Source organism: Sminthopsis crassicaudata, chromosome 1 (assembly GCF_048593235.1).
Source record: "Sminthopsis crassicaudata isolate SCR6 chromosome 1, ASM4859323v1, whole genome shotgun sequence".
NCBI classification, from domain to species: domain Eukaryota; kingdom Metazoa; phylum Chordata; class Mammalia; order Dasyuromorphia; family Dasyuridae; genus Sminthopsis; species Sminthopsis crassicaudata.
The window spans coordinates 63244014-63316102 of record NC_133617.1 but is presented as its reverse complement, the minus strand read 5'-3'; the positions used below and the strand labels follow the sequence as shown (position 1 = coordinate 63316102).

At 38.3% G+C, this 72089-nt stretch overlaps 2 protein-coding genes across 11 annotated transcripts; one reads left to right on the top strand and one right to left on the bottom strand.

Annotated features, from left to right (window-relative positions):
- Positions 1–26659: 26659 nt before the first annotated feature.
- On the bottom strand, positions 26660–51850 carry LOC141564781 (uncharacterized). Of its 9 annotated transcripts, none has more exons than XM_074307680.1 (6): positions 51536–51579; positions 44235–44683; positions 38666–38760; positions 32846–32972; positions 31826–31915; positions 26660–31181 (listed from the first exon to the last, which is right to left on the bottom strand). In XM_074307680.1, exons 3-6 carry the CDS (start codon positions 38696–38698, stop codon positions 29941–29943), a joined length of 1491 nt encoding a protein of 496 aa, XP_074163781.1. In that variant the 5' UTR covers positions 38699–38760; positions 44235–44683; positions 51536–51579; the 3' UTR covers positions 26660–29940. The 9 variants fall into 9 exon arrangements, with proteins under 9 accessions (XP_074163781.1, XP_074163774.1, XP_074163778.1 ...); XM_074307673.1 differs by lacking the exon at positions 51536–51579 and having other exon boundaries at positions 44235–44321; positions 44434–51168; XM_074307677.1 differs by lacking the exon at positions 51536–51579 and adding an exon at positions 49559–51168.
- Positions 51851–54253: 2403 nt separating this feature from the next.
- LOC141564763 (uncharacterized) lies at positions 54254–71081 on the top strand. 2 transcript variants are annotated; one of them, XM_074307655.1, is made up of 6 exons: positions 54254–54366; positions 55793–56264; positions 61888–61970; positions 63451–63577; positions 64445–64558; positions 65321–71081. In XM_074307655.1, exons 2-6 carry the CDS (start codon positions 55844–55846, stop codon positions 67471–67473), a joined length of 2898 nt encoding a protein of 965 aa, XP_074163756.1. In that variant the 5' UTR covers positions 54254–54366; positions 55793–55843; the 3' UTR covers positions 67474–71081. The 2 variants fall into 2 exon arrangements, with proteins under 2 accessions (XP_074163756.1, XP_074163758.1); XM_074307657.1 differs by lacking the exons at positions 54254–54366; positions 61888–61970 and having other exon boundaries at positions 56061–56264.
- The last annotated feature ends 1008 nt before the right edge of the window (positions 71082–72089 follow it).

Genomic DNA, 72089 nt, shown 5'->3' with positions numbered 1-72089 from the left:
AAAGTGAACAACAATCTCATATATATATATATATATATATATATATATATATATATATATATATATATATATATAGAGAGAGAGAGAGAGAGAGAGAGAGAGAGAGAGAGAGAGAGAGAGAGAGAGAGAGAGAGAGAGAGAGAGAGAGAGAGAGAGAGAGAGAAAGAGACTTCCTTCTATTAAAATGTAAGTTTGTTGAGGGTGGAGACTGTCTTACTCTTATATTTGTATTTCCACTGATTATCACAATGCCTGACATATAGTAAACATCTACTAATTTTTTTATTCATTCATTCAGTATCATATCAAGATTTCATCCTCTGACAAAAGCTCCTGACAGTCAAATCAAATATCACACATGTTTATTTTTCTGACTTTTGAGCTGAAGACAGTGGTTCTAACCTTTCATATGTACTATTGGCAAGTCTCTATATTTTCTCCATCTCCTAAAATATCGTTACTATAGATACTGAGATAGATACGCCAGACAATTTATTTAGCAATACATACAGTTACAGAAACCAATGGGGGTCCAAGGTTCTTGGTAACCAAGAATATTGACTATTGATTTCTGTATAATTAAAAAACTATTTGGAGGGAATGAAAAATAGGGGAAAAAATAGGATTATTGAGCTTGAGACACATGGCTTCTTATTGGCAGAGACACACAGAGATGAGAAGGAGAAGGGGTTTTATGACATTCTTTTAAAAAAAAATGAACTTCAGGAGGGAAAGTGATCATGTGACTTATCTAGAATCCTATAACTTATAAGCAGCTGAAACATCTTCACAAAATGCTAGATCAAGGCAAAATTGAGTCACTAATGCTTATTTTTAATGCGATAACTCCAAAGTATATATCAAGACATAAATGTGACTTTCATCCAGGAAAAAGCAAACAAAAACCATGACTTTATTCTTATATTCTAAGCATGTACTGGGAAAGCCATGGCTTTTTTTGTTTGTTTGTTTTGCTTTTGAGAAAAATCAAGCTGTACATAATAAATTAAGGTTCACAGAAAATTGAGTGAGAATGAACGTACAAAGAATCCTAAAGGGACTTAGAAAGGAAGGAAGGAGGGTGTGAAGAGAGAAATGAAGGAGGGGGAAAAGGTGAGAGGAAAGAAGGGCATTTAAGTATCTACTATATGTCAAGTACTTCGCTATGTATTTACAAAGATTATCTCACCTTGTCCTCACTGCAACCCTGGAAGGCAGGTGCTAATTGTTTATCTCCATTTTACAGTTAAAGAATCTGAAAGGCTTGCCCAGGATCATACAGTTAATTAATATCTGAGGCTAGAACAAATCATCTTTACTCCAGATCTAGTATATATCCAATGAATATTTTATGTTGAAATTAATTTTTTTTTAATAATGGTTACTAAACAAGTTAAGCTAGTAGTATTTCAGGTACATGTGGTTTAAAAAATATATATTTAATACTCTAATAAAATTAGTCTGATTACATAGTTAACTAGTATCAGTGGTACAAGAGATGAATGCATTGATATTATCCTAGCTTTTAATATAAGTAAATCAAATGTTCTTATTACAGAAAAAAACATAGGACTAGAAGAGATTGGGGGTGAGAAAAACTCTTGGGAGTTTTTTATATGTGGTGATACTTTTAAGTCATGTAAGTAGATGAACATTAAGAAGAGAGCATAGAATTGAATGATTTTGAGACTGAACCAATGGATTTGAAAAGACTGATCATCTTTCACAAAGGAAAGCACTATTCCATGATCTCAAATTTAACCTTAAGTTTCTAACAAATGCCTGCCTTTGGGCCTAAGGTAGACTAGTTAGAAATATAATGAATCCCATGTCACCCATTGTCATTATGGAGGGTAAAGTACTTTGAAAAAGATTTTTTTCCTGCTGGTGGATCATTGGTATCACCTCTTCATAAAGTAACACATTATAATTTCAAGAGTTGAGAAGAAGTGAGATGAATATCTCAAAGGTCCTACAGATTTCCTGCAGCAAAGGGAAAGGGATAATCAAGAAAAATCAAATCAAACTTTAGTACTAGGAATAGAAAGGAAATGGTGAACTTTAATCTTTATTATCCCTAATTCATATCTTTCAAAGCATGATTAAAATAACACACTTGGAATCAAAAGATCCCGAATTGAAATATTGCCTGTTTTACTAACTTAATTATTGAGTCTATAAGTCTATAATTTAAGAGGCCTTTCTGGGTGTTACTTTTCTCATCTATAAAATGGAGATAGAAATGCCTATATACCTATATCACAGAGTTTCTGAAAATTCAAATGAGACTATGTACTTTTACACAAACATCATAGGTGTCTCCAAATTCTTAGGGGAGCTTTAAAACATTATAAGGGAAGTAGTTAGGTGGTATAATGGAGTCTTGGAGTCAGGAGGATCTTAGATCAAATCTGGCCAGAGACACTAGCTGTATGAGTCTGGGCAAGTCATCCTGATTGCCTCAAATATAAAAAAAAAAACATTCTATAAGGAAGCTGGCATTTCACAAATCCAATCATGGGGGAAAGGGAGTTAGTAAAGTCTTAAACAAATTGTAAAAAAATTCTCGTCACCAAATGATCTCTTTGTGAGGCTCTGATTTAATTATAGGAAGGAAACAAGTATTTATTAAGCCTTGTTATGTTGCAGTCACTGTGCTAGGTGATTTACAAATATCTCATGTGACTTGAAAGAAAGTAAGTGTAGGAGGAAGAATGGTACCTCCCAACTTTTAGAAGGTTCCTGACCCATTCTAAACCCATTTTAATGAATACAGGATTAGGAATATAGATGGAACTGGGAGAAAGGCAAGACGAAAGACAGAGAATGGATAGCTTCAACTGTTGTTTGAGTTCAGTTTGGGAAATGTGACCTATAACATGTGAAAATGCACCTTTGTGGATCATACATGCCCATAGGCTTTTCTTTCAACTTAATTCAACTTAATTTTGACTGGATATAATTTTTTGGCCACAGGACTAGTTATTTTGATTGTCAATATAAGATATTCTAGAATCTGCAGTCTTTTTGTTGTAGCTGCTGGTAAATTTTGTGCAATTCTAGCTTCAAGTGTGTTTGAATTGGTTTTGGTTGTTGTTGCTGTTTTAAAATTTTTCCTTTGATCAGGGGGTTTTGAAATTTAGCAATAATATTCTTATGTATTTTCCTTGTAGGATCTATTTGGGATGATGTTTGGTGGATTTTTTTTTCTCTTTCTACTTTCCCCTCTTGTTCTACCACTTCAGGACAATTTCTTTGATTGTTTCTTGTATTATTGTGTCAAGGGTCTTTTTTTTGGTCACATGAGTCCTTTTCCCTTTTCATAAATGAATTTTCTGAGAAAAAAAGCACCAGAACTATATGAATTTAGAAGTGAATTTTATCAAACATTTAAAGACCCAACTAATTCCAATATTAAATAAATTATTGGGAATAATAGATAAAGAAGCAGTCCTACTAAACTTCTTTTATGAAGCAAATATGATACTGATACTTAAACCAGGAAAAGTAAAAACAGAGCATAATAATTGCCAAAAATTATTTTACAAAGCTAGAAAAAATAATAACATAATTCATTTGGAAGAACAATAAGTCAGCAACATCCAACACCCCATGCCAAGATAAAGTTGAAATGGGTTCATGATTTAGACATAAAGGGTGCTTTAAGCAAATTAGGAGAATAAGAGATGGTCTACCTCTCAGATATGTGTAGAAAAAAGGAATTTGTGGCCAAAGAAGAATTAGAGAACATTATAAAATGCAAAATGGATAATTTTGATTAGATTAAATTAAAATGTTTTTGTACAAATAAAACAAATGTAGCCAAGATCAGAAGGAAAGCAGAAAACTGGGGAGAAATTTTTATAGACAGTTTTTCATTTAAAGGTCTCATATCTCAAATATGTAAAGAACTTTATCAAATCTATAGGAATATGGGTCATTCCTCAATTGATAAGTGCTACACAACAATAGCAAGATTATATGATGGTCAATTCTGATGGATGTGGCTCTTTTTAACATGAAATGATTCAGGCCAATTTCAATGGTCTTGTGATGAAGAGATCCATCTACACCCAGAGAGAGGACTGTGGGAATTGTGTGATCACAACTTAGCATTTTCACTCTTTTTGTTGTTATTTACTTGCATTTTATTTTCTTTCTCATTTTTTTCTTTTTGATTTGATTTTTTCTTATGGAGGAAGATAATTGTATAAATATGTATGCATATATTGGATTTAACATATTTTTACCATGTTTAACATATATTGGATTACTTGCCATCAGGGGAGGAGATGAGGAGAAGTGGGGGGGGGGGCATTGGAACATGTGATTTTGCAAGGGTTAATGTTGAAAAATTATCCATGGATATGTTATGAAAATAAAAAGCTTTTAAAAAATGAAATGATGAGCTCAATGATTTTAGAAAAGCATGGAGAAAACTTCATGAAATAATGAAGAGTACATACAGTATACTATATGCACAGTAAGATTAGTATTGTTTTGAACCACTTTGAACCTGCCATCTTGGGGAGGGGGTGGAGGAAAGGGGAGAAAAATTTGGAACAGAAAGTTTTGTAAGAGTCAACGTTGAAAAATTACCCATTAACATGTTTTGTAAATATAAAGCTTTAAAAAAAAAAAAAAAAAGAACTTTGAGCAACCAAATCATTCAAATTCTTATAAATACCCAAATTAACTTCAAAGATCCTATGAAAGAAGATGCTATCTGAATCCAGAAAGAAATATTATCATGTTATAGAAATGATGAGTTGATTGATTTAGGAAACTTGTAATGATTTGAACAGGTGAAAGAAAATATTACTTATTTTCAGAGAAACAGATGACAGGATGAAATAAATATAGTATGGTCTTAAGTATGTATGAGTATTTATGTGTATATATGTGTATATGTCTCTCTCTATCTAAAGGAAGGGAGACATCTACTTTTTCCTTTTGCTTCTTTTATCTGTAAGGTCTGTTTATCAAAGGGGGTTGTCTCTTTTATTTTTTTAAAGTGCCATCCATTTTTCTGCTTTTCCTTTTACATTGTCTCCCTTCAAAAGTCCTAAGAAATCCTTGATGAAGTGTTTGACTTTGGTCTGATTGTCTTTGATCTAAAAGAGATGGTCAACCATCTTTTTAAATTTAATAATCTTTTGGCCATATTAATAAAATAACTAAATCCCCCTCCCAAAAAAAGGAAAAAAGAAAGAAAACGGTTACTGTGAATTTGTCACATGTTTATTTTGAACTAGGAATTGTTATCCTGACTTCATCATATCCATGCTTAATTATAGTCTTGTTTAGGAAAATGGGGAGGGAAGAAGAAAAAAATATGAAGTAAAAAGTACACAGCAGAAAACAAAAGAAAACCAACAGGGAAGCCCCCCCCTCTCCCAAAAAAGATAAAGTTGGGTGGTTTTGAAAACAACATGCTTCTTGAAATGGAAATTTATTGTTTTATATTGACTGCTGTCTTAGGGTCTGCTGTGCGTGGTTTTTTTTGTTTTTTTTTTTTCTCATTTTGTACTTACATGCAAAATTTAAAAAAAAAAATGAACTGAATGTCTATCACTACACAGCAAAAGAAAGAAAATGCAATCAGATCATCTAAAATCTTCTTCTAATGATTTCTATTAGATGATATAAATCTTTTTCTCTGTCTGATCTCTTTATCTAGAGACCTAACAGCCTTAGGTCTAAGGAATTCAAGAGCAATGAGAGATCAATTTAATACTTGAAAAGACATAACCAATTTAATGATGACGTTGCTCTCCCCAAGTTAAAGGCACTCATAGAAGTAGCTAATAAGTCAGCTCCAGTAAAATTGGGAATATGCCACATTGCAGAAATGCCCTTGTTGAGCAAAGAGCAGTGATGTGTGGCATGGAAATGGGTTAGGCTTGAGAGGCACAACGTAGTTGATCATAAGCAAGGGTGCCTTGACAAAGCTCATGCCTGTGAGCAGGTTGCTAGAATTGCTGCATTGGTTCTCCTCCCATTGGCAGATACCATGCCTATGCAAAGCACTCGAGCTGCTTCTCTGAATGGTGATTGGGAATTGTCTACTGTTCACAAGCTGATCACACTTGCAAAAATGTATATCAACAAGGCTGTAGGGTATAATAACCTGGAGCTCATTTCACACTCTATGAATCTCTTGCTTCATTCATCTCACCTCTGAGATCAAAGGGCTTATATATTTTGAGTTCTCAATCAAGATTCCCACAACAAGGACCCCAATAATCCTGATGATTATGGGAGAATGTAGCAGATCAGATCATTTTTGCTTAAGGATATGGGTACTTGTTCAGCTTCCTCAGCAAACAAGAGTGGGTTTTAGGAAAAGAAAAGCATGAGAATCCTACCCATTTTTACAATAGGCTATGCAAAAGTGCTAAATTATATGGGAGACTAGACTCTTCTGTTCTGAGAGAGATGCCTGAATCATTTGCAACCATTTAAATTTTTTTAAAAATATTTTTCCCAGTTACATGTAAAAACATTTTTGGGGGGAGGGGGTTACACATATACATTTTTTTTTTACATATTTCCTTATGAATCATGTTGGGAGAGAAAAATCAGAATAAAAGGGAAAAACCATGAGAGAAAAAAATAGAAGAAAAAGAAAAAGGTGAGCATAGCTTGTGTTGATTTATATTCAGTCTCCATAGTTCTCTGGATATGAATGGCATTTTCCATCCAAAGTTTGCCTTGGATCACTGAACTTGAGAAAAATCAAGTCTGTCATTGTTTGTAACTATTTTATTACAAATGCCCCAAGATTTGAAAGTATTTATCCAAGAGATGCTCAGGTTGGCATGGAAGCAGATTAAGGTCATCGTTCTTTGTGTCACAAAGGAAAAGAATCAGAAGCAACACAAAGAAAGAGGAAAGCTGGGGTGGGGGTGGGGTGGGAGAGAAGACCAGATTGCTACGTAGACTGTTTTGGCTCAAACCATTCTTTCAGAAATTACTATGAGATCATTAGAAAAATTATTGTATAGGCTATGTTGAAGATTACATCTGAACAACCCTGGACATTTCAAAAATGTTCTTAGTGTAGCAGTGATGAGGTCCTAAATGGTGGGTGTGTTGGGCAGAAAAACTGAAGAATTGATAAAAATTGGTCCTGGGGCAGGCAAAGAGATCAGATAGAGAGAGATCAGTTTAGATCAGGGTGTGGTTCCACCCTCTGGGAAGGTTGTCAGAAATCCTAGTTATGTCGAAACCCTAAGGTTCACCCTTTGTATGGGTCTTGGCTAGCTTTAACTTATTATGTATACTATCAGAAATCCTAGTCATGAACCTAAGGTTAAATTTTCCCTATAAAATCTACTTATGTATGTTTACAAATATTGGATTTAACATATATTTTAACATGTTTAACATATATTGAATTGCTTGCCATCTAGGGGAGGGGGTAGAGGAAGGAGGGGAAAATTTGGAACACAAGGCTATGCAAGTGTCAATGTTGTCAAATTATCCATGCATATGTTTTGAAGATTAAAAAGTTGTCAGAGTCCAGCTCCTGTAGTGAGATGAAGAGTGTGATAATCAGGAGGCCAGGCAAAAGATTCAGTTAGAACTCTTCAATTTTATTGATCAATATATATATATATATATTAAATGTTTGTAGGTTTGATACAAAGTGCACTCTATTAAAATTCTTATAGTCTAACAAAATCTACTATGATGTAAATGATTAAATCCCTTAAGCCCCATATCTTGATTACTTAGAAAAGTAAATAGTTGAGATACACATCAGTGTAAATTTTATTATACCATTATCTCAGGAATCCTTTTCCCAAAAGCTTTTAGTCTCCTTGTGGACATTCCTGTCCTAAATTCAAAGTTTATCTTTAGTCTGTTAAGTAGTATTTGCATTTTGTTTCACTCACTAGAATCCCAATTTATAGTATTATCAAGCATGTTTCTGCTATTAAGAAAAGAGATATTGGTAAGCCAAGTTATGATAAGATTTAAGACCTGGAATGGATTCTTACATCTTGGCCTTTTGCAAAAAGCTTTAAAAATTAATAAATAAATAAAATCGACTTTTGGCCAATGCCATACTTTGAGTCAGTCTGCCACACTCTACCTCATGATATCTTTCCCCTTATCCCTCTCCCATGTCACATGGTCTGCTTCCAAAGCTTTGTGGTGTCTCTCCTGACCCCACTTCTCTTTATAGCTAACTTTTTTATGGTGCTAACTCTCCTTCAGGATTTAACCTGCCACCTAAGAGCATGCCCTAACCTCATGGGATATTTCCTTTCTCTTGGTAAATGGCAAATCTCACTAGGGAACTTGCCCCTCCCATCATTAACTATTAAAACCCCTTTCTATGCTCACCCAATTCTACTTCATATTTATCATTTCTGGTGTTTATTGTCTCCCACTATTTTCCCTAAATAAACCTGTTTTTACAGGGAAAATTTAACCTCAGGGTCATGACTTGGATTTCTGACTGGGCATGGGGAGGTGAGATTGCTCAAGACCTCTGCAGAGGGTGGGTCTCAGGGATTTGACATAACTTGGATTTCAGAGGGTGGGACCCTGGAGTTAAACTGATCACTATCAGAGACTTCACCCTGCCTGCCTCAGGGATTAATTTTTATCAATTCCTCTACTAACCACACCTAATATTGAAGACCTCATCACCATCACCTGGTGTCTATATCAGCCACATCAGAATGAGACAAAGGAATTTTAGAAATCAAAAGAGAAAGGTTAGTAAGGGTTCCCAAAGATCAATAATACATGAAGAGAGAGAGCTAAGAGTTGTGGATTTCAAAAATTTTTCTTTCTTTCCCCCCCCCCCCAAATCTAAGATCTCCGCTCCAGTTTTTCTTCAAGGGTTTCCTTCACACCATCTTTTTTTTTTGTCCTTTATTTTTATTTGTTGAATAATCTTTCTATTGATAAGTTATTCAATAGAAACTTAACAAATGCAAACTAACTGAAGCTGAATGTGAAAACGAATTTTGTTGTAACTCAAAGAAGCACCAGCTAGTAGTTAAGTTTATTTTCTGCTTCCTTTTTATTTCTAAAATCTACTTGTGAACTATCAAGGACGAGATCAATTTGCCAGATTTTAGAATTCTTTGCTCTCTGATGGTATTCTGTTCCTTCAGAAAAAAGAAAAGAGTATTTTAAATTTGGAAAACTGCTTTGAATTGATTTTTGTTGTCAGATCTCTATTGTTAATTGGGCAACCAACCCTTTTGTAAGCCATTAAAAGGGTTGAGACTCAGCGAGGGAAACAAGACAAACAGTTTTATTCTGTTTTCTAGGTGGGGTTGGTTCAGTCCTGAGCAAAAGAATTCCAACCTTATTGAATTAAAGAAACTCATTCAATTCTATTCAAATTCCAGCTCAAGCTGAAACCCAGCTTGTAAATGAGCCAACTAAGACCCAATATAATAGCTTCCTTCAAGGAAGGTCTTTTGCAGATGGACCTTGGTAGTTTACTCAGCTACCAGGACTTTCTGTCCACTGAGAAGTGCATTCTCTCAGTGCAAAACTCCATTTTCTCATAGGTCTGCCACTATAGAAGTCAGTCTCTTGGTAAACTGATTTCTATCTAACAATAAACTTTCATTTTGCAACTAATAATTTAGGAATTTGTGAATTCTTTCACTCCTAAAACCTGCGACCAATTTAAAGGGGATTCTTAACAACTCTCTTATAGATCTAGGCCACTCAAACAGCATCATATTTATGGTTCCCTGACTGGGAACCAAACCCGGGCTGCCTCGCTTGAATCCTAGCCACTAGACTACCAGGGAAGTGCCAAAGTTATGAAGGAAATATTCTGTAGAATCAAGACAATTAGAGATATGATTGAAATGTAAAGGAAAATTGGGTAGTTTTGGAGTGAGTCCCAGCAGGGCCTTTGTTAATTTCCCATGGACAGTTGACCAGAGGGAACAAAAAGTAGGATGTGCTGACTGTCCAGGTTCAGGGGATTTGAGGTGCAGTATATAGGATGCAGTTGCCAAATCTGGGGTTCCAGCAGAGCCTTGTTAATTTTAAGTCCCAATCAATGATTGAAGAGTAACCTCCACTGGGAGGAGAAATAAATACTCATAACAAGATATTTTCTTAGACCAATAAGTTCACAGCTGCTACTTGGTTCTGTTCTGCTTTTATAATAACAAAGTCTCTTCCTTTGAGAATCCAGTGCAGGTTTCTTGGTAATTCCTACCTATTGAACCTTCTCCCTCATTATAGTCAGTAATGAACTTGGAAAGAGAAATGATGGCTTGAAGGCAAATATGGAAGATAAGACAAAATGATCACCTATAAGAGAAAGATAGTTTTTTTAAAAATGAAAAGATGCTTTCCATGAGAATAGAGGAGAAAACCCTAGATCTTTGAAAGTTGCCCTTGATAGCAGAAAGTGACACTATGAAGACAGTATAAATTTTATAGTCCAAACTCCTCCCAGAGGCAAGTAGAGAAGAGCACTGATTATCTTAATTGGATATTTTGTTTTTAATTGGACCTTTACTATAGTTCCAAGTTGAATTCTTAACATTGACAAAACCGTAATAACTCCATAGTTACTATATCCAATAAGAAAGTCAAGATTTGATGCCAAACCTGGAGAATATTTTTCCCTTATAAAAACTTCTGTCTACCCATTTCCTTGCTATTAGCAAGGACTAATTAGCAAACTGTTAAACACTATTAACAGACTAATAAAATCTTTGCCTCTTGATTTGGAAAAGGTCCAAGTTACAGATTCTTTTAAAATACCTTGAAACACCAGCCAGTCACTTGAATTTACTTTTGGTTTCCAGTACTCTGGAACTCCAACATTTTTAGCATGTTGAAGAAACTTTGAGGATGTTTGACTTTGTAGAAAGATTAAAAGCTGTAGTAATACTCAATATTTTACACCTTGTTTGGTAATATAGACAATAGTGAATTAGGAGAAATTGGATAGTAAAGTGTACCTATGTGTGATAACTGGAGTAGATTACTGTCACTTTTAAAATGTTTGGCAGTAGATTAGCTAGAAATAGTGAATCTCATAATATGAAATATTTAGAATAAATAGCTCTTGTATAAAGCATAATACTAGATAAATGAAATTATAAATTTGAGATTCTGTAGGATAACATTTGGAAGAGAGATCCAGGTATAATTTGGTCTGATTTGTAATCTGATCTCATTTTAAATGAAATATGTTCCTCCTAGAATTTATCATATCATAAGGATCAGTAAATTTAATAGCTGTATGATTTTAAGCCAAGTTATCCCAGTTATGTGATTTATAATGTGTATAAAAATAATGTCTAACATTAATTTGATCATTCGTTGTATTAGAAATTGTAGCAACTGTCTTTTAAGAGCTCTTTGATCTCAGAGGTGAGATGAATGAGGTGGGAGACTCATAGAGTGTGAAAAGAGCTCCAGTTTATTATGCCATACAACCTTGTTAATACACATCTTTACAAGCATGATCAGCCCATGAATAGTAAACAATCCCCAAACACCATTCAGAGAAGCAACTTGTGGGCATTTTGTATACATGGTATCTACCAATGGGAGGAGAGCCAATCCAGCAATTCAGCAGCTCACTCACAGGTGAGAGGCCCTGTTCAGGTATCCCTGTTCACGTAGCCACTGGCTGTGACCCTCAGCTTATACTTGTTCCCACGATCACAAATCAATGCTCCTTGCTCAACAAGGGTGTCTGTGATGTGGCAGAAAACTGTGCATCAAAGGTCAAGGTGGCCTTGGTACTCCCTCTCAGAAGAATCCCATATTCTTATAATTTACTCTTTTTTATCTTTTAGATAAAAAGTCCTTTCTTGAGCTGCAACTCTGAAAAGATGGTGGATACAGATCTATAAAAGCATCCTAATATTACAGCTCAACAGCAAAGCAGTAACAATATAACACACAGGGCAATGCATGATTCTAATTTTAACCACCATGAAGGAGGTATTATCAAACCAATGTTTGATTTTTTCAGCAGTTTTATCTGGATTCACATTGTAATTGAGCCTGGAGTTTCAATAACTCTACTTGTACTCCTATTTCCAAAGATAATTCTCTTTTTTGTAATAAGATTAAGATCTGTTTTTCACTTTTGACAGGAAGCATTGATATGTGAGCTCTAGTGATCACAAATGCAGTCTGATTTTCAATTTCAGTATATAATTTCAACAAGTAACACTGTAAAAATTTAATGTTTCTTTGGTAACAGTTACAGAGTCTCCCAACAAAAATGCATATTTCCCTCCCAGACAGGCTTTAGTATAAAACTGGTATTCAATTATTATGCCATTTGTCCAAGAATCAGGGCCCAAGATGTTTTTCCATGTGCCAGACTGATGGCCTAATTCTTGAGTGACAAAAATGGGTCCCATGGAAGCTTGTGTTTTATAAAGAGCCAACCTGATGATCCATTATGTAGACACACTGCTGCAACCCTCCCGCAGATGAGGATATCTCTATAACAGGGCATCCCTGTATGTCCAGCATGTGTCACATGATACCCCACTCCCCATGAGACAATCCTAGGCCATGGTGGGTCCATCACCCACCTTTTGGTTTGTGTTGCCAGTCCTGATTGTGTGTAACACAAACCCACATATACAAAAAAATCTATCTAGTGGTCTTGGGGGCACGTTTTCTTCTCCTTTTGGATAGTCTTCTCTTCTTCCTTCTTTACCACTTCAGTTCTATGGACAACTTTGAGATGTCTAGTGGGGATCCCTGCTGAAGGTTTTCTCCTGTGGAAATACAAGCATCTCCTGGCCCTCACATTCCCTCCATCCTTCAGGACCCTTTTTCATTACCATGGTCTTGTTCTTTGGGGGCCTTTTTAATGAAGATGGGATAGTATTTTTGAGTGATTATATATATTCACCAGAGAGTATTTCATAGCTGAACTTAAATCATTTGAATCAAATTTTTAGTAATTTATTGTGTATACTGCTTTATCTATATATTTCTGAGTGACCCTATCTCCATCTCCCTGTTTTTGTTTTTTGACAAATCTCTTGAAGGTCTGATTAGTCCTTTCTACAATTGCCTATCCCATAGGGTTGGAAGGAATCCCAAAAATATAATGTATAGGGGCATCTAGGTGGCACAGTGGATAGAGCACCAGCCTTGAATTCAGAAGGACCCAAGTTCAAATCTGGTTTCAGACACTTAACACTAACTAGCTGTGTGACTCTGGGCAAGTCACTTAACCCCAGCCTCAGGGGGAAAAAAAATATAATGTATAGAGAATTCCTGTAAGAACTGTTTTAATATTTTTGAGGCATATGAGGCATATTATCAATCTTAATGTTGTGTGAGATATCCATAGAGGCAAAACAATGGAAGAGATGATTTACATGTGAAGCAGCTTCCCCTCATTGAGAGGATACAGATACAAAGCCTGAATGAGTGTCAACTGTAACATGAATGCAAGTTTTTCCCATATGGGTAACATCCATTTGCCATATATTGTCCCGTCCCGCAGGACTCAGTCATTCGTGGGGAACCGATGAGAACCCAGCCTGAAAGAGAACGGGCGAGAAAGAAGAGGGAGACCAAGCAGATTCTTGTCAAGGTCTCCTTTATTGTTGGAAACAGCTCAAGTTATATAGGGTAGGGCTACGTGCGAACATGGGTATGGGGGGGCAGCAGGGGAGAAGGGACCTTCAAAGAGGGGGAGAAGAAACATCTGTGGTTTATTGTTCTTCCTGGGGCCCCAAGGCCGTTATGCTTCAAGATGTCCTTCAAAGAGGGGGAGGAGAAACATCCTGCTTTCGGGGCCCCAAGGCCGTTCACAAGAACAATGTGTTGGTAGGAATGTGTTGATGGCTTCTGACAATATATCATTTGGCCCTTCACCTCTGGGGTGAGTCCCCAGCCCTACAGATCTTTGAGAATATAGATCTCACATCTTTTTTAAAAATGCTTGCTTCTTCTTGCCAGGACACCCCATACAATCTCCAAAGAGACATAGCAGACAGAAATACCATTCCCTGGATGATGTTTGGTGATAGCAAACCTGCCTGTAAAGAACCCATATCTTTCAAAACTAAGTTTACTTGTCTCAAATCTGTCAACATTCTCCATTTTTTCTTTATAACAAATACAGGGGAGTTCCATGGGTTATTTGTTTCCTCAATATGTCCTAATTCTAATTGTTCTTGTACTAATTGATATAGACTGGCTGTTTTCTCTTTGGACAGGGTCCATTGCTCCACTCATACCGATGTGTCAGTAGTCATTTTGAGAGTGGTGGAAGATGCAGCAGCAATGACCCCTCCTAAAAATCTGTGATGATTGTCATCCCTAATTGATGTAATATATCCCTACCTTATAAGTTAATATGTAAGCCATCTATTATTAAAGAAAAAATGGTTTCTGTCTTTCCATCTTTTTGGCAATTTACCAGTTCAGCGGAGATCAAAGCCTCTTTATTGCTTCCTACCACTGCCACCCTATTGTTAAAGTCATAGGCCACCAAGGGGGCCATTGAGAAGTAGCCACCACAGTCCTTTCAGCTCCAGTGTCTATTAATCCATTCAAAATCATCCTGCTCAGGCTCAGGAGAGGGACATCTATTGCTAAGAGATGGGTCTGTCCGTGCTCCAACTGTAAATTTCCTGACCTCCTTTTCTGGTTCTAGTTTCAGACTTTATTTAATGAGATTAACATATAGTAAAATCAGTTTTTGTATTTCTCCTGGGCATTGCTTATCATAAGTGGTAAGCTGTCCACCAAAAACAATCCACCTATCACAATTGTAACAGCCCTCCTCAGGTAACCATGGAGAAACTTTGTAAGCAATGTCCAGGAATTTCCTAATATCTCCTAATTGAATTGTGCACCCCTGTTCTTTTATACATTTATATATACCTCTTACATATGCATCTTTGTCTGAAAGGAGTAAGGTGCGTATTTGCTGCAACATCAGGTTATTTAACAGTCTCCCTCGAACTTTGCCTGGTCTAGAAACAGTGCAGTTTGGCGGGCTATCCCTCTGGAGTCCTCATAGAAGTTGTCTTGACTACGTAGCAGTGCTTGACCGAGTAGTTGCTCTAAAACCCTTCCAGGTTCCTGTCCCTGTTCACCAGGAGCCAATTGTTGCAGCTGTCTTTTAAGAGCTTATGGCATATGAACCCTTTGATCTCAGAGGTGAGATGAATGAGGTGGGAGACTTGCAGAGTGTGAAAAGAGCTCCAGTTTATTATTCTGTACAGCCTTGTTGATATACATTTTTGCAAGTGTGATCAATGCCTGAACAGTAGACAGTCCCCAGTCACTATTCAGAGAAGCAGCCCATGGGTTTTGTGTATGCATGGTATCTACCAATGGGAGGAGAGTCAATCCAGCAATTCAACAGCTCACTCACAGGTGAGAGGCCCTGTTCAGGCATCCCTGTTCATGTGGCCACTGGCTGTGACCCTGGGCTTACACTCATTCCCATGATCACAAATCAATGCTCCTTGTTTAACAAGGGCATTTCTGCAATGTGGCAGAAAACTTATTGTGCATCAAAGGGGGTGGCCTTGATACTCTCGCTTATCAGGGTCCCATAATTCAGCAAGAAATATTGTGTATGGGGGAGGATTCTAGGAAGATGGCAGAGTAAGTTAGTAAATTTCAAGCTCTCCCAATTTCCCCCACAAATAGAACAAATTTGCATCACAGGATGAACATAGATAGACTAGTGAAAACTCTAGAAGACTTGGAGCAGAATTGGGGTCTACCTGATACAATTTGAGAAGATCTTAAGAAAGGCCCCAGGCTGGGGATTAAAATGTCTGAAGTGCAAACACCTTTAGGGCTAGCTCCACAGAAACATGAAATGAGGAGCCCTCAAGCTACTTGGGTGTGGCTGTAGCCTCAGCTAGAATAACCAAGAGTTTCACCTCCGGCACTATTTGTGTAGTCAGCGTTTGAGTCTGGGAAGCCTGAGGGAACTGTGGCTGATTGGGAATGCCAGATCCAGCTGTGCTGCTGAGACACAGCTCTGAGCAAGAAGGAACCAACACTTGGTGAATGCAGAGGCAAAGGGGCAGGGGCACTGATGACTGTGAGCACTTGCAGGAGAGTGGAGCTCTTGGTTTGGGATTCCTGTTCAATGTAGAGAGCTGAAGGGAAGCTTAAGGCACCATCCTCCCCCCCTCCCCCATTAAAGGTGCTTACACTAATACCTCTTATTTAAAAAAAAAAAAAAAAATGAACTGGCAAAGAAGAAAGAATCCCACCATTGAAATATTATGGGAACAGGGAATACCAGAATTCATTCATATGCAGAGGAGGACACTTTAGTCAAAAAACGAAACAAAACAAACAAACAAAAAAAAAACCCTTCTACCCCAAAGAGTAACATGAAATGGCTCCCTGCCCCGAGAGAATTTATAAAAGAACTAAAAAAATAATTCAAAAGTCAAATGAGACATATTGAGGAAAAGCTAAAGAAAAAATTAAGACCATCCAAGAAAAACAAGAAGCTTATGAAAAAAAAAAAGTTAACCAATTAGAAAAAGAAATACAGAGTCTCAAAGATGAAAATAATGCTCTGAAATTTAAAATTGGGCAAGGGGAAGCCAGTGGAGCTATAAGAGGCCATGAAAAAACAAAATATATTATAAAGAATGAGAAAATAAAAAATAATGTGAAACATAAGAAAAACAACAGATCTGGAGAATAGATCAAGAAGAGAAAATATAAGAATAATTGGCCTGATAGAAAGTTGTGACCAAAAAGAGAACCTTGACATAATAATACAGGAAATAATTGTCCTCAAGGGATAAAACATGAAGGGAAGATAGAAATAGAAAAAATCCAACGATCTACCTCTTCTAAGAGATCCTGTATGGAAAACATACAGTAATATAATTGTCAATTTTTGAAACCCCCAGATCAAAGAGAAAAGTTTGCAAGAAACAAGGAAAAAACAAATATGCTGAAGCTACAATTAGAATTGTACAAGACTTATCAGCAGCTACAATAAAGACTACAGATCCTGGTATTATATCTACCAGCAATTAAAAGAACTAATCCTGTGGCTAAAACTATCATATTTTTATAGCAAAATTATCTATAATTTTGAATGAGAAAAAAATGAATACTCAGCAAACTTGAAGATTTCCAGGACTTTCTATCAATCATATCTGAACTTAACAGAAAACCTAACATATAAGAGCTAATATGAAATAAGAAATTTAACATGGATAAACTGTTTAAACATGGACAAATGATTTATTTATATATATATATGTATATATATATGTACATATATATACATATATGTATATAAGATTCACATCAGTAGTAGGGTAGTTCAAAATAAAGACTGGCAGAGTTAAGGTAAACATAGCAATCATGTTATACAAATGAGATGCAGAGGAAGAATAGACACAAAGGCATTAAAAGGGGGAGGAGTACTTATAGTTCTGAAAACCTACTCATATCGAAAATGGGTAATAGATAACACTACACACACACACAACACATGAAGGGTATAGCATCCTCCAAAATCTATAAAGAAGAAGAAAAAAATTTAAAAATTTAAAATTTAAAAAATATATATATATAAAATATGGAAATATTGTGAAAAAAGTGAACCCTTCGTTCATTCTTTTGAGTTATGGACTTCATTAAGACTGATGTAGGTGATAGTAATAATGTAATATAGGTGATAGTAATAATGTTGTTTTAAATTAGCATAGCCAATTGCATTGAGCCAGGCTTAAATGATAGAATGCTTTCCATTCAAGAGGAAATGTCAAACTATATAGAGTATAAACAGAATCCAGTCTAGATGAGTTCCTGACTCAAAGAGAACAGCCATATCCTTGTATCCCTCCATTAGAATTTAGGGTGATCAATTTCATGAAGAAGAAAACCAACCAGAGTAGTCTGAATGGAGATGGATTCTGCTTTCTAGATTTTTAGAAATGGCCTTACTAGACATAGTACAGGAACAACTTGACCAAGGACACTTACAACCTTCTCTAAGTCCTTGGAATTCCCCAGTATTTGTTGTAAAAAAGAAATCTGGAAAATGGAGGATGTTGACTGATTTAAGAAAGGTAAATGAACAAATGGAAACTATGGGAACTCTTCAACCTGGACTTCCATCTCCTACTCAGTTGCCTAGAGAATGGCCTTTGTGGGTTATAGACATTAAGGATTGTTTTTATTCTATCCCTCTAGATAAGGAGGATGTGAAAAGATTTGCCTTTTCAGTGCCCAGCGTTAACTTAGCTGAGCCTTCTAAAAGATATGAATGGACAGTTTTGCCACAGGGAATGAAAAACAGCCCTACTATGTGTCAAATACATGTTGCTGCTGCTCTTACTCCAGTAAGAAAAGCATTTCCAAAAATAATGTTATTACATTACATGGATGATATATTGGGACGTGCATCTGAGGAACAAATGTTAGTAGCATGTCTACAAAAATCATAGAAATACTAAGGAATTATAAATTGCACATAGCTTCAGAAAAGATTCAAAGACATGCTCCTTTTCAATATTTAGGATATGAAGTATATCCTAAGGTGCTTACAGTACAAAAACTCTCCTTAAGAACAGAGAAGCTAAACACCTTAAATGACTTCCAGAAATTGATAGGAGATATCCAATGGATGCGTCCCGTGCTAGGCTTGACTACCTGTCAATTGCAACCATTATATGACATTTTAAGGGGAGACAGTGCTTTAAATTCACCACGCCAGCTTACAAAAGAAGCTCAAGAGTCTTTGAGACAAGTTGAACTGGCTTTATCCAATGTGGTTGAAAGACTCACTCAAAAACCCTTGGAAATATCAGTTTTTGCTACACAAGAGGTACCCAAAGCAGTCCTTCATCAAGGAGACAGTGTGATAGAGTGGGTGAACCTCCCAGCACAATCAGAAGAAAGCCTTATTCCTTACCCAGTGCTTGTGACTAGAATTTTATTAAAGGCCATTAAGGGAGCACTACAATTATCTGGGATAAGACCTGACAAGATATACACCTTTTATACTAATGCACAAGTTAATGTGTGCTGTGAAACCATCCCAGAGTGGCAAATTTTATTAGCCATGGCTCCAAATTTTACACATGGGTCTCCATTAAAGATAACCAGACTATTACATAATTGGCGATGGATTCTTGAAGAAAAGGTTTCTAAAGTTCCTCTTAAAGGACCAACTATCTTTACAGATGCATCCAAACATAATATTTGCTCTGTATACTCTTGTGACTTAACTATAAAGAGAGTAATCAGAACTCCTTTTCAGTCCACTCAGCAGAATGAATTGTATGCAATCATTCTAGCTCTTGCTTATTATCTGGGAAACATAAATATAATATCTGATTCGGCCTATTCAGTAGGTATGGTACAAAGAATTGCCACAGCTCAAATAAAATTGGTAGCCTCCAATTATATCAGCTCTTTAAGGAACTTCAAGAGCAAGTGAGAAAGCATCCAGGTAAGATTGATATTTTGCATGTCCACTCCCATAGTGACTTCCAGATCCTATTTTTTATGTTAATTCCAAGGCAGATAGCCTTTTAATCATGATGGCCAGTACCCCTTTATCTCAAGAAGCCCAAGAATCTCATTCTAAATATCATCAGGCTTCCCGAGCTTTATGTTTACAATTTGGAATAACAAGAGAAGAAGCTAGGAGCATAGTAAAAGCCTGTACAGCTTGCCTTCCTTTCCAAGCTTCTACACTCCCTCCAGGGAAGAACCCTCGTGATTTGAGACCTAATGAAATTTGGCAAATGGATGTGACCCATTATAAATCTTTTGGTCATCTATCTTTTATCCATGTTGTGGTAAACGCCTTTTCAGGATTCACATTTGCAATGCCAGCAGCAAAAGAGACAGCCCGAGTGGTCACTGAATTCCTTATACAAGCATTTGCAATTATGGGTGTGCCACAAGCAATAAAAACAGACAATGGACCTGCATATACTTCTAAACATTTTACACACTTTTGTGCACAGTATAAGATTTTGCATACCACTGGCATACCTTTTAATCCTCAAGGGCAGGCAATAGTAGAGAAAAGAAACAGAGATATTAAGACACTCCTCCAAAAACAAAAGAAAGGGGGAGCCACGGGTAACCCTAGAGAACTTCTAAATTTAGTTCTCTATACCATTTTTAAATTTTTGACAAAGATGCACTGGCTCCGGCAGACAGGTTTTATAAACCACCAGGACAGTGTCTAGTGCGAGCAGCTCCACTGTCTTTAGATAATCACCAGGTCATGTGGAGAGACCCAGAAAGTGGTGAATGGAAGGGACCAGATAGGTTAACCGCTTGGAGGAGAGGGTTTGCTTGTATCTCCACAGATGGAGAAGGAATCAAATGGGTGCCAATGAGCTGTATTCGCCTTGTCCATTGGAGAGAGATGGAGCAGACCCTTGAAACGAAGGAGAAGACCCAAGAAACATCAGGGAGGTTCCATTGCTGATTGTGCCCACCACTGAAAGAACCTGGCAGTTATGGCGTTTGACCCATGGACATCAAAAATTGTAGGACTTGAAAGTCCTCAGGAATCATTGGATTCCCTAACATATAAAAAGACTGTTGCGGGACTTCAAAAACTTGTGGGGATCATTGGATTCCCTAACATGTGAAGCAATGGACAATAGATTGGTTTTGGACTATCTCTTGGTTGCTGAAGAAGGCGTGTATGTGTGACTGATGTTTACATACCCTCTTTCTAGGACTTCTGGAAATCTCTTACAATACCATGTTGATTTATATTGTTTGTTATATCACTACTTGTATGTACAATTCCTGTTTGTTACACCACATCGAGTCTGCACTGACTGTGGGGAGAGTCACCACTAATAGCCTCTGCGTTATTGCTATGTGCTTGTGTAATAACTCCCATGCTGATGGGTTTGTGCATACTTGTCTCTAATAAGGCCCTTCAACCCAGAAACCTACTAGCAATCCCCACTTCCCTTTGGTGCTTTTCATCTCCCTTCCTGAGATGTCAGGGAGGGCGTGATTATCTCCTTTTTAGTGCTTTCATCTCCCCTCCTGAGAAGTTGGGGGGGGCCATGATCACCTCCTTTTTGGGGTTCTCACCTCCCTGAGAAGTCAGGGATAGCGTGACCACCTGTGTTCTAAAACAAAAGAAAACGGGAGATGTAAAGAACTAGAACTGAGCAAATGCACTTGGATAATGGAGCACGTGAGACTAATTGCCAATTGGACAATTCTCTATTAACATGTTTGAAGAACGACCCTCCTCAATTATTCTGTGCTGGCTTGATTGGTGGGACAAAGAGGGGGAAGTGACTTGTGTGGGTGGAGTAGGAGGAGGAAATTGAGGCATTCTCCTGGCAGTGGAGAGAGAGGAAGGTGGTGTGGAGATTACTAGATCTAATCTCCTGACTGGGACTGTAAAAGACCAAGAATAAAGACTTTTGATTAGCCTGACTCTGGCTGATTTCTGGTAAGACAGAGTTCCAGCATTTTCCTGTCATTCTTATCCAATCTGACAGGTGTGTAGTGGTGCCTCAGAGTTGTTTTAATTTGCATTTCTCTGATCAATAGTAATTTAGAGTATTTTTTCACGTGACTACAAAATAGTTTCAATTTCTTCATCTGAAAATTGTATCCTTTGACCATTTATCAAATGGAGAATGGCTAGAAGTTCAACATTTCTAATCTTATCATCGGCTTGTTAACTCAAGTCTAAAGGCACACCACCTCCCTCAGCCTCCTCTCCCCTCTGATTGGGGGGTGGAAGGTGAAGTGCCAAAATTTCTCCAATTCGTTCCTTCAATAAACATTTATCATGTACCAATTATGTGGAGGCACTATGTTAAGTACCTTCCTGCCCCCTGCCTTTATAGAGGGTAGAAATTGTTCTCTCAGCCCACTCTACTTTCTGCTGCTCTGGCTAGTTTCAACTTCAACTAATAAGATATCTAATACCAATTCCCCACTTCTATACTCACTACAAATCCTGATTTCTTTTGCATGTTGTCTCCTCCATTAGAGTGCAAGCTTTTTAAAGGCAGGGACCATGGTTGTTTTTGTTTGTTTGTTTGTTTGTTTTTAATCAATTGAATTTCCAATGCTCAGCACAAAAAGTGGAAACATAATGTTTATGAGATTTTATTTTGTTGGATTAGGTTATGAAGAATTATCAAAGAAAGTAAAAGAGAGTCACTGGAGTTTATTGAAAAGATTTGTGACAAGATCTTGTCACCTATGGATCAAAAAACACCAGTTTGGAACTTGTATTACTATTTTCCTGGTTCATGTATATGGGTAATTTACTTACTGCGAGACAATATTTATCTCCTGCAGATTTGAATCATTATGTAAAGTGTCCAAAAAAATCAGCACTCAACTAGAGAGAAGAGATAACTTCCTTTCCAAGGAATTGACCTTAAATGAGATTTACTCTATCATGGCTCTTTCCTTCATTCTCTTCACAGTTGTTGACATTTTTGTGAAGATCAACACCCCCATAATCAATCAATATCAGGCTCTGTTACATCCTCCTAATCTCCATTTGTTTTGTTTTATTTTGCTTCTTGGTTTTTTAATAGCAGCCCAGCTTTCTAGACTCACCCCTTAAAATATTTGCAATTTTTTCACTCTAATTTCCTCTATTCTGGCCAAAACAATTACTAGCTCAAACAAAGCAGAATCAAAAAATGGGCTCAATCTAAAATATCCAATTTCTTTATTCTTATTTGCTCTATGACATAAGTGATTCTCAGCAGCATCTATCTGGGAAACTTTCTTCCTTCCCTGACAGACCCACACTCTGAGCCTGGTCACAATGTCATTGAATTTAAGGAGCTGTCTACTCTTGCCGTCTGCTATGTCCTGAGCTATATAGGCTTCCCAGCTCTGACACCTCCAAGTTTGTCATGCAGTATATGATGTTTTTCAGGAGTGGGATCTCCCCACTTCTCATTTACCAGCACATTGAGGGAAAGACCATGGTAATTGCAAAGATCTTTGCCATTTGGGTTACTAGGACATTTCTTTATCCCCAAGTTCTATGTGACCATATTGAGGTCAGATAGGAACATCCAGGAAAGGTTAAAGAATACAACAGATTCCAGAAATTTTGCATCATAAGTCCTTCTAGAAATATCTATTTTCAGTACTCAACATATCCATAAGCCTGGTGTTGTCAGCTGTATAATCTTTGGGTCCTGAGCTCTCATGTCTTATCTTAACACCAAGTCCTGAAAGTTGATTCCCAGATGCTATTTTTTTTCTATTGCTTCAACCATTACAATCATCAAGATCCATATGTAATACCTTGCACAGATTATTGAAACTCCACTTTCACCCCAATCTGGTCTCCATTTCTCCAAGCAACAATTCAATTGACAGACAACTTTTATTAGGTCCAGAATTCCAAGGAACATAGACAAAGTATCATACTACATTGATTAAGTAGGATTTATCGATAGTATACAAATAAAAAGGACACATATTTCACTATGTAGAGAGAGTAAAACGTGTATTCTGCTTTGTTTTGATTTGAGGGATATGTACCTTCAACTCAAGCAGTGAGCTATATGAAGATAACATATTCATTCTGGAAGGGCTGTTGATGTTATAGGTTATATATTTTTGTCTTGGAATAAACAAAATGTACAAAAGATAGCTTTGAATTCTCCAAACATAAATCCATCAGAAAGGACTAAACATGAAGCTGATAAAATTCCTTTGGTATCAGAAACTGTTTTCATGGGTGAAAAAGTCAGGGACCATGTAACTCATCCATATCACAATTTAAGGATTTATCTCCATCAATAACTCTTCTACCCATTCTCTGCCCAATAACCCAAAGTATCTTTTTTTTTTTTTTTTTTTTTTAAGATAGGGGGAGAATTTAATTAAAACTAATTTCAAATTGAAGCTTTTTATTTTCAAAACACATGCAAAGATAATTTTTCACCACTGACCCTTGCAAAACCTTATGTTCCAATTTCTCCCCTTTTCTTCCGTACCCTCTCCTAGATGGCAAGTAATCAAATGTATGTTAAACATGGTAAAAATATATGTAAATTCAGTATAGGAATACATATTTTTACATTAATTAAAACTCTTTTTTAGAGCTCAAGATATATCATCATTAATTAATCAGTGTGGGCTGTAGTATATAATTTGGTTACTAGATAGTGCTCTAAAAACATATAAGTGGTCTATTTCCACTCTTTCATAGTGGTCTTCCAGAAGCTCTCAGTCTTTAAACTTTGTGTGTGTATGTGTGTGTGTGTGTGTGTGTGTGTGTGTGTGTGTATGCAAGGCATCAGAACAATGATTTTGCTAAAGACGTATATGTATACAAACACATGTATCTATGGACCTCGAGTTAGATTCCTTCCAGTCACCCAGACTTACAAATTAAGAATTCAACTGTCAACTTTTTCATTCCCCTATATTTAATCAATAGCCAAGTTCATCTCTGGCCTACTCCCAATTATCATCTTTGACCCTTTTTTTGTCCTGATGCAGGCCATCACATCCAACCTATTAATAGATCTCCTTGCCTCGTCTTCACAACAATGCATTCTCCACTCAGCTGTCAAGTTGATATTCCTTAATCACAAATATCTCTTATGCAATAAACTCCAGTAACTTCCTATTACTTCCAGGATCAACTATAAAATCCTTTGTTTTTCAAAGCCTGCATTCTCCCTGCATCCCTCACTACATTGAAGTGATGTGAATGTCTTTACTAGCTTTTCCACTGGCAGACTCCTAAGCCTGGAATGCTTTCTCCACTCCCCCTTTTTTCCCTTCCTACTCTATTTCCATTCTTGGCTTCAAGTGTCATCTAAAATATAATACAAGGTGGCTTTCTTGATCCTCTTCATGCTCCTGCCTTTGCTCCAAGATTATTCCCAATTTATCTTCTCTATACTATAGCTTATTTGTATATGTAGTCTCCCTGCTTTAGAATGAGCTCCTTGAGAGTAAGAAGTATCTTTTCCTTTATATCCCCAGATCTTGGTGCAGGGCCTAGCACAGCCTTCAATAAGGCTGAGAATGAGAGTCAGATGCAGCAAGCTTCTAGTAGGCTTGAGAGAGGAAAAGTGGAATCAGGCCATTTTTGTGGTCAGATCACCCTCTGGTGGCCAAGCTATATGCTACAGCCCATTTTGGTGACGAGTCGGAGTTGGGGGGGGAGGAAATGGGGAGAGAAACAAGAGTAGGAAAACCTCACATCTTTGCCCTCAATATTTCTTTTCAATATTTGGAAACTTTCTTATTCATATCCCTACATTCACAGCAACCAACGATTTACTTCAATCCTTAATGACCATGTAATTTATCAAGACACTGTTAAGGGAACTTTTAGAGTACTAACACAAAACTAAAAACCCATAACTGGTTTGTGATTGCTTGAATGGCTCCTCTTCCTCTTAGACCTACTAGCTGGCAGAAAGGGGAGAAGGGAAGGACTTGGCCAGTTTTACAATTCACTGCAGTTTGCTTCTGAGGGTAAGAGGATGTGAAGGGGTAGATCTGGCTGCTTATGTGATATCTGACAAGTTACTTTTAACTTTCATGGGTCACCGTCAGCTCCAGATCTATGATGCTAGGTTTATTTGTATGTGTACCTATTGGTCTTTTGTTAAGGGATGGGTTAATTCTCTGAGTGCCTCCACAGCTGTGGATCATAACATCTGAGGGAGTTGCAGGGCAGCCTTTGCTGACACAAGTGTTTGTGGATTGGGAATGAAATTGGAGGCACGAGGAAAGAGGTCAGACAATGCAACGGCTTCTTAGTGGAGAGGTCAGAGAACAACTGCCTCTCAGTCTCGTATCAAATCCTCCTCCTCTCACATGAAGGGATCTATTCTGCTGGTCTGAATTGGATCCCCAGCAACCATAGATGGTTCCCATAACATCCAGCAGCCACTGGCAAGTGGCTCCCGTATCACAACAGTCTGTGTCCAGCAATTTGATTCTAAGGATAAGAGGAGTAACTTTAATATAATCCCAAGTTATTTTTCAAAATGGCTAAAATGGGTAACTCAAAGTCTTTTAATTTTTTTCCCCTAATAATTATATAGGATGTTCCACTGATTTGAAGTTTTTAAGTTTTCAATCTAGAAATTCCCTTCTCCCCTCCTTCCCACTATTTCCCTTGATTCTAAACATTTCTCCAAATCAATTTTGTCCTACAAAAGTCCTTTGTTCTACAAAGTAGTTTGATAGTACACTACAAAATTTAGGAAATATTTTCGTTTTTGTATTAGTTCATTCCAACTATGAACAATTAATATCCCATCAATTATATTTTTGCTAAGTAGGTTTTGTAATCACTTGGGAAGTCTTGAAATTGTTATCAGTGCATTTCCAGTTTTGTGCATCATGCAGTCATTTTAGTGTTTTTCCTTCTATCATTCTCTCCTGGCTTTTATTGTTACATAGAATTACTAACAATTATTCTGTACCCTGTTATGGGACTGAAGGCCTTAGTTATTTCAATTAGCTTATTTGGGGGCATAAGTATGCATATACATGCCCCTGTGATATGCACTATAAATAAGGAATGTGCCATATTGGTAAAGCAAAAAAGTACCCTTCCCCCACCGGTAAAAAATAACCCAGACTTCCTTTGGTAAACTTCAGGCTTATGTCAATTCTCACCTCATGATCTGTCAAAGAAATCAGAATTAAGAATAATTCAAGAACAATTTATTGTAATGTTTACAAAGCCTTGTGCAAAGAACAGGGAATACAAAAATGGAAAAACAGCATGCGACGAATTCACAACATAAAGGAGCTAAGACAACATGTATATCAATATATAAAATAGAATGTGGTGGAGGCAAAGGCAGGATCTGGACAGAGGCTGGGAAGCCACTTTCAGATGGGGCAGATTAGGATGGGGGCGGGGCAAGTTACTGCCCCTTTTTGTGATCGATTAGGTGATGGCACCTGATAGAGGCCTTTAAGGAAAAGGCATTTTTAAAAGGAATACAGAGGGTGTTTCAGGCATGCAGAGCAGTCTACAGAAAAATGCTCAGAGGTGTGAAAGAACGGACAGACCGTCAGTAGGAAAAATCTGGCAATAATTTTCTATGCAAAAGTTAAGTAGCAGGAAATATGGCTGGAAATGGAGTCAGATTGAAGAGTTCTGAATCTTGTAGAAATAATGGAAAGCCAAGCCAAGGACACTATTTTGGTCAGATTTGTGCATGAGAAAGGTCAAAGTAATTGCATGAAGGACAGATTGGCAAAAAGTTATTTCAGAAACAGACGCCAGATAGAAGACTAGTTAGTCTAGCCAAGGGATGAGGATAATTTCCTAATAATATGAGAAGCAAAGGCAGGCTTCATGGAGCTCATCACTCCAACCTGGTTGCAGCAGAGAAAGATCTGTTCCAGGGAGGGGGGAGTCAAGACCCTATGCATCCTGGAGAAATGGGGTGAATTTTAATGGCAGCCACAGCAGCCAAGGTTTGTTTCAAGTGATGAGAAATAAAATTAAGAGTGGTCATTATCTTGTTGATAATGTATTGAGACTAGTCAGGGTAGTCATTTTCCCCAAATCTAAACATTTGTAGAAATTATGAATTATATGGGAAAAGGAAAATAGAATAATGAAGCCCCATGCAATCAGGACTACTAAATGGGAAGTGTATAGAAATGTGGGGAAAAAACCACAGAGATCAAGCAGCTGAAAAGGCAAAGAAAATGTATTAGCAAGTGAAGCATCTTTAGGAAGATAGGCAAGATCTCGTCTGAAGAGGCATAATGCATCTATCTGGTGGAAAGGGGAGGACTATACAGAGTGAGATTTGAAGAAACCCCAAGGGTTCTTGGGGAGGCATACATAAGCCTAGCGAGTCCCAGTCAGCACATATATGCCATAGACACGAGACACATGCCAACAGCACACTTTGGATCCTTCCCCTCCAAGGGTTTTTCCTGAAATCTGCTAAGAGATGATCCCAGTACCTTTCCAATTTACATGAGGGGCTGATAGAATAAAGGGGAAAAGCTTCATAAAATCATAGATTTAGAGCTGGAAGGGAGCTTGAGTCCAGCTATACCAACCCCCTCATATTACTTAAGGGGAAACTGAGGCCTATTAAGGTAAAGTATCCTAGCCAAGGTCATAAATAGCAGGGGTGGGATTCAAAGAAGACCTCTAGTGCTCAGGATTAAAGTAATATTCACTTCCAGAGACTGGTTTCGCTTCTTGCTCCTGGCCTGCTTTATTATGGAGTCGCAAACCCAAGGTGGAATGATGTGGCTTTTTTTGTATTTTGATTACTGCTGAGGGGGTGGGGATCTACGTACTGGGAGCTAGAGTGCTATTGTGGTGGTGTTGTGAGGCTCATGTGAGATGATTGTGTGCAAAGCTCTCTCTGAACATTTGAGAGCATGACAAACATCAGTTATTACTATTACTATTGCCCTGGATATTCAGAGGTATAAGAAAAAAAGGGAAAATGGAGCAAAGGTGTTATTTGGGCATGGGGACTATTTCTAAGATCAAGACATTGTGCTTTATTTCAAGATGAACCAAAAAGTACAAGGCTGTAATGGAGCACATAGGGATGGGTGATTGGGTGGGAATATAGAGTATTTTAGGGAGGAACTTAAGGAAAAATCAAGAGGAAGAGTAAGTGGATAGCAGAATAAAATTCTCTAATAAGGCTTTGCTTCTGCTGCAGATTTGCAAGCCCATCAAAGCCTATCAGGCACCAGAACCCCGTGTACAGGTGACTAATAAAAATCTTGTGCCCACCAAAAACTGAACCTAATAATAATCTATGCCTTGACATCATTTAGAGTGGCCTTGAACACATGCAGATTAACTGCAGACCCAGGGTCATTCCAATAACTCCTAATCATAGATCCTATTAGTTATGCTTAAAGCTCCTAGATTCTCTCTCATACCGGTTTCTCCTTGAAACTTCCATCTCTTCTAGCTTCAGGAAGTAGTATACAAGACACTCCTTTGTTCTCAGCCCCATTCTTAATTACCACTGGTAACAGTGATCTAATTTAAAGGCCTTCCCAGTTCTGACTCTAGATGCTTCAGGGCAGGACAATTAAACCAGACCCATGTAGGCCCGGGGGAAAATATTTTCATCTCCCATATATAAGCAGTATCTAAGCAATTTCTCCCCACACATATACACACATACATACAAACACAAAAGTGAACACATACAAAGACACCCCCCAAGCAGGGAAGCCAGCTAAGGTTATTTCTCTTCTGTTCTAACAAGTTATTACAAGATAAACCAGTTTGCTAAAGAACACTGTAATGGCTTAGGCACGACTGCAGCTCCTGAACTAGCCTACATGCTGGGTTCACCACAGTTGACTCTGCAGTTACCCAATGGCAAGTAATGTGGCTAACAGAAGAGAGGAGACAGAAAAGATGGATGACCAACAAATTATAGATGGTCACAAACCATAGATCTTTACCCTCCCTGTGTGGTGTAGTGTAAAGATGAATGCTGGCTGGAAACCAGGAAGACCTGGATTCTGGTTCCCCCCAGATACACACTGGCTTTGTGACCCCAGGTGAGCCCCCCAACCTTGCAGGGCCCCAAGAAACCAGCAAACACTGTGAGTTGCAGAGGAGGGGCTGACTTGTACGAGTCGAGGAGCGAACTCATTCAGGCGCTCATCATACCAATGAAATCACAGATCCAGTCCCTATCCTCTACTAATTCTTCAAGCTTTCCTTGTAGCATCCCTACATGGAAGGAAGCTCCAGCACGCAGTCTCTGATGCGTGATCCTAAAGGTTTTCCCATGGTCGACACGTTCACAGGGCTCTCTCTTTAGTATGAATTATCAGAGGTTAGAAATGGCCTGATAGCTGATGCCGATGACCCTCATTCAATCATTTCACTGAGGTTCTTCACGGGTGTGACTTCTCCAGAGCTTAGTAACTTCTCACTTCATGACTGAAGGCTTTCTCACCCCCAGGACACTAAAGGGATTTTCCTCCCAAATGAGTTCTCATATGTTCAGTAAGATTTCCCCTCTGCCTAAAGGCTTTTCCACATTCATTACATTCAAAGGGTTTCTCTCCAGTATGAATTCTATAATGTAGAGTGAGGGATGAATTCTGGCTAAAGGCTTTCCCACATTCATTACATTCATATGGTTTCTCACCAGTGTGAATTCTCTGATGATAAGTAAAGGATGATCCATGGCTGAAAGATTTCCCACATTCACTGCATTCAAAGAGTTTTTCTCCAGTGTGAATTCTCCTATGTTGTGTAAGATGTCCTTTTTGGCTGAAGGCTTTTCCACATTCATTACACTCAAAAGGTCTCTCTCCAGTATGAATTCTCCGATGTAGAATGAGAGATGAGTTCTGGCTAAAAGCTTTTCTACATTGACTGCACTGATAAGGTTTTTCACCAGTATGAATTCTCAGATGTTCAGTAAGATGTGCCTTCTGGCCAAAGGCCTTCCCACATTCGTTACACTTGTAAGGTTTCTCTCCAGAATGAATTCTCTGATGTTCAGTGAGGTGTCCCCTCTGACTGAAGTTTTTCCCACATTCATTACATTTATGAGGTTTCTTTCCAGTATGAACATTCTGATGTTGATTAAGGTAGGAGTGTTTGCTGAACGCTTTCCCACATTCATTACATTTATAGGGCTTCTCTAAAGTATGGATTCTCTGATGCTCAGTAAGGTGTGTAATCCAGTTGAAGGCTTTCCCACATTCATTACATTCGTAAAGTTTCTCTCCAATATGTACTCCATCATACTGAACCAAATCTAAGTGGTAACCTCTGGGCTTCCTACATTTATTATACTTAAAAAGCTTTTTCCCTAAGGAAATTCTATTCCACTTAATTAGTTCTGAAAACTGTTTGAAGCTTTTTTCAAGCATATCGCATTGATGTAGATTTTTCCCTGTAGCAAACAGCTGTTGTGGATCAAGAATTGACCCTAGACTGAAACCATAAGCATTACCTTCATTAACATTCACCTTACTAGAACCTTTTCTGGGAATGAATACCACTTGTCTAGGCTGTCCTTCCTGGTTGTCTGAATCCCCCTCTAATCTAACATCGTATTCCCAAGATGATCCCAATTTGAAATCCCAGTATCCATCTTGAGGGAGCTGAAATTCCTTATATGGCTCTCCTATACAAAACTCAGGTTTTGGAGTTGAGTCTTTGTTTTCCCATTTAGTCTCCTGACTAAAGGAACCTGAAACAAAAAGAAAAATATCAATGGCCCCTATTCTCTCTGAGAAAGTAGATTGCTTAATGATACTTTCTAGTTTCCAGAGTTCTAGGTTAAGAAGAAGGGTCATAATTTTAAGAAGGGTAAAACAAGCATTATTAAAAGACAACTAGAGTCCAAAATAGAAGGGAAGATAGAATCAGCACACAGAGCTGCCCAATACTAACTTACACTGAGAGAACTCGTTGATATCACTGGAAAAGCAGAGTTGGTAATCTTTAGAGAAATGTCTACCCTTTTTAGAAAAGGAAAGCAGGTTATTTCTGTAAATGACAGATATATAAATCTAATGTCAAACCCTGAGAAAATTATGAAACTTATATTATCAAGCTGTGTTTCTTTAAAAAAAAAAGGGGGGGGGGAGAAAAAAGAAAGTAAGTTTTATCTTGGACTAGAAGAAAATATGAGTAAAGAAACTAAAAGTAGGAAAGTGATATATTTAAAGGAAAGATGAAGGGGCATAAGAAATATGGTGGGCAGCCACAGTTTTCTCCCCAGGTTTTTATGAGTTTCTGAGAACTGCCCATTCAACGCTTCAAAGATGCTGCCCACTAAATAGTCAAATGAAGTATTTCTTACCAATTACTCCCTGATTTTCACTGTCTCACCTGAACAAGTGCTTCTTGGGACTTCTGGAGTCCATGGTGCTTCTCCTCTCTCCAGCTGAGAGATCACATCTGGTTTAAAAACTGGAAGTCCTGTTTATGGAAAAAGAAATGAAAACGTTTTGGAGACAGAGAGCCATGTGAGAATTCAATCCTATCCTGTTTCTCTTGAGAGAAAAGATTTACTAAGAAATCCCAAAGGGTGATACAACTCAGAATGGATCTTTGAAGGATCAAATTACATTCAATTTAATGTAACGAGAATTTTTTTTTTTTTTTTTTTTTTTTTTTTATGAGACTTCAGTATTCCAAGCACTGTACTGGTACTAGGAAATATGAGGATAATGTGATCCAGAATTGATTGGAGCTCAGAAAGACAATGATGGATATGACATGCTACCTGCTACAAGGATGGAAACATTTTGTCTCCAGAGATTGTACTAGAATGTTAGGGGAGACTACTTGAGCCAGATTAACGAAGAATGGGGAATGTATAGTTTCCTCAGGGGCAGCATAATGAAGCTATGCTATCCAGTTATAAAAAACAAAGATCTTACATTTGCAACAGGGAACATAAGCATCTTTTCCCTGTGTAATGAATAGACTGTTCAGGGAACTAGTGGGCTCCACCTTACTGGAGGGCCTTCCAGCAAAGGTTGGACAGCCACTGGTCAAGTATGATGGAAAGGGATTCTTGTTCAGGTACAGGTTGGACTAGATGACTTCTAAGATCTTTTGAAACTGAAAATTTGTGCTTTACAAGATCATAGTATTCACTCATTTCACAACTACAGGTTCACAATTCAGAGCAAGAAGAAGTTATCAAATGCAGGCAGAGACGTTAGTGGCTTATCTGGGTTCACACAGCCAGGGAGCTTCTGAGACCAGATTTGACCACACCATGCTGGATTTCCCCACATGCCAAGTTCCTGCTGAATATTTCTGAACCTCAAGCCAAAACCCGGTAAATATCTCAAATCACAACTCATCAATCATCCCAGTAGGCAAATGCTGAGTCCTTACCCAGTGAGACCAGGTTTCTATAATTCTCCAGCATCACATCCCGGTATAAGTCCCTCTGGGAAGGGTCTAGCTGCTTCCATTCCTCCTGGGTGAAGTCCACAGCGACATCCTTGAATGTCACCGACTCCTGAAACACCAAGCACGTTGCTGCTTAGTTTGGGACAACCCTGAATGAGGACCCAGAGGAGATATGAAATGGACACGAGCACAATAGAGGGAGTTGTTCCCATATGCTGTAAGCCTCCTTTTCTCATTTTCTATTAGATACTGAGGGCACAAGGATAGATAAAATTTCATCCATTGCTCAAAAATCTAGTCAAAATTAAATTCCAAAAACTCCCTCAAGCACTTTCCTTTCTACCCCCAACCACACCATTAATATAATTATTTACAATCCTAGAATTTAGAGCCAGAAGGGACCCTGCACCAGGGATGAACTAGCTTAGCCCAGTTTTTTCACAGATGAGGAAACCAAGACCAAAGAAGTTCCCCAGCTTGCCCAAGACCAAACAGGGTTAGTGAGTAATAGAACCTGAAATCAAAGTCAGATCTTCTCTCTTCCAAACCTCCGATTCACTCATTCCAGATCTCCACAGTTATTTCAAAGTGCTATGCCAGGTATTGGATGGAAAACAAGAACTAAATAAAATGGCCTTTGTCCTTATATGGTCACAACTGGGGGGCAGGGAGGAGCAAGAAAAGACATATCTAAATAATTGTAATACAAAGATAGATGATAAACATGTAAAAGGAAAGTAAAACAAGTACTCTGGAGGTCAAAGATAGAGAAAAGACCCACACTAACTGGAGGGTAAAGGGTAAATGAGAGAGGAAGAGGTTGTATTTCTGAGCCTTAATGGATAGGCAGGGTTTCAATCCGAAGAAGTAGGAATAGGAAGGTCATTACAAAGTCAAGTGGGCAGTACAATGTGAGGTAAACTGTGAGAGTGAGGTAGAAAGGGAGGGTTGTGCCAAATTATGGACTGAATAACAAGTTATAGAGTTAGAACTTTTGAGAGGCAGTTGATGGTACAGTGGATCTGCTCTGGGTCTAGAATCAAGAAGACTCAAGTTCAAATCCAGCCTCAGATATTTTCTTAATGTGAGACCTGGGTAAGACATTTTGCCTCAGTTCTTCATGCATTTACCTTCCCAAAGCTTTTTGTGAGGATCAAATGAGATAATATTTACAAAATGGATTATCACAATATCTGGAACATCATAGGTGCTCTCTCTATATATACATACTTATACTCTTCCCTTTCCCCCTTTTCAAAGCAGAGCAGGCAGTAGAAAGCCATTAGAGTAAGGAATAGGGAACCAATGAAGGTTTTTCAAGCAGGAATAAGATATTATCACAAGACAGATGAATCTGGGAGCAATTTAAAGGACAAGTTAGATTAGAAAAGTTAGAGAAAGTCCAAGGAAATGGGAATGAGAGACTGCACACAGCTATTGAGCCAGTTGTAACAGAGTCCCTGTCTGATGTACACCTGCTTCCCCCATCATCCTTTGTACTGTTAACACCTTAGGGAACCCCCGGATCTACTAGCGGAAACTTCATCCTGAATCTTCGTGCCATCCCTCCTGTAACTCCTCACCATGACAAAACTTGCCTCTCCTAGAACCTCACCTCATATCTGGTACCTTCTTCTCTGTAAGATTCACCTCCCCCCCTTGAAAAGGAGGGAATGGTCAGCAGGGGATCCTTCATCAGGTATGGGTTGGACTGGAACTCTTTTAATTCAGAGGTTCTGTGACTCTGAGCTATCAACTTCTCACTAATTCTTTTCATTCCAACGAAGTAGAAGCAAAGACTGTCTTCACTTTAAGTATCTCTGCTCTTTACAGATTTTTGCTATTATCTACTACCTTGCTAGGATGCTGCTTTTCCATCCTGTTGCTGCTATCACCTTTGATGTTCATAAGAACTCTCATGATAACATCTACTAAGAGAGAAAGGAATTGGTCAATGATGAAATCACAGATCTTTGAAATGTAGTTATATTGCACTCTCTTACATGTTTACATAGGGATAAGCAGAATATACCTATAATCTCACCAGTAAAGAGCTTTCCCTTGTGAGGAAATCCCCTTTACCAATGCAAGTTGGCACCTTCTCTACATCTCATAGATTTTACAAGTTGCTTATAAGTAATATGCCCAAGATCACACCTAACAGTAGGTTTCACAAATAGACTTGAACTTAGGTCTTCCTGGTTCTGAAGCTGGCAAGAAAAGCCGGAAAGAGAGCTGAATTCTGATGCTAATTAAACTCTTGGTCCCTGGTGGCTTTCTACTGCCCACTCTGCTTTGGAAAGGAGGAATGGGAAAAAAAAGACAGCTTTTGCTTTCATAATCACTCCAGCATTGCTCTATATTACCTGTGATTTTATCATTATTTTTGACTTTACCTTACAATTAAGTAATTATTTTATATTTAAGAGTTAATAGTATGACTAATTTTGTATAAATGGGAAGCACGAGGGTGACGTTTCAGGAATTGAAAAAGTAGTGAGAGTACATCCTTCCCTACAACAAGGTTATTTCTAGGATCCTAAAAGATTCTGAATTGTAGTCATGACATGGTAGTCCTGATTTAGAAACTCCAGACCTGCTGGTTCAAGGAAAGATGGGGTGAGAGAGAAAGAAAAGTAGCTGCATCCCATACAGGAGCTACATACACCCATGTAACTATATACATAAATATATATAACAACTAACTGCATTTTGTCTTCATTTTATCTTATTATATACTACCTTTTATATATTGCCAGAGATAAGAGATATGATTACTCTATATTGATGTAGTATATAAGATAAAATGAACACCATGTACAAAAAGAAGAAAATCTTAACAGATCCTCTCTGATCCAATCAGATTCTGTCTTTGAATTGACTCCATCTTGTGATCACATACATTCCCCTTTTTTATTCATCCATGGGAAATTAGATCATATAAGTCATATATTGTTTCAAAAATGCAGGTAGATAATAGTTAATTAACATTTTTTTCATTTTATGAACAGAAGACTCTAAAGTGTACTCCCCTCTCCCAACTTGGAAAGACCCAAAACTTTCTTCCAATTAGAATACTTAATTTTATATGCTGGTTAAGTTTTTATTATAATTAACTAGATTTTGGGGATTTTTTTTTTTAGTATAAAAATCTGCTTTACTCTGTATTCAGGATCTTTGGGCTAACTGGGGAATTCATTATTTTTGAATGCCTCACCATCAAATCACCTATGCTCAGTTTTTTTTTAAGTTATTAATTAATATAAATTATTATAATTTAGTAATTAATTTAGTTATTATTAATTAGTTATTAATTACACATAGTATATAAATGCATATTTATATCAATATAAACAGGGACACATTTTGATTCCCCTGATAGACTATTAGCTTCTTGAAAACAAAGACTGTTTCACCTTTGTCTCTGTATTGCTTGGCAAAAAGGCACTTATTATTAATACTTACTGATTGCTTAATGGGTCATTATTTGTTATTTTAGTGAGTTTATCATAAAAATTAGATCACATTCAAAACATGAATGACCAGAGAAACCAGATATATAGCCTGATGTACTTAAACTGACTTTAGACTTGATAAACCCAATGACTAAAAAATAGTAAACAAAAAAGCAAAAAAAAAATCATTCAATGAAAGTTTTGGGAAAATTTTACAGCTATACGGGGGATAGGTATAGCTTTATATCCTGTGCCACATTTTTTTTTTAATTGGCTTATCTATTTTTAATAATTTAAAAATTAAAAACAAGAGAAATCATATATTTAACACAATTGTTTGGATTATATTTTTTATTGTAAAACTTGTTATATATAAAAGGAAAGAGGGACAGGTAGTGGCGCAGTGGATAGAGCACCAGCTCTGAAATCAGGAAGACGCGAGTTCAAATTTGATCTCAGACACTTAACACTTCCTAGCTGTGTGACCCTGGGCAAGTCACAATCCCAATTGCCTCAGCAAAAAAAAAAGAAGAAAAGAAAAGAAAAGAGAATGACTTGGACCCTCCCAATTATTCCACTAAAGCCATTCAAAAAGGAAAACAAATAAATAATAAATTTGATGTGAGCAGCCTATCTTATTTAGCATTTGTCTCAGTGACAAGCAGAGAAAAATAAAAGATTATTTGTGAAGAGTTACTATAAGCAGTAGATCTTAGATAAAATTGATAATAGAGTTGGATTGTATTTCGATGTTCTGTGTGCACATTTTAGAGGATACTGGGGCTTTGAGAGATCAGTTCTGAGCTTTGGGATCAGCTGAACAAAACCAGCTTCTAATGACACTGGACTTTTCGCCTTCCACCACTTTCCTCACACATCAGTAATTACAGAACTTCAGACTCAAAGCACCTGAGACTTTCCTTGGTTCTAGCAATTAGTTACTCTGTCCTTCCTCTTCTGCCACTACCATATAATTGATATCCAATTCTAGCTTCTATTTCCCTTCTTTTGATTCTTACCTTATCTCTGTACATTATAGACAAACATATTTTCCACAAGAAAAAAGATAAAATTTCAAAAATTATACACCCAGTTGAGGGTAGTTAATAGGAAGGAAGAAAGGAAGAATTAAGAGCCTATTATGTTCCAGGCATAGTATTAAGGAGTTCACAAATATTTTCTCATTTGAGCCTTATAACATTCATGGCAGATAGGTGCTATTATTATCCCCATTCTACAACTGAGGAAACTGAAGCAGAAAAAATGTTAAAAGACTTGCTCAGGGTTCTACAAGTAGAAATCATCCAAAGCTGTATTTAAACCCAGGTCTTCCTGACTTCAGGCCCAGTGCTCATTCCACTGTGCCATCTAGTTACCTGTATTCATAAGAAATATACATAAAATAAATATAACTGGTCCCAGACTGCTTAGCATAGAAATAATCACACTAGGACAAGATAGGCCTGGAGAACTGTAGCTAGGCAAAATATATTAAGCAGTTTAAAGGCTTAATCTGGGACTGAATAGGAAAATAATAGGTAATAAGAGACAGGGCAGTTCGGTGGTGCAGTGGATATAATGTTGGGGCAGAAGCTAAGAACACTACTTTTCCCTAGTTCAATTTGGCCTCAGACATTTACTAGCAAGGTTTCCCTGGGCAAGTCATTTAACCCTATTTGTCTCAGTTCCCTATCATAAAATTGGCTAGAGAAGGAAATGGCAAACCACTCTAGTATTCCTGCCAAGAAAATCCCAAATGGGTTGTGAAGAGTTGGACATGATTGAAAAACAACTAATCAGCAATAAGAGATAAGGTACAACTAGTCTTTGAAATTTGTGATTCCTTTCTGATTTCCTCATGTGGAAAACGAAGTCATTGATACAAAGAAGGGATGTTTAGTCAGGTGGCATTTATGATTTAAATGCAATTTATCTGCATGTCATGGCAGCACTTCCCTGATGTCATGGTCCTCTTCGAGAATGAAGTACAAATAACAATGAACCCCTTTTAGAATAATGTTTTCAAATGCACAAAATAAAATACACAGGACATAATACACAGAAATTCATTCCACTGGAATATGGAAAACATTAAAATATTTAAGAAAAAAAAAACCAAAACAAATCCATAAGCCACAAGATCTGTTGGATCCAAATGATTCCTAAGCTTCATTGCCCTGCTCAAATAATAGCTCTACATCCAACAGGAGAGGGTGAAAAAAAGTAATCACTGCTCAGGCACATCTACAGACCTTACATGAAAGAAGGGATGATGAGCAAAGGAAGAAAATGGGGTCATCCTGAAAAACTGAAATGTCACTTCAAAAGAGAGGGAGCCCTAACTCACCTGCATCCTGGCTGCCAGAAACCCAGAAGTCATTACTGCTGCTGCTTCTTCTAGACTCCTTTCTTGAGAAAAAGCAGAACCTTCAGAAAGCAGAGCTGGGGAAGGAGAAAGGATTCATGAGACCCCAAATCTGCCTTTTGGCCCCCAAACTTACCAGGACAAATTGTCCACACACCTCCAGGAAGAATCTACAGAGTAAGAGATCAAAAGGGGCACAGAAGTAAGTGGCCCCCTTAGTTCCAAAGAGAGATATCGAGGACATTCCTCCCCAAGACCTAATACGATCTCTGTGGCCTGAGGAGGTTTCAGATGTTGCCCAGACCTATATCTGGGAACTAGGACACAGGCTGAACTCAGAACTGTGTCCTTTATGTGCTATGTGATAAAGGGCGTGCAATTCAGCTTCTCTGTGCTCATGGGGAAAATGTCCACAGTCATAAGGAACAGCTCAATGGTGTCACGGGGAGAATGCAAAGTCCATGGAAATGGACTTGAAGCGTCACTACCTATGACCCAGACTATGTAGTGATGTGCACAGCTCACCATGAGTGAACAGGGAGGTCATGTGAGATTAGGAATGAAAGAATGTGTGAAAAAAGTATTAAGCATTTACCATGTGCAAAGCACTGGGCTAAGTGCTAGGGACACAATGGAAAAGGAAGATCGTTCCTGCCCTCAAGCAGTTCACATTGCAGTGGAGGGAAGATTTTCATTGGAAGTCTGATGGAAGGATTCCATGGTCTTTAGGTGAAACAGCAAAGCAGATGGGAGGACTTCTTTAATGCCATTTCCACTGCTAAAATTCCTGTCAGTGTCAGACTGCGAACCACTGGGCAGAGCCAAGATGGCACTTTCTTGTGCAGGACCTGCAGCAACAGTAGCTAGGCTGCACCTCGGCAGGATTTCCTTCCTAGGATGGTGGCACAAGGACTGCCATTGCCCAGGCTCTTGGGTTCCGGACGCTAGGCTGTTTCCAGGTAGCCTGACCTGCCAGCACACACTGCATCCAGCCTGGCCTTCAGAGGTCTGCTTCGTAAGGCTGGCTGGCTTGGCAAACCTTTCTTTTTCTCCCATAGTGTGCCCCACTATTACCAGCCTGCCCTGGGAGTCAAGTAGTCACTGCTCCCTCGTGTCTTCATTACGGTGAGTTAGAAATGCCCCCAGGACTCTGTATTGGTCAATGTGATTCTGGCAGACACTCTGGAAAAGCAAGTAATTGAAAAGCTAAAGTCCATCCTAGAGCCCCATCTGAACTACGCCAGCTGTCTTCCCCTCTGTCCTCACAGGAGAGAGGGTTGAGAGTGGGCACCAAGAAGAAACTCTACTCAAGGACATCTGATGAGTCAGTGCAATAAGGGCTTTTGTCAAAATCAGATTTTAAAAAGATAACTGGATCCACTGGCCCTTCTACTTATGTCATCTCTTATGAGAAAATAGTTAACTTATCACCCAATTAAACTGCTGTCCAGAAAATGTGGAACAAGATTAAAAGATGGCATCCAACATTAGCAGAAATTAACAAACGCCTTTTTTTAGATTCAGAATCTTCAGAGGATGGATTATAAAGCTTGAATTCACTTATTAGGAAAATTCTATAATACATTCCTTTACATCAGACCTGTGATTTCATCAAAGTAGAGCAAAAAAAAAAAAAAAAAAAAGAATTCTATCAATACTGACTGGTACCTATTATATAACTTAAGTCTTAACTTGCCTACATCACTAAAAATTCTATAGAAGAAGGAATCAATCATTTATTAATTATCTACTATGTGCCAAGCACTATGCTAACCTTTTTTACTGAAGCAATTCAAGTTGTCACTTGCCCAAGGTCACACAGCTAGGAAGTGTTAAGTGTTAAGTGTCTGAGGCCAGATTTGAATTCAGGTCCTCCCGACTTCAGGGCTGGTGCTCTATTAGGCTTGTGCTAACCATTTTATAAATATTGTCTCATTTGATCCTGATAATAATGCTATTATCCCCACTTTACAGATGAGGAACTGAGGCAGACAGAGGTTAAATGATTTGACCAGGGTCATACAGCTAGTAAATATCCTAAAGCCAAATTTGAACTTACTCTCCACCACATTGCTTAGCTTTGCCCATTAAATGATACTGCTTCACATTATAGAAAGGACTGTCTCTGTGCATTTATAAAGATAAAAGGCAGAGATAGATTACAAGAAGTCACACCAGACTAAAATTATTCCCTTTTTGATAGGCTAAGTAAACTAGATCAATACAGGCAATGCTGTGAACATAGGATAACTGAATTATAACAAAATACCTGACAGTCTTTTGTGATATTCTTATGACCAAATGGAGACACATCAGCTGAAAGGTTTTAGTGTTGGATGCTTTAATAATTGAAGTAATGGACTCAAAGGACAGAGATTAATGGAGCAATGTCAACCTAAAAGACTGTAGTACTATAGTACAATGGAAACCCTGTCTATTTATTAGCCACTATCTTGGATGGAAGCAGAGAAAGCAAGCTTATCAGATCTGGGATATAAAATTGAGCAGGATGGCCAATACTGGATTAGAGAACCAAAAGGTTTTGAAAGTTAAGACTAATAGGCCAAACCTCATAAATCATTCCAATGGGTCCATGAGCTCTTCCTGCCATGTAAACTGAAACTGACCTACCCCTTTATATCCATGTCTTCTTATAATTTCTACATAAACTAGTCAATAAGCTACAGGCCTTCCTCAAATTTTGTTTTTAATATTTCATGGTTATTAATGCAATACTTGGGAAGGAGAGGGAAAGGAAAAGGAGTCTGTTATGCCGCTCATTTAGCAGTCCTTTTCCAAACATGCATGTCCTTGAAGCCTTCTGAATCCCTTTTCTCACACAAGTCATCTGTTGATATAAATTGGAAATTTATAACTTAATTATAAATTTTAAAATATTGGAAATATATTCATGTTTTTACAATAGACTTTGGATCACAAATAAATTTTATTCTACTTTAAGATAGCATTATTCCGGGGCAGCTAGGTGGCGCAGTGGATAGAGCACAACCTTGAATTCTGGAGGACCCGAGTTCAGATCTGATCTCAGACACTTAACACTTCCTAGCTGTGTGACCCTGGGCAAGTCACTTAACCCCAGCCTCAGGAGGAAAAAAAGGAAAAAAAAAAGTATTTTTCCATGATTTATACTCCCTATAGTACCACAAGGAAATTATGGGTGTCAAATAATGGGTTTTCATATCAAGTAATTTAGGATCCCAGAGAGCATTATACAATTTCCAAAATGCAATATATCACATTCTTTAGTCTCCAATTCAATTCAAGGACAAGCTCATTGTCCATGACAAATCCTTTTGTAATATCCTAATTCATCACTAATCTCTTCCCTCAGATCTCACATTTTTAACTGAGTTTGTGTCTTCTTCATAAATATAGCAAATTTAGAGAGGGCATACTCAGCACAGTGCAGGAGACAGTAAATAAAAGTTTTAACAGAACTTGTGGTCCACTAAAACCTATAGATCTTTTTCAGAGAAAACACAAATTTGCAAGCCTTCCTCACTTGTATTCAGAATATTGACAAGCAGCATATAGTCTCAAAGAGTTGAATTTGGAGTCAAAGGACATGGGTTCAAACCTCAGCATTGTCACTTGCCCCATGTGTAAACCCAGGCAAGTTATTTAAGTTGAGCTTCAATTCTCATACATGTAAAATATAAAGTGTATTAAGAAATCTCTACAATCCTTTTCAAATCTAAATATGTGATACCATATGTTATGACTTTTTTTGAACCCGTGTTTTTTACATTTTTGCCTATTTTATTTCATCACCTTAGATTTAGTTCGTCTAGGCTGCAGTCTGCCTACATCACAAAACTGTTATCCATCTCTTAAAATTCTGTGTCACTTACAAGAATATTGCTTATAATCTTTAGCCATTTGCAGAACTTTCTGTAAATGAAGTGGAACTGGTTTGGCCTTTGGCTTTCATGTCTAGCCATTTGACAAGCATGTTCTCCAGCTGAGGCAGGTCCTGAGCTCCTTCAGTCTCCACATTTGGGCACTGACTTTATTAAACTTCTCTAAGAAATAATCAAACTCTATGTCTTTTATCCTTTTCTCACTTTTCAGAGTCAGCAGTTTTTAAATATTCATATTGGAAATCTCATCATTGTCTTCTCACATTTATCCTTTATTCTAATTTGGTACTGATTTTAACATTTAATGATAGCTATTGCTTAATTGATACCATGGATTTATATATTACCTGGTAAAATAGTCAATTTCATTGTATGCTTAGTGTTCTCTATATCGAATTAGCCTTCTGACTCTCTTTTTGAAGACATATTTATGATATTAAGGTATGAAACTTCTGAGTAATCTACAAGCCATTGGCTTGTTTTATGTTTCAATCACAAACCATATTTTCCAGTGGGTTTTTTTTTTTTTTTTTCTGTCCTTACCTGAGCCCACATCTCACTGAAATCACCAATATCAAATATGTGCTTGACTTGGTTTGGAGGGTCTTACCAAGTTATTAGAATTTTTCTACATTCTCATATTCTGCAACAGATATTGGCATATAAGCTCTATCATGATGGTCCCTCCCTTACAAATGTGTTCATCATTAGCACTGAACAGTAAGATAAATTGTTCCATAAAACCATGCACAAGTTAACCAACTCCACCAACACTTTCATTCTCTCTCCCAAGGGAGACTCCTAGCCATCTTTCTGTTTAGATGCCTTCTAGTCTCAGGATACCAATAATTATATGATTTGTCTAACATTGGTATGCTCCTTAGCACCCTCTGCCACTTTTTCTTACAGTGGGAGGGGGAAGGGTAGCACAGAACTAGAGCCTTTGTGTCTGCTTCATAGATTGTTGATACCAAAGAATTCATCACCAAGTCACCAATATCCTATTAGGGAGGCTCTCCATACTTAATTAGGCTGATCCTTAAACAGCAGGAACAAGCCTTTCTCTTGGATGGTATTCCCCATTAGAGTTAAAGTTACCTCCATGCCATAAACTTTATGGAAGGAGATGAAATTCAGTAAGAGAAAGGTATGAAATCATGTTGTCATCGTTGTTCAGTCATTTCAGTCTTGTCCAACTCTTCGTGATCCCATTTGGGGTTTTCTCAGCAAAGATACTAGCAGTTTGCAATTTCCTTCCCCAGCTCATTTTATAGATGAGGAAACGGAGGTGAGCAGGGTGAAGTGACTCGCCCAGGGTCACATGCCTAATAAGTGTCTGAGGCCAGATTTGAACTCAGTAAGATGACTCTTTACTCCAGGACATCACTCTGTCCACTGTACCACCTAACTTGTGAAATCATGTCATCTGGTTAAAAAAAACCACCACCCAAGTTGGAGGTGATATACCTGACAGTTCATGGGAGAAAGATCTAAGGTCTGAACGAATGGCAAACTCAGCAATGTAACCTGGCATCCAAAGAAGCTACAAAGTCCATGTTTCTATTTGGATCATAACAAAGGTTAATTTTTTTCTTGATTTCTAAGCACAAATAAACCCCTTGAAAAACTAATCTTGTCTCAGATTAAGAAAAAAGAGGATGTTTCCATACCTTGGGCATGACAAAAACTAGATGGTTATGACTGTGGGGTCCAACCAGAAGTCACAGGTCACGCTGGGATATACAAGGACACGTGTGCTGGCGAGGGGAGAGTAGGAAGGGAAAGAGTCCGTCAGCTCTCTATATTGCTCTTTCACCTACCCTGGCCTCTGCTCTTTTTCTCTGCCATACTGGACAGATTCATACCCACCTCATCCTGTCTCTAATTCTCATCTCTCCTCCAGCAAGAAAACCTCAGCCTCCATAGTCAGCCAAATGCTCCAATTTTGCCCAAGAACTATTTCCCAAACAAGGCAAACAAACTTGTGGCAGCCCCAACAGCTCCAGTATCTGCTCCTACATCCGTCTCTGCTAGGAAGCTCAGAAAGTTTGAGGTGGATCTTCTTGGCTCCAGTCTTGCTCCCCTGGGAATCTTCTTCCACCTTCCTGCAGGGCTTAAGCTGGGAGGAAAGGCAGGATGGGGGCAGGAAATATAAGATCACTTTAACTGGGACCTTTGTCCTGGTGCTCAGCTGTCTCCCCCACACCAACAATCTCCTTGTCTCTGGTGCCCCCAGCCCAAGTCACTACAGAGTCCACCAAAGGCTAGCATCAGCAGGAGGGGCCCAGCAGTACCATTATACATCCCAAACCTGGGCCCTGCAGAGACAGGCAGACATCCTAGACATACAAAAGAGCACAAGATGAGTTTGGTTTGGTAATACATCTTTTACAGCATCACAGCATTTGAAGATGAGTAAAGGGAAGCCCTGGAAGGTCAGGGCTAAGACTGACCATCTCAGGGGGCCTAGGATGACTTGTGTGTGAATGACAACACCACTTTCGGTAGAACTGTATTCAATTCTGGGCACAACATTTTAGGTACAACACTCCATTAAACTGGAGAACATCCATAGACGGGATGACAGGCAGGCCAGGCCTGCCACAGGATTAAGGGAAGGAGCTGGAGTGTATTTAGCCCAAGGCTCAGCAGACACGAGGTTTTCCAAGAATCTGAAGGATTTCACGGGAAAGAGGGTCAGCCTGCTTAGTTTGGCCCCCGAGGGCAGAAGCATTTACATAGTCCTCACTAGGAATCACTATTTATACAAATAATCTCATTTGATCTTTGCCACAACTCTGCAGCAGAACTGCATTACCAGCCCCATTTTACAGTTGAGAAACATGAGGCAAACAGGTGAAGTTACTTGCCCAGGTTGTCACCGAGCTAGTAAGGGCTACAAGTGGTGAAAGCTGTAGAGCAAGACTTGGTGTGAGGGAAAAGACCTCCTAACAACTAAAACTTGGACTGAATAACTTTCTGTGAGGTAAGTGGGTCTGTGCCCCATTACCACCACCACTCACTAGTCACATCTTTAGGCCACAGCTGCATGACTTTTCCTTGTCATGTTGCAGAACAAGGTTTCTCATCTATTTTTGTGCCAAGGATCCCTTTGGGGACCTGATGAAACCTATGGACCCTTTCTCAGAACGGTTTAAACACACAGGATGAAATGCAGAGGGCTACAAAGAAAGCCAACTGAACTACATCATCAAAATTCAAATAAAAAAGTTTACAGGTCCCAAGTTGTTGTAGAAAAAAATTCTTTTTCAGGTTGAGGCCAAATTTGGTAGACTGTAAAATCTTTCCCACCTCTGAGACTGTGATTCTATGGTGAGATTTGTTCTAAGTCAGAAGCAAAGGCAAGACTCAAACCCTTGCACTTTAACTCTAAATCCAGTATCCTTATCATATCATCCAACAGACATACAAAATGGTAAATTGCCTATTGAGTAGTGGAAGCCTGACCAGGGTAATAATGCTTGTAAATTATCAACAACCACATGAAAGTATGCTCCAGATTACTAATAATAGGAGAAATGCAAATCACTCCCCCAAACTGGCCAAGATGATTAAAAAATCTGAGATATGGGGGTGAGCAATGGGAGGATAAGCACACTGCTATACTTCTGGTTGAGATGTAAGCTGGTCCTATTATTCTTGAACACAATTTAGAATTTTAGTTTAGTGGCAAGAAAAGCCAGTATTACCTATTGATCTGGTGATACCAATCTTAGACAGAGAGATGTAACTCAATGGGCTCTAAAGTAGAAAGGCTCAGAGAGATGAGAAGATATTTCCCCCTGCTCTTCTGCAAAAGCAGGAGAATAACAAATGTGGTACATTATATATAATAAATGTCATTTGTTAAGTATATTAATCAGCTTTGCTGAAATTTTACTTTTTTCTTTCTTTTTTTAAAAAATTCTTTATTACAAGGATATAGCTCTCTGGGAAAGGAAAAAGAAGGGCTGCGGGGAGAACTTTAAGTGATTTAAAAAAACAATGACATTTACAAATATTTATTTTTACAAGTGTACTAATTTGTGGAAGAGCTGAAAACATGGTGGAAGGCCATTAAATGGAGAAGGGGTGAACACCCTGTGTTATAGGAATATAATGGGATACTTGTGCAGTTAGAACAATGAATAGTACTATTCCTAGATTCAGAGGTCCTGGGTTCAAATTCTGTCTCTGATGCATTCTTGGTTACCAATAAGGCCTTTGGCAAATCAATATTCATAGGCCTCAGGTTCTTCATCCTTAAAATATGAGGCCTGGGATAGATATCTAAGTACCTCCAATAAGCCCCTTGGGTCCCTTCTAGATCTAGTTCTATGATCTTATGAATATGAAAATTCAGAGAAACATGGGAAGGTTTCCATAAATTATGCAAGTTAAATAAGCAGGACCAGGAGAATAATATACATAATGTCTACAACAATATAAATACAGCACTAAAAAGGAAGCCATTTTTTGAAGAGCTGAATATATTCCTCCTGATAGAGGTAGCAAGGAAACCACAAGAGCTAGACTGTAGAGATTATTTTTGTTTATCTTTTTCTTCCAGGTGATATGAGAGAAAAAAGAAGAGCATATACAAATGACTGATTGTGTGATATAAAAACATAAAACTACAGTAAAATGTCTAAAAAAGTTTTGTTCAAAGAACATTACAAACAACTGTGATATGGTAGAAACAGTATGGGGGATGGGGATCCGAGATCTTGTGTGAATGCCAATTCTGCTGTTTACAATCTGGGAATGGCACTTAAATTTTCTGGGTCTCAGTTCCTCATCTATAAAATGAGGGGTTTGGTCCTCAAATCCTAGAACTATAATCCTATGATTCAATAAAGAAGTCATCTCTTTTAGCAGAGACCACATGGCATGGTGGATAGAGAACCATTCTTGAAGCCAGAGACTTGGATTCTAATTCTTGCCTGGCTGTGCCTGTGGACAAATAATTTATCCTCTTATGGAATAAATTACAGAGAAGATGCCAACCTACCATGGCACATAGATTCTTCAGCTAGGAGTTCCCTATATCAATGAAATAGTAAGTCTAGTCCCTTTCCTTCTTTAATAGGTTGGGGACCTTGACAAGTTGAACAGCACAAATCAAGTTCCTGAAATGAGTTCAGATTCACAGAGCTGAAAGAAACCTCAAGGATCACTTCGTCTAATCCATACTTGAAGAAGATTGAAGGTGGTACAAGGGAAGGAACACGAAATGGAGTTAGGGGACCTGAATCAAAAACTGCCTCTGACACAGACCTATGACACTGGCTAAGCCATTTAACTTCTCTTCAATTTCCTCATCTATAAAATGAGGGGGTTGGATGAAATGGCTTCTGATGGCCATTTAAGATCAATGTTCTAAAAGGTAATCCAATGTTTGAAGAACTCTGGGGAAAGGGAACCCACAATCAGCTGAGACACTTTCACTTTTGGACAATTCTAAATATTAGAAAATATTTTCTGCCAATCACATCCAGAGAGCAAGCTATGGAGACTAAACATGGATTGAAGCATAGGATTTTCACTTTTTTATTTGTTTTCTCCTTTCTTGTGTTTCTTTTTCTTTTGTCAGATTTCTCTTATAAAACATGACAAATATGGAAATATACTTAAAAGGATTGCACATATTTAACCTATATCAGACTACTTGGTGTGTTGGGAGAGGAGGAATTAAGGAGAAAAATTTAAATACAAAAAGTTTTACAAAAATGAATGGTGAAAACTATCTTTACATGTATTTGAAAAAATACAATACTATTGAAAATCCTCCCTTCAAAAAAATGAAATTATTTTCCCCACTAAATGAAATTGCCCTATATGAGTTCTACCCCAGAGTCCATGCAGAAAACATCTAATCCCTAGTAAATTAGCAGGCATTTATTTAACACTTATTTACCTGATAGCTGATATGTTAGGTGCTGGAGATATAACAACCAAAACAAAACAAGAAGCTTACATTCTATCAAAGAAACAACATTTAAGTAGGGATATTTATGTAGTGCCAAGAGCAGAGTTCTGAGCTTGAAGTCAGAAATATGTGAATTTAAATATGACTTCAGACATTAGCTGTATGCTGATGATATCAGAATGCAAATCATTTTACCTATTTTTCTGTCACTTTCTTTATCTGTAAAATGGGTGTAACAATAGTACCTATCCCTCTGAATTGTTGTGAGGATCAAATGAGGTAACTGTAATACATTTAGCACAATAATTAGCACACAGTAAGTAGTCTATAAATGTTAGTTATTATTATTGTTAACAATAATACATACAAACATAAAACATATACAAAATTATCATGATATTCTGATTACATTATGTTTTACTTAGGAAACCCCAGATTAGCAGAAAACTAATCAATGGTTAATGGCTTGAGTAAAGTAATAGAAATACAAAATAAATCTATGAAAATTATCCATATTTTTATAAAATTTATAAATATCTGAGAATAATCAGATGGAAGCAGATAGAAATAGATGGGTGAATGAATAGCTAGATAGCTAGATAGAGGCATAGATAGAGATTGAATAAACAGGCAAGCATTGTTAAATGCTTATGCCAAGGGCTTATCAGGCTTAGGAGGCAACAGTGAGAGAAGTTCTATTCAACTACTTCAAAATATATACATCATCTAAGGGTGAATTCATAATTAGGTACTATCCTCAACTCTTTTCTCTGTTTTACCCCTCATCTCCGATTTGTTGCCAAGTCTTGTTGTTTCTCCCTAGACACTATTTCTCAGTATTTCCTCTCCTCTGACATGGCCACTTTTCTAGTGCAGACCCTCATCACCTCCCACCTGGATTACTGCAGTAGCCTGTGGGCCTCTCGGACTTAAGCTTTCCCTGCTGATCCAGTCCAGCCTCCACTCAGCTGTTGATGTGGCTTCTTATTACCTCCAGCATCAAATATAAATCTTCTGATTTTTACTTGGTCCCCTCCAGTGTTCCTGTTCCTCCTCTCCACATACCTCCTGTCTTCTTCCATGCAGCGACACTGGTCTCCTTGCTGTTCTGCACATGAGGAGGAACATCTTCCAACTGCAGGCGTTTTCTTCCTCATCTCTGTCTTCTGGTTTTCCTGGCTTCCTTCAAGTCCCAGAAAAAAATCTCACCTTCCAAAAGAAGCCTTTCCTAAGCTTCTTTAATGTTTGTATCTTCCCTCTAAGATTATGTTGTTTTTGGCATTCAAAGGCTCCATTCCTAGCCCCTTTATTTTTTTAGTCCTCTTACATCCCATCAGTTATTTCATCCAGTGACTTGGGTCTCCTAGTTGTCCTTAAAGACACTCCATCTCCCAGCATTTTTTCTCACCGTGCCCTCATGCCTAGAACAGTCCCCATTCTCTGCTCTGGATGCCTTCCCTAACCCCTCTTCTCATGCTTTCCCTCTGTCAGCCATTTCCTATTTATCCTGTACATCCCTGGCTTTGGATAGATTTGTTTGCCTGTTGACTTGCCCTGTTGGATTGTAAACTCCTAGGGGCCAGGAGTTGTCTTTTTTTGTATCACCACCATTTAGCACTGTGTCTGACACAGAAAAAGCTCTGGATCAGTGTTCATTGACTGAATCCTCCAATTATCTTTAGCCTTGAACATTGTTTATATTCTATTAGATTGTGTGGGCTCTGTGAGGGCGTCCCCCCCCCCACTGCCCAGTATTATTACTGCCACTAGTAAGCACTTAGAAAATGCTTGTGGGTGGATTAGGAAACTATGCATAATATATAAATTAATAGAAAATATATGCAAAGTAAATACAAAATAACTGGAAGTGGCTATCAGCGGCTGTAGGCGTCTGTAAAAATTTATTGTAGATGCGATGAGCTAAGTTTTGAAAGCAACTTAAAGGTCCTAAGAGGCTTTCCTAAGTAGTATCAGTCAATAAGTATTAAGTACCTTAAGGGCAAAACAGGAAAAAAATCTTGCCCTCTAATCGATGACGCAAAAAACGAAGAACAGACAAGCTCTTTTCAGACAAGTAGGAGATAATCAATAGCAGGAAGGTCAGCGACAAGTCTTGTGGACAGGATAGGAAAAGTTTCTGCCCTCTAATGGAGGAGAAAAATGATGCAAAAAAATTGTGTACAAACAAGCTATTTACAAATAAACAGGAGATAATACAAGGAAGGTTATCAGACTGAGGAGGAGCAGAAAAGGCTTCCTGTAGAAGGCGAGATTTTAGCTGGGACTGGAACGAAACAAGGGAAGCTACGAGACGGACTCAGGGGCAGAGCCGGTGAAAACGCAGGGAGGAGCCGAGGGCCCCGTAGGAGAACAAACAAGGAGGCTGGACCGAAAAGCCGGCGGGTGAAGAAGATGGGGGCTAAATTAGGGAGGGCTTTGAATGCCAACTCTTCAAATGATCAGCTCTAACCATTTCCCTTTTCTTCTCAGGGCAAAACATTCCCATCCCACAAACCGCGGGTCTGACGGCGCGATCCCCACACTGGCACGGGCGCCCCTGCTTTGGCCCCACTGCAGTTTATCAACGCCCTTCATAAAATATGGCGGCAAGAACCCAGCCCAGAACTCCTGATAAAAGATGCAGTCAAGTACGCGCTGTCACATGGGTCCAGGGCGCTTACACTCCGTCCCAGACGTAGAAGCAGCTCCTCCCAACGCCCATCCCGGCTCCGACAAGCACACAGGAGAAACTCGGGGTCCAGCGTCCCTTCCCGGCCCGGTCTCTGACGTCAGGCCCTCCCAGCTCCGCAGGCCCCGCCCTTCTCCGAAGTCTCTTCACAGCGGGAGGGCTGACGTCAGATCTCCCCTGCCCAAACGTCCCCTAACCCCCGGGAATGCCCCTCCACACCCACCCATCCCTGAGGAACCGCCGCATCCAAAAACTTCCCGATCCATCTCTGTCTCCAAGCCGGTACCTCCTGAGCTGGGATACCAGGAGCAAGCCAGCCAGGGGAGCCAGGATTTATCTGGGACAAGACTCACCTTCCAGTCGCCAGAAGAACAAAGCCGAGCTCTGGATCCAAGGACTACTGCGCCTGTGCGGACTAAGCCGTTGAACTATGATTCCCAGAACCCATCGCGCTCTAAAACGACCAGAGCAAACTGACATTTGCGGAGGGCTTCTAGAAAACGAGATTGGTACGAGTGACGGGAGCAGAACCGTATCAGAATGTTCTGGGAAATGGGAGTCCAGAGATTACTGTGAGCAAGCGCTCTCCCTAATAGCTCAAGCAATTGACGCTGATTAATTAATTGAGCGCTTATTGCATATCCTGCCCTGAGCAGCAAGAGGAACCCATCTTCTACCTGCCCTCGAATCCAGTCTCCGACTCCATTTCCCATAAGTCTTTGCGGCTCTCCTTCCCAAATACCTGCAATAATGTCATTTCACTTAACACTAAGCACAGGGCATACATAGCAGGTCAAAATGAATCCCTTCGCAGGGTACTTAAGTTTTGCTAGGAGAAAATAACAAAATAATTGGGAAAATAGGAAGCAATGAAATGGAAGGAGTGATAACAATTGGGGCAAGAGGTCTTAAAGCAGTTGACACTTCAACTGAAGCTTGTAGGGAGCTAGGGATTTCATAGTGAAGGTGGTAAACTAGGGCATTCCAGACAGGGAAACAGCTTAAAGAAGAGACGAAGCAGATCTTAGCTCAGGGCTTTCCTTACTGTCAGGAAGAAACAAAGTAATGGGTTATGTACATGTGGACATTATAGTCAGTGCAGCCCTGTGTGTAGGTAGCCCTGTAGTCAGGGCTGAGGGTCCACACCTTGCAATAAGTGGGTTAGAAGTGATAGTGACAGGGGACTCAAAATAGGCCTTTTATTTGAGCTGTTTTGAGGAAGCTAAGGAATCTAAAACATTAAGTTAAAGACAGAGTAATTTCCAGGTATGGGGGAAGAGAAAATGGACCAGTTTAGTTGGAAAGTAAAGGGTAGGAAGAGGAAAAAATGCAAAAAACCTAAAAGTATCTTTCACATGGATTTCAGAATACTTTCTAGGTCCAAATCTATTAAGAACTGTAACTCAAGTCCTCCCAGATATATTTCCTTTACCTCGTGTCAGCCAAAGAACACAAATACTTCAAAGGCATTTAATAAAATAGCATTTTAGAACATTTCCCTCAAAACTAGATCATACTCTCCCAAAAATATATCCTCTATTGATGGGGAAAATAATTGTTGTCCTTCATTCTCTGAGTACCAAAATGACATCACTATGTTTGAGTCAGGTTAGTGTGCCTGATGGCTGATGAGATCAATAGGAGCTTAGGATGCTCTGCCACAAGTTAGACACAAATAGTCCCTATGACTATTTGAGGTGGATTTTCTAACTTTGCACTTGAGAAATATGAGAGGTGACATGGGGGAAATGACCAGGCATAGGGATTATACATAAGGAAAATTATATGTAAGGAATACATAAGACTAAGGCAGCTAGGTGGCATGGTGGATGGAATACTGAATTTGAAATCAGGAAGACTTATTATAACTCTTGAGTTCAAATCTGATTTTACTGGCTGTGTAACCCTGAACAAGTTACTTAGCCCTGTTTGCCTAAGTTTACTCATCTGTAAAATAAGATAGGGAAGGAAATGGCAAACCACTCCAGGATCCTTGCCAAGAACATCCCAGACATGACTGAAATCACTCAACAACGTGAAAGGACAGCCCGTGCTTTTGATTATAGCTATGACCTCATGGCTTTGCTCTCACTTAAGTTTGCTCAGCGATGACTGGGGCATCTCCAACCTCGCTCTCGCTCGCCAGGGGTTGCTGCAGGTGTTGGTAGTCAGTGGCAGCTGGCTATCTGCTCCCCGTTGGCTGCCGATTCCTAGTCTTGCAGATTTGGAGTTTCTCTTCATTGGCTACCTTAGTTCCAATCTCCCACAGTTCAGTGACTGACCCAGCTAACAACGGAAGGCAGGACCCTAAAGCTAAGATAATTGAGTCTATTTTTCCTCCCACACTGTTTACTCGGGTCAGAGTTCTCCTAGCATTCCCAGTGTAACTCTTTGGCTTTACTTCAAGCGTAGGAAAACAGAAGTTTAAGGAGACAAGGTATGGTGCACCGACCACATTGTCGTCTGGTGGCCACTGGGCCTGGAATCAGCAAGGCGGGTCTAACTCCTAAATCAGGTACTTCCCAGATGTGATGCAGGGCCGGCCTCCGTTCCCTCAACTGTACAATGGGGCTAGCCATAGCACCTACTTCCCAAGATCGTTGTAAGAACCCAATGAGATATTTGTAATAGTAAAACGTAGTACGTGCTTAATATATGCTTGTTCCCTCCTTCCCTTACTCCCCCTATTCCGTCCTTCCTCCCCCCTATTCCGTCCCTCCTCCCCCCAATAGTTTTGGGGTCCTATATTTTTACCAGCAGAAAACCTACGTTTGGCAGAAAACTGATTGTCATGCATTTTAAATGTCAAACGGAGAGACCTCCACCTCCTTTTAGTTTTGTTTAACCATCAGTTTCCGAGATCGCCTGATTCAAACGCAGTGTCACTCTCCGAGTAGAGGAAACGATAATAACAACTGCTGCCGTATTCTCACCTTAGCCCCAAGCAGAGCGCCTGCGCAGTCGGAGTTCCTCCCCACCTCCCAACCCCGGAATTCTTCCCAGTGAATTCCATTTCCCACAATCCCACTTCCACCCTTCTGAGCAGGGCGCAGGCGCAATCTCCTCGGCTTTCGGGAAATGTAGGCTGGTCGCTCCTCTGGCGCATGCGTACTTGCTCTTGGGCCTGACTGATGGACCAGGGCTTTGTCCCGCTACCTGGGAGCCGCTGCGAGTGTAGGCACGGGTGAGACGTCTGGGAAACGGAGCTGAGGGGAGTGGGAGCGGGCTAGAGAGACGGAACTGGGCTCTGGGAGGGGGAGTGAGAGGAACCGGAGGAGGGGCTGTGCGGTGAGTGGGAAAGGGGCGGGAGTGTTAATTAAATAACATCACCAGCAATAACGGGACTAATCGGGATTGGAACATCACTGCGGGAAACTCCCGTGGGAGGGCCCTCCCTCTACTATGCAAATTGTCACCACTGCTGCAGTTTAAGAGCCCGAAGTGCGCAGAACGTCGGGAGATTCGGTGATGTCATTGCGCACGCGTGTCAGAGGCAGCACTTGAACTCGGGTCTCCTCTCCCAGTGAGTGGGTGCGTTCAGGAGGGGAGAATACCTACATCTCCCTTTGTAAGCAAGATACCGCTAAGGAAATAGCACAGACAGTATTTGAACAGGGGTTTGACGCCAAGTTTTCTGACTCCCCCTGCAGTATTTAATTTAATTTTATTTTTCCCCTGTTACATCAGATTGCCTACTAATATTAATGTTAAACTACTGTCCGAGAATCCCTCACCTCTTTTACTGTCATTACCTGTGCACTTTTCTTCTTCTGTTCCATCCAGGATTGTTAAAATTCTCCAGTTTAGCTGATTTCAACCTCTATAAATCGGTGCAATGTTCTATAATACAGTGAGGGGCGATGTGATTTGGTGAATGGAGGGCAAGCATCTAGTGTATAGATTTAAGTTCCAGGCCTGCCTCTGGCAGAGCCTAGTTCTGTGGCTTTGGATAAATGTCCCCAGACAGCCCTAAACAATATGTTAGAAAAGACTTCACAATCTGCATCTGCGGAAGGACTTTCCCTGTACAAAGTTTCCCATAGGTCCCTCAGACAAATCACTTCTGTCTGAAGATTGTCTTAAATGATCTCTGAGATCTTTCAGCCCTAACATTTCATGAATCTATAGTCACATCTTGCAAACACATGAGAAGTCAATTAATAATGCAGATGTCAATCAACAATTCTAACTGGAATCTTAAATTCAGAAATGGCCCAGAGCCACAATAATCCAATCTTTGCTGGAAAGTTACCCGCTACAATGTATCTGACAATGGCTCTTTTGTAGACATCTATAAAGAGGGAATAAAGCAATACATTTCACCTTTGGACACTTCTAATTGTTAGAATATAGATACAACCTGATGAGAAATCTGAAGTTTAGAGAAGAAACTAGCTCGGTGTGACAATGCTTTGTAAAAACAGCTAAGCTGTCTAGTCCAGCCTTGTTTTGCAGTGGGCCAGGAGAAGAAAGCCTGAGTGAAAGTATATTACTTAATACTGCACAGCTAAATCAGCAGCAGCAGGCTAGGGCTTTTCCCACTCCACAGTACCGTGTTACCTTGTGGAGGTTTTTGCTTTTTTTGTTTTGTTTTGTTTTGTTTGTTCCAGGGTTTCAGCCTTCTTCCAAGAACACTGGGCATTGGTCTGCAGGACAGATACATGACTCCTCAAGTTGATTCCATCCTCTCTCTGCCTCCTAGCAGCCTCCAGTTCTCTAGGGCACAGCCTGAAACTTCTGAGAGAGGACTTCCTCAGATTCCAGTTCAAGACCCACTGCCACAGAGGCCCCACATCCTGGGCCCACAGATCAGTTCAGATTCCTCAGAAATTAGAATTGAAATGGAGAAGAGAATAGAATGGAACTGGAAGAGAAAGCCTCCGGGAAGCCAGGAGAAAGCATGCTGCTCCCCAGAACCACTTTTTCGAACTATAGTAGCACAAGGAGGAGAAAATCCAGGAACCACTGGTGCTGAAGAAGTTCCTGTCGAAGGGGATCAGGACTTCAGCAATGTCAGGAGATCAGATGAAGGTCAGACAGGAATCACTGTGGAGGATAAGACTCATATTCTTCAGGAAAGAGGTGAGAATTACAAGTATAGGAAAAGGAAAATATACTCATTCTAGGTGGGGAATCCATGAGGGAAGGTGAAGCTCTCCACACTCTTGTGGATATGGTCGGCTCAATAACAAAAAGATTTGGTAGATTTTACCGGTTCCTCTCTTCCTGCATCTTGTAGACCTTCCCATTCAGCTATATTATATGCAGCAAAATAGGTATAAAGTCTCCTATGCTGGAAGTCCCCAAGGTGCCCTGAAAAGACTACTGCATGGAATCAGGAATCTCTGACCATCTCTGACTCACTTAAACACATGGTATACATTTCCCATGTTAAAAAGTAAAACAAAACAATTTGTCCATGTTAAATTCCTTGAAATTGATCTTTGATTTTAATTCTTATATGTTAAATTTTCTATTGATTTTGGATTTGGTTAATAAAGTCCTGAAAATCTACAAGTTCATTGAATGTCTACTTTTTCTCATTTAATATTATGGATAATTTTGCTGGATATGATATTTTTGACTATATGCCAAATTCTTTTGGTTTTTGATAAATATGATTCCAGGATCTGCAGGTCATTTATTGGGGCTGTTAATAAGTCCTGTACAATTCTAATTGTAGCTTCAGTGTATTTGGATTTGTTTTTTTGTTTGTTTGTTTGTTTCTTTCTTTCTTGTAAATTTTTCTATTTGTTCTGGGTGTTTTGAAATTTGGCAATAATATTTCAATGTTTTTTCCACAAATGATGTCTTTTGAGGTGGTAATTGGTGGATTTTTTTTTTTCTATTTCTATTTTCCTCTCATGTTCTATCATTCAAGGACAATTTTCTTGGATTATTTCATGCATTATTGTGTCAAGGTTCTTTTTTTTTGGTTTTCATACCATGATCCTAGCCAAAGGACAGAACCTCTCAGAGTTCTTAAAGAAGAGATTTGCTAGCAGAGGTCTTTATTCTGGGTGAAGGGGCCAAGTGGACTCTATGTACCTCTCTTGTTCTTTTAGTCTCCATTCTTCATAACCTCTTTCTTCCCTTTCCCCAGATACATACAATCTTCTCACAACTCTTCCTTTCCTTTTCTCTTTTGTTGTTCTTTTACCTAAGGAGAGGGTGGGAACTCAGGGAAGAGAAAGAAGGAAGGGATGAGGACCCCAGGGTGGATGCCTTGATGCCTTCTTGGCTTCTGATCTTTTTGTGATCCAGGGCTGTCAATTCTTTGTGTAGATCTTTACAAAATTTTGTTTTGTTATATGACTGTATTTGCTAATGAGTTTGTATTTGTGAATATGTGTCTTTGTGTATGATTTGTATAGATGTCAGTATTTGTGTATTTCTTGTATGTTTTTTTATATCTGTGAAACTGTCTTACATTAATATAGATTTAGGTAAAGAATTTAAAGCATGAATTATTACTATTTTAAGCTTTTGTCTAGAATGGAAGCACCTTGACAATAGGGATTATTTCATTCTATGAACTTTTATCCCAAGTGACTAAAGCACTGTAGGGACTTAATAAATGCTTGTTTATTTATTCAGGAGACATTGTTGCTACTCTGTATTCAGGGCCTAAATGTGTTTGTGTATATACCTTTCTGAAAAAAATGTATTTAGGAAATGTGCCTAATGTTTTGGGAAATATGGGAACTCTAAATGTTTTTATCGACAAGATAAATCTAGCTATTTTGTGGGTAGTAAAAGTGATATTGAAAGAAAATATTCCTAGATCAGAAGTTAGGTGACTTGAGTTCCAGGTTAGATTTTGCCATTAACTTGCTCTAAGTGCTAAAGCAAATTACTTCTTTATTGGCCTTGCTTTTCCTTTCTGTTAAATGAAAGTTGTATAATATCTAGTTTCTTCTAGCTCCAAGTCTATGATTCTAGCTTTAATCATACTTTATATCATTAATTACTTCACTAATGCTCTCAATACAGTGACTGTTATTTTATCTTCCTGACCCTCCACACTAGTTAACTCTCAGCATTTACCTCCTATCCAAAAGTTGTAAAACTTCCCAAGAAGAAATTCTGATCAATTGGCTGATTCCTTTTGTAAAATGTGGGAATTGGACCAAATGGCTTCTTCAGTCCCTTTAGAATTCATAAACATATGAAATAGTTCTTGGGGAGGTCACTAATGACATCCTTGTCACTAAAGGGTGATAGTTTTTTTCTATTTGCATTTTTGTGATCCCTTTGTATATTGTTTTACTGGCTTCCTTTACTTCACTTTGCATCAATTCACATAAAATTCCATACTTCCTTGTATTCATCATGTCCTTTTCTTCTTACAGCATAGTAATAATCTATCACACATATATTATAATTTATTTAGCCTTTCCCTATTCTATTTTCATTTCCTTTGTTTCTAGTTCTTTGCCATCACACTACAAAAATACTACTCTAAATATCCTAGGGTTTGTTGTTGTTTTTATTATTGTTCAGGCATTTTCAACTCTTCATGATCCTGTTTGGGGTTTTCTTGGCCAAGATACTGAGATGGTTTGCTATTTCTTTCTCCAGCTCATTTTATGGGTGAGAAAACCGTGAGAAAACCCGGTTAAATGACTTACTCAGAGTCACACAGTTCAGTAAGTGTCTGAGGCCAGATTTGAACTCAGGTTTTCCTGACTAGACCTATCACTCTATCCTCTATGTCATGTAGATGTCCATATTTTAGTGTACATGAAGTCTTTCTTTTTGTCAGTGGACTTCTTGAAATATATGCCTAACAGTAGAATCTCTAGGAACAAAAACATCCACATTTAGTTAGTCATTTGTTTATTTATTTATTTATTTTTGCTGAGGCACTTGGAGTTAAGTGACTTGCCCAGGGTCATACAGACAGGAAGTAGTAAGTGTCTGAGGCCAGATTTGAACTCAGGTCCTCCTGACTTCAGGGGAGGTACTCTATCCACTGCATCCCCTAGCTGCCCCGAAATATTGACATTTTGACCATTTTGTTTACATAATTACAAATTGCTTTATAAAGTGCTTGTACTGATTTACAGTTCCACCAACAATGTATTAGTGGATCTGTCTTTCCACAACCCCTCAGATTTGATTATTCCCATCTTTCATCTTGGCAAATGTAGCGAGCTGTTGTCTCCAGAAGCTGCCGGATCACTCTCTGGGAAGAGATCTGCTGTGTCTTCTACTCAAATCTCTCCGACAGATTCTTCTTCCTGTAACGAACCGTTGTCTCCAGGCAGTTGCTGTTAACTCTTGTCCAGAGAAGTGACTTCCCTTCCTGCAGGGAGCCCCGTCAAGCCTGATGCAATGCAGAGTCTTCTTCTATCTCTGGGAGTCCTCTCTTTTATTCTCCCAGAGAATGGGCATGGGATAATGCAAGGGCTTCTGGGAAGAACCACCTCAGCCAATGAGCCTGCTCCTTCCATCAAGTCAACCTGAGTTCTCACCTTGTAATTGTCCAACCTGAATTCTCACCTTGTCACTATCCAGACAACCTGAGTTCTCACTTAGTAATCCTAACAGGCAAATTTAAGAAGCACAAAATAAAACTCTCTTGTTGGTCACCCTCTTCTGAATACTTTCAGGAATACTGTCTTTGTGACATTTCTCTCTCCTAATTCTCCTTGTAACTGTCTGACCATTCCATTTCATCTTTATCTTCATGGAGATCATTTCCATTACCCATAGAGAATCTCCTTCAAGAATCTGTTCTGGTCTCTCTCTCTTTTTTTTTTTTTTCTTTTTCTTTTTTCTATATTATCTTACCTAATGATCTCATAATTTCCTCTGGGTTCTATTATCATCTCTATGCAGATCTATATAATCAGATATCTAAATTTAGATCTATATATTCAGCCCTTGTCTTTTCCCTGAGCTAGTCTCCCATAACCAGCTATCTTTTGAATATCTTGAACTGGATATCCCATAGGCATCTCAAACTCAATATTTTCAAAGCAGAAATCCATGTTTTCTCCCCAGCCCAGACCTACCCCTCTTTCTATCTTTTTTGTTATTGCCAAAAATACTTTCTACTATCCTCTTCACCCAGACTTCCAACCTAAATGTTATTCTCAATTCCTCTTGCACTTACCCTGAATAGCCATTCTGTTGTGAAGTTTTTTCTACCTTCACCATCTCTTTTGTAGGTCCCTTTCTTTCCAGTCACACAATCACAGTCCTATGTCAAGCCATCATCACCTCTCTTTTTAGACTATTGCAATAGCCTTCTGTTTCAAGTTTCTCCCTATTTTATCCATCCTTCACTTCATTAATAAAGTGATTTTTCTAAAGGACATATATTCTGTGTTATCCCTTCCCATTCAACTTCAGTAACTCCCTATTATCTCTAGGATCAAATATAAAATCCCTTTTTGATCTATAATGGTCTTTACAGCCTAGCCCCTTAATACCTTTCCAGTACTTTATCTCTATACTTCACAATCCAGGACAGGGGCCTTGATGTTCCTTAGATGAAACAAGACATCTGTTGGTCAGTGCTTTTTAAGTGTCTGTCTCCTGTGCCTGTAATGCCTTTTCAACATCATTTCCTGTTTTCCTTGGCTTCCTTTAAGATTTTACTCTTTCCCTTCTTATTCTAGATATGTTGATTTTGTTTTTGCAAAAGCTTTTGAATTTCATGTACTTGTAATGTCTACTTTATCTTTTTTTCTTCCCTCTGACTCTTCTTTCATTAAGAATTCATTTGCTATTCATACCTCTGAAAAAATATGACCTTATAATTTTGTGTATTATATTATTTTAAGTTTTCAGGTTATATATCCATTTTGAATTTATTATGAAATATGGTTTAAGATACTGTTCTAGGCCTAATTTCTGCAAGTTCATTTTCCAATTATCCCTGCAACTTTTATCAAATAAAGAGGTCTTTCATAAGTATTTTATGTTTTGGGTTCTATTGAATATTGAGTTTTAAAAATTGTTATCTTTGTCTAGTTTTTTCCATTGGTCTTCTTTAATATTTTGTAACTATTACCAAATAGATCCTACTGCATTGATGACCATTCATTTTCTCCATCCTTTGCTGATACTTCTCCCTGTTAGTCTACAGTTTTCCTGAATCATTATTAATAGTATTTTATTTTTCCAATTACATGTAAGGATAATTTTCAGCATTCATTTTTGTAAGATTTTGAGTTCCAATTTTTTTCTCCCTTAGATAACAAACAATCTGATTTGTAGGATATATGTGTTTTTAAAAATATACTTGCTTGTTCTCTTTTACCTTCCTACCTTTATTATCATCACTCACTATGCATTGAATACCTTCTTTTCTCCCTCAATGTCCACCAACTGTTGGAGTCTTTTATTTCTTTTCATAGTTTGGATACTGCCATTTTTAGGAGGCCTTAAATGGGGTTTCTCTCCTAATTATTTCATATGTATTTGACTTCTATGTATTTTTCATATTCTGGTTTCTAGGCAATCAGAAATTTCTTTTCCTGTCTTGTCTCTCTTATTAGATTGTGATGTATAATACACTGCTTTTCATGCCATAATCCATTTCATGACGCCAAGGACAGAATCCAAATCCCAAGTCACATTTCTGAAGCGCCTAAGTTTGGTTACAAACATGTTTGAGGGTATTTCTGCCCTGGGGAATCTGAAGGCACAAGACTACAGTGCTCTCCCTTATTATAACTTTTCTCTGCAATAGCTCCATGGTTTCTGAAGCCCTCTCTTCCCCCAAAGTGGAATACAGAAGAAGAGGCAATGGTTGCTAAGTCTGTCACTTCCTGGGTAAGATGGGTTCTCTATCACTTCACCTGCATGTCCCAGATACCCAAGCATGGATGTGTTTCCCATCTTTATTCTTGAATGTCTCTTTTCCAGCACAATCCCAAAGAGAGCCCAAGTCCCAAATCTCTTATATCTCCAAAGAAGTCAGCATATTTTGATGAAAAAACATCTAGAACTTGGGAGTCAGGAGATCAGAGTTCAGGGCTGTGTGACCTCTTGAGTAACACTTTTTCTCTCTCTGGACTATAATTTCCAATTTGTAAAAATAAGAGCAGTTGAATTATAGTAAATGATCCCTGAGAGCCAGTCTAAGTCTAAAATATAGAGTTTATATTATACATTATATGTCTGGGGGTGTTAGGCGGGAACAGAAGACAAGAGAGTACTCTGGTATATTAGCTTCTTTGAGCAGAGGCCTCTGATAAGATTGGGTTCACACTCCCTGCCTCAATGCCTGAGAATGTGGCTCTGAGCCCTGCTTCTATTTCTATTAGAGAAGAAAGAAAAGGTTCTGTTATGAAGCAGAACTTGAAACAAGGTACTAAGTGGAATTGAGGAGACAATGGTTAAATCTAGTTTAGCATTGATTTAATCCTTCAACAAATAATGCTTTCCTAGGATATAATGATTGGTGTATGCTCAGTGTGGGGCATATAAGCTAGGAACCTTAGCCAGGATGGACATTCGGAGAGAGCTAGAGGCAGAAGCTAGCAGAGGCAAAGGACTGGTGGCAGGAGCTCAGCTCTCAGAACCAAGGAGAGAGATAGGCCTCTAAGAAAATTAACTGGGCCTCAGGAAAGGAGACAAGCCTTTGAAAGAGATAATAAAGGATTTGGATTTTAACACCTGGCTGTACTTGTGGTGATTACTGAACTGAAATGAATCCTGCCTCTGGAGACCCCAAGAAAACCTCAACAGAGAACATTACATTTTAGAGAAGAATATTAAAGGTTCTAGCTCAACATCCTTATTTTATCAATGAGTTAACTAAGGCAGAGTAAGTCAAATGACTTGCTGAAGTTTACCCAGTAAGTTAATGGCAGAACTTGATTGTTTTGAAAGAGATGCCAATAATAATCTGCCTCAGGTCACTTTTCCCTTCTAAACACTTTTAGATGTAGCAGAAATCCATCCAGAAGAAATAATAATGACTAGTGCTTACATCAGACTGTGAGATTTGCAGAGCATTTTAATAGTTCATTTCAGTTGAAACAATATGAAATGGGCATTTGAGATATTATCACCACCATTTTACAACTAAGTCAGAGAGATTAAATACTAGCCCATGGTCACACATGTAGTCTGTATCAGAGGTAGAATTCAAAACTAGATGTCTCTGACTCCAAGCCCCAGCACTCTTTCCACTATGCCATACTATATTATATCTACCTTCCTTGCCCCGGGTTTTATTAATTCCAGCCTAACCCTCTAAGGACATTTTGGGGGATGGCCCCTGAGCCAGCAGAAATCTGTGTTTCAGGAAGCAGTGACATTCAAGGAGGTAACTGTGAATTTCACCCAAGAGGAATGGGAACACCTGGACCCTCTTCAGAGGGACCTCTACAAGGATGTGATGTTGGAGAACTATAGGAACTTGGTCCTCCTCGGTAAGGTTACTTTCCCCTTGTAAATTAGTTTACCTTTGAGGCACCAGTTACTAAATGCTTTTTGGCTTCCACTATGCTTAGATAAAGCAGTTCAGTCTTCCAGGAATCCTAATCTCTTTAGTCAGAAACAGTGATATCTGATCCTTGTTATCAAGTAAAAGGAGTCCCAAAATACTCTTGGAAACTTCAACTCATTTTGGTCCTTTCTCAGGCCAACAAGAGACTTTCTGGCAAAATTCCATTGCAGAAATCTTTGTATGATAGAAAATCCTAACATTATGGCTGGGAAAGACAAGCTAAATGTATTTGTACTCTTTTATCAGTCATAGAATCTTAGAATTAGAAAGGCATTTTGAAATAATTTAATCTGATGTGAAAGTTGAGGCCCAAAGGTAGAAGAAGGATAGAAGAAAAAAAGGGTAGAAGAGTACAATGATACTCAAACCTATATCTCACGCCAATATCCCTTTTACTACATTATGCCTGTTGTAAATATGAGGTTATAGTCTCTGAGCCCATTTCAACTTTCCTATTATTTTGAGTCTAAATAGAAGGTAGATTAATCATTTGTGATACATGGTTAGGGGAAATTCATGTTTCAGGGCAAGTTTGAATGAATGAACTATTGTTACTCCTTCTACTTTGTAAAGACTGAATGATTCTTTGATTTGTCTAGGTAACATGTTGAGCTGGTAACAAAACCAGACTCAAACCCAGATTTTCTAAAATTGAGAGCAGAGTACACTTCATTGTATATCACTGCCACAAGAATCATTCCACCACCCCACTTTGAAAAATAATCCTGAATCCTTTTATTTTCTATTTATAAAATAAACAGGGTTCTCTTGTTTCTTTTCCTACAAACAGGACTTGTGGATTCCAAACCAGTCATAATCTCCTGGTTGGAGCAGGGGGAAGAACTGCAGATGCCTTATCCTCAAGAAACTGAAAAAGGAGTGATCTTAGAAAGCTCCTGTTTAGGTGAATGTGTTCCATTTACAGATGAGTCATTGCAACTACCAGCCTACCTATTCATTGAAATGTGACCATTTTTAATATATTGGATATGCTTGATGTGCAAAAGTTTGGATTTAGGCATTTCCAAATCAAGAATACTATTTATGTAAGATTCTGTGACTTTTGTGTCAGGGGAGAAAGACAAATATTTCCCCAATAGGTTCTTCCCTACCAAAATACACAAAGTAACTCATTGTGTGGCCTTAAGTAAATCCTTTGAGCCTCAGTTTTCTCTTTGTAAAATCCTAATCTCTTTAGTCAGAAACAGTGATATCTCATACCTTTTTTTTTTTTTTTTTTTTCAAGTAAAAGAAATCCCAAAATACTCTTGGAAACCTGCAACTCATTCTGGCCCTTCAACAGGCTAGCAAGAGAGTTTCTGACAAAATTCCCTTGCAGAAATCTTTGTAGAATAAAAATCCTATCCTTATGACTGGGAAAGGCAAGTTAAATTTCTTTGTACTCCCTTACCAGTCATAGAATTTTACAATTAGAATTGTGTATAGTGCCTTATTTTAGGCACTATTTGATTTAAATAACCATGGATATATCTGTACTATTTTAATTAAATAATCTCTAAAAGCTTTTCCCATTCAAATGACATATGAATTCCATGTTACAAATGAAGGATTACTTCTTCCCATAATGGTTGGATTAAATTTCTGAAGTCTTTCCTTCTGTTCATTCCAACATCAGAATTCTTAATGATTCTTAATTTTTTTCCAGATTGGGAGACCAAGGGCCAGACCCAAAAATCACCTCAAAATCATGAAGAAGTAGTTCAACCAGAGACACTCAACAGAGAAGTTTTCTGCCAGGATTATATGTTTGGAAAAGCTCTTAAACAGGGGAGCAAATCTTTGAGCCAAAAGGAGAATATTGCAGAGACTCAAAGAAAACATTATACCCAGGAAAATTATTTCCTACAACTGACTAACAAAAAAAATTTCACTGCACAGAAAGGCCATAAATGCAATGAATTTGATAGAATCTTCAATCAGGACATCTGCAAACAGACAAAATATTGGAATCATAGTGAATGCGAGAATTTCTTCAGTTATCATACAACCCTTACACAGCCTCAGACACTAAATGGAAAAGAGAAACCCTGCCAATGTGAGAAATGTGGGAAAGCCTTCAGTATTAATGTTGCACTTAATGAACATTATCAAATAAATGCTAGAGAGAAATCTTATGAATGCAATGAATATGGGAAGGACTTTAGCCACAGCTTATTCCCTATAAGACCACAAAGAATTAATACTGGAGAGAAACACTGTGATTATAAAGAATATGGGAAAGTGTTCAGTCAGAAAGCAAATATTACTGTACATCAGAGAATTCACACTAGGGAAAAATCTCATGAATGTCATGAATGTTGGAAGTCTTTTAATCAGAGGTCTGGTCTTATTCACCACCAGAAAATTCATCATAGAGGAAGACCATATAAATGTAATGAATGTGGAAAGGCCTTCAATACTGATGGAAGCCTCATTGAACATCACCGAAAACATACTGGAGAAAAGCCCTATGAATGCCCTGAATGTGGAAAAGCATTTAGCCACAAACCATATCTTATTCAACATCAGAAAATTCATACAGGTGAGAAACCTCATAAATGTAATGAGTGTGGAAAGGCTTTCAGGACCCGAACGCAACTTAATAGACATGAAAGATTTCATACTGGAGAAAAACCCTATGAATGTAGAGAATGTGGGAAGGCCTTGAGTGATAGCTCATCCCTAGTTGAACATCAAAGAATTCATACTGGAGAAAAACCCTATAAATGTACAGATTGTGGAAAATCTTTCAGTAAGAGAGCCCGTCTTACTCCACATCGGAGAATTCATACTGGTGAGAAGCCCTATGAATGTAATGAATGTGAGAAAGCCTTTCGGGATAGCTCATCCCTTATTAACCATCAGAGAATTCATACTGGAGAAAAGCCTTTTGAATGTAAGGAATGTAGGAAAGCCTTCAGTCGAAAAACAAACCTTACTGTTCATGAGCGAATTCATACTGGAGAGAGACCCTATGAATGCCATGAATGTGGGAAGACATTCAGTCAGAGATCTAGCCTTATTCACCATCAAGTCATCCACCATGGAGAGAATGGCTACAAATGTAATGAATGTGGAAAAGCCTTCAGTATTGAAGCACACTTGATTGAACACTGTCGAATACATACTGGAGAAAAACCCTATGCATGCCGTGAATGTGGGAAAACTTTTAGTCGAAGTTCATCACTTACTCAACATCAGAGAATTCATACTGGAGAAAAACCCTATAAATGTACAGAATGTGGGAAAGCCTTCTGTAGGCGCACCCATCTTACTCAACATCTAAGAATCCACACAGGAGAGAAGCCTTATGAATGTAACAAATGTGAGAAATCCTTCAGTGACAGATCATCCCTTAGCCAACATCAGAGAATTCATACTGGAGAAAAACCCTATGAATGTAAGGAGTGTGGGAAGGCCTTCAGTCAGAGAACTCAACTTAATAAACACCAGAGAATTCACACTGGAGAGAAGCCTTATGAATGTCATGAATGCAGGAAGGCCTTCATTCAGAAATCTGGTCTGTCTTACCACCAACGAATGCATCCAGAAGGGAACAATTATATATGTAATGAATGTGGCAAAGCCTTCAGTAGGAATTCTTGCCTTATTTATCATCAGTTTATTCATGATAGAAAGAAATCTTATGAATGTAAAGTATGTGGGAAGATCTTCCCTCATAACTCATCTCTTATTGAACATCAGTTCATTCATATGGGAAAAAAATCTTTTGTATGCAATGAATGTGGAAAATCCTTTTTCTTGAGCAAAAGCCTTAAAAAACATGAGAGACTTCACATGGGAAAAAAGATTTTATGAATGTGATTCATGCAGAAAATGTTCAGTTATACATATTTCCTTATTTAAGGAGAATAAATGGTAAAAAGAATCAGGCTGGTGCAATGGAGATGGATGGGTTCTCCTGTTATAATTTAATGGCTTGTAATAGGAAGAACATTGGATATGGAGTCAGAAGACCTGAATTTATGCCCTGACTTTAACATTTTGTGTGTTCTTGTGCTCAGGTTTTTGATTTTTGGTTGTTGTTTTTTTTTTTTTTTTTCTTCCCATCTTTCGAATGGAACTAAATTGAAGAAAGGGTGTCTCTGAGAATTAGATTCATTTTGATAAATTTGTCTACTATATGTGGCAGAAGACATATTTGTCTATATAGATATAAACTCTAGGCATAGACAATACAAAGATAAACACTACTGTCAAAAAGCTCATAATTGAATGGAATGAAGGACAATCTAAATGCAAATAAGAGTAGTGTAAGGCAGAGTGAGTGCAAAAGAGAGTTCTGTGTAAGTGGGAAGTTTGAGGAGAGCTGACAGGGGTTTTAGGGAAGTCTTCCTGGAAGTTTGGAAGGTAGAATGGAATTAATTCTTGAAGAAAAAAAAAGACTTCAACAATCAAAGGTAGCAAGTAAAGCGGGCTTTTGGAAAGGACTTCCGGCCAAGATGGTGGAGAGGAGACAGACAGCTGCTTGAGCTCCGCGTTTTCTCTCAGGACTTACTTCATGACAAGCCTCGGAGTCAATGCTTGACCGGAAAAGAAACCCACAAATAATCATCAACAGAAGACATCCTTGAAATTCGACAGAGAAGGTCTGTGTTTGCTTGGGGGAGGGTCGAACAGACTGGGTGCAAGACTGAGGGCAGACAGCCAGAGGGAGACAGGCAACTCACATAACCCAGACTGGAGGGGGGAGGGGTACGATCTCTTCCGTTTCTGCCAAAAGACTTTTGCCCCAGAGTGGATACTCTGTCTTGGCAGCAAGCCAGGAGCAGCAGAGAATGTGTAAACACCAGAGGTGAAGAATAAAACCCCGGGAAAGCCAGTGTCTCTTGGAATTAATTCTTGAAGAAAAAAAAAAAAAGACTCCAACAATCAAAGGTAGCAAGTAAAGAGGGCTTTTGGAAAGGCATAGACAAGGACAGAAGAGGATAGTATGAGATTGGGGAATAGTGAATAATACAGCTTGGATGATGAAATATTTGAAAGAGAGAATTGTGAAACAAGATGCCAGCTTGACTCACTAGGCTATAGATAACCACTGAAAGTTTTTGAGTGGAAGAATAGTAAGAGAAATCCATTAATAAAATTATAAATCAGAGTTTTAGAGCTAGAAGGGATCATAGAATCCATCAAATGCAATCCTCTCCTTTTATAAATGAGGAATCTATAGCCCAAAGTGTCTTGCTCAGGGTTCACACATCTAGCAAGAGTTTGAATTGGGATTTGATGTGAAATATATTACTGAAGAAATGAAAGATTCTCATTTGGAGAAATGAGAAACTAGATAGATCATTACAATAATCAGAGGAAAAGAGATGAGGAACTGAACTATGATCATTGCAGTGGGAGAGAATGGATGAGAGTTATTGGGAATATAGAACCTACAGAACTTGAAAACAGATTAGATTATGGTGAATGAGGGAGAAGGAAGAGTAAAATTGATCCCAACTGAAACTAGGAGAATAATAGTGTTATTTAAAATGACAATTCCTTAAGGGACAGTTTTTCAGGAAAGATAATGAGTTCAGTTTGGGACATATTGAGTTTGAAGTCTAAGCAGGTTACCTAGATAATAAATTTCCACCTCCATGACTTTCTTAAGAAACATCATGGTGATAAATGAAAGTTGACTTTGGATTCAGGAAAACCTGCATTCAGATTCTGCCTCTCACACATTAGCAATATAAAATGAATAAATCACATCTCAGAGCTGCCAAGCAACTTATTAATACTACTTTCTATACCAGAAGTTCTTCACATTTGTGAAATCACAGATTTGACTAACAAAATAAGACTTCTTGCACAATTTCCTTTGCCCCTTTTCAAATATCTTCATGCTCTCAGTAAGGAATAGCTTGCAACTACCATTCCTTGATTCAATCATGGGTTTAGGAGCAGCAGATTACATCCATAATCCAGCCATGTCTTCTATCAGAAAGCAGTATCTGACATTTGTGTATGGCAGTGCTGTTGATTTCCAGCTCTTGTTGATTCTGATTGCCCCTTTCTCATTCCCTTGTTTCTGAGAAATTAAGAGGAAGGGTACTTTGAATAGAGCAAGAGAATCCAGGTAGGACCTAGTACCTTAAAGAGCCTCCAGCTCTGTCTTGTCTGCTTGTTAGCTAAAATTGATCCTTATGTATTAATGTATTTCCAAAAAGCACTTCTCTTAGGAACTGATCCTAGGAAGGTGAGCTTTATCTTCCTGATAGTCTTTGTATGGAATAATTACATAGAATTTAGAGGTAAAAGGAATACTATCTGGCCCACCTTGATGAGTTTACAAAGAAAAAAAAAAAAAAAAAACCAAACAGGTCCAGAGGTTGAGTGATTCCAACTCAAGAGCTGGAGCTATGCTTTTTAACTCAAGTGTAGGTAGAAGTTTCCCTTCACCTTTGTTAAATGTAGTCTTACTTGATTTATCCTATGATTCTAATCTATTGGTATCTTTTTGAATCCTTATTCGGTTACCCAGAATTTGCTTCTAGCTTTGTGTCCTTTACAGATTTCATAAGTATACTTACCAGTCTTTTATCCAAGACATTGATAAAATGTTGAACACTATAAGATCAAATTACTAAGACACTAAATTAGATGTTTCCTTCCATACTGACTTGAAGGAAGTGAACCAAGTAAAAATCTGAACCAGCTAAGTAATTTGGGAAAGAAAAAAAGGAATTGATACTTATCTTAGAATTAAGGTTAGAGAATCAGGCCAGACTAGCCTAGATAGTTAGACACATGAGAGAGTGGTTCTTTCTCCAATTACTGTCAACTTATTTAGTTTCATAAATGGAAAACAAGTTGACTTACCTCTCTTTCTTTCAATTTCCCAATCTATAAAAACAAAATTGGTTTAGTGCATTAAGAGCACAAGAGTGAATTAGGAAAAAAGTTTGAGCCTCACTTCCATCATTTACTGTGTGATTTAGCAAGCAGATTAGATAGCATATGTCTACTTGTGTATGTAGATATGTTTGTAGTTTTTTAATATGACTCTGTAGATATGTGTAGTTTTTACAGCAGATTACTATTTATGTATAGAATATAAGAATATAGATTCTGATTGAGTAGATTGATTTTATCTGAGTGGGGAGATTGTGTCTTTTGCAGGTAGATTTGTGTGTATAAATTGTATGTGTATTAAAATTAGTGCAAGTGTAGATTGTGAGATTTATTGATTTTGTGCATATAATATAGATTGAGTTTTTTTGGGGAAATTACACACACACATATTATATATATACACATATGCATTTGTAAGGTCATGAAAATTGTGTATATATGTGTACAGGTCATACCTATGTGCTAGCATGTTTAGATGGACACTAGATTCTCCATCTCCAACCTCCTTCATTACGTATTATTTCATCTTTTGTTAATAAACACATGCCATTAAAAAAAAACAGTGTGTTTAATGTCATTATGTCCAAGAAGAATAAAAAACCTTAAGTTTTTCTTTGAACCCTAATCTTTCCTGGGGGCAGAATGACAGGACTTCTAACTGAGAGCTTTTAATTTATATACATCATCAAGGATTTAAGGGATCTTTCATATATACCAGAATATTAGACATAGGGCATGCCCTTTTAAATTTTTTATTTTTAAAAAATTCATTTATTTATTTTTACTAAATAGTATTTTATTTTTCCAATTACATGTAAGGATAGTTTTCAATATTCATTTTTGTAAGATTCTGAATTTCAATTTTTTTCTTCCTCTTTCTATACCTAAATCCCTCCCCAAGACAGCAAGCAATCTGATATAGGTTATATATATAGTCATTTTAAACATTTCCATATTGTTCATGTTGTGAAAGAAAGCTCAAAACAAAAGGGAAAAACTATTAGAAAAAAAATAAATAAATAAAAAGGTGAAAATTGTATGCTTTCTTCCACATTCATTCTCCATAGTGCTCTTTCTAGATGCAGTGGCATTTTCCATCACAAGTCCATAGGAATTGTCTTGGATCACTATATTGCTGAGAAAAGCTAAGTCTATCATAGTTGATCATCACACAATCTTGCTGTCACTCTATACAGTTTTCTGGTTCTACTCACTTCACTCAGCAGCAGTTTATTTATATAAGTGCTTCCAGAGCTTGAATTCTCAGTAGAGCACTAAATTTTACCAGTTCCCCTTTTGGGGATCCAGTTCCAAGAGTTTGATATATACTTTAGAAGTCCTTTTCAATTACTTTAACTCAGTTGACACTAATTCACTTTTACCTCTTCACTACAAGAACATCAATCAATTCAACATCAACTCTGATGAGAGACTGCGTCCCACACTGACAGACAGATGCATAGAAGTAGTTCCAAGCTCCCACTCAGGTGTTCTTCCTGACTCACTAGACATGCCAGAACTGCCTCATCTTCTCACATTTTCACATTTCCTCCAGCTCTCTAATGAAA

Coding starts and splice junctions, on each gene's coding strand:
- LOC141564763 (XM_074307655.1), top strand. CDS start 55,844: ATGACTCCTCAAGTTGATTCCATCCTCTCTCTGCCTCCTAGCAGCCTC. Junction 56,265..61,887: donor TCATATTCTTCAGGAAAGAG/GTGAGAATTACA, acceptor TCTCTGCAATAG/CTCCATGGTTTCTGAAGCCC. Junction 61,971..63,450: donor CTAAGTCTGTCACTTCCTGG/GTAAGATGGGTT, acceptor TCTGTGTTTCAG/GAAGCAGTGACATTCAAGGA.
- LOC141564781 (XM_074307666.1), bottom strand. CDS start 51,662: ATGTCAGTTTGCTCTGGTCGTTTTAGAGCGCGATGGGTTCTGGGAATC. Junction 38,761..51,535: donor GTTCTTCTGGCGACTGGAAG/GTGAGTCTTGTC, acceptor CTCCTTCCCCAG/CTCTGCTTTCTGAAGGTTCT. Junction 31,916..32,845: donor TAGAAACCTGGTCTCACTGG/GTAAGGACTCAG, acceptor TTCCATAAACAG/GACTTCCAGTTTTTAAACCA.